At 41.6% G+C, this 72,089-nt stretch overlaps 1 protein-coding gene across 8 annotated transcripts; it reads right to left on the minus strand.

Annotated features, from left to right (window-relative positions):
• Positions 1 to 22,947: 22,947 nt before the first annotated feature.
• On the minus strand, positions 22,948 to 59,527 carry slc38a4 (solute carrier family 38 member 4). Of its 8 annotated transcripts, none has more exons than XM_030719753.1 (19): positions 59,439 to 59,527; positions 41,664 to 41,877; positions 40,872 to 40,910; positions 40,398 to 40,460; positions 39,199 to 39,237; positions 38,303 to 38,402; positions 37,722 to 37,837; positions 36,263 to 36,336; positions 35,710 to 35,802; positions 35,461 to 35,542; positions 35,294 to 35,376; positions 34,735 to 34,793; positions 33,680 to 33,940; positions 31,678 to 31,757; positions 31,116 to 31,216; positions 30,859 to 30,983; positions 26,110 to 26,254; positions 25,058 to 25,155; positions 22,948 to 24,877 (listed from the first exon to the last, which is right to left on the minus strand). In XM_030719753.1, exons 2-19 carry the CDS (start codon positions 41,777 to 41,779, stop codon positions 24,773 to 24,775), a joined length of 1,779 nt encoding a protein of 592 aa, XP_030575613.1. In that variant the 5' UTR covers positions 41,780 to 41,877; positions 59,439 to 59,527; the 3' UTR covers positions 22,948 to 24,772. The 8 variants fall into 8 exon arrangements, with proteins under 8 accessions (XP_030575613.1, XP_030575612.1, XP_030575614.1 ...); XM_030719752.1 differs by lacking the exon at positions 59,439 to 59,527 and adding an exon at positions 46,214 to 46,329; XM_030719754.1 differs by lacking the exons at positions 40,872 to 40,910; positions 59,439 to 59,527 and adding an exon at positions 46,214 to 46,329.
• Positions 59,528 to 72,089: the final 12,562 nt, after the last annotated feature.

A 72,089-nucleotide genomic window follows, 5' to 3' on the forward strand; every position in this document is an offset into this window, starting at 1 on the left:
TGGGTTCTTTTTCTAACTTCGTTCGGTGTTTCACTATGGGAATCGCCTTGGCGTGACCAACTACGGAAGCTCCAATGACACCACGTCTGTCTGCGACAGACCTGCCAAGCCGTGCTCAGGGCCCCGCCCCTCCTACTATCACGGCTGACCAGCTCCTCCCTACTCATTCTCGCTTTCTTCCCGTGAGAAACTACATCGGGCTCCCTCAGCGCGTCCAGGCTGGCTTGGTTAGCTGTTTAACAGTTCTCAGGCGTCCCGTAGAGGAGTACGTCGCCGAACGCAGTTCTCCAGTTTTCAGTCTGGATTGTGCTGAGTAAGTCCTTCGAAAGAAGTGTACTGGTAGTTATACACCCTGGACAGCGACCGCGTCGTGGCGAGCTGTCTTCAGCGGTCACCTGGTTTTAATTAGCAGGGTAGCCGTTGTGTGTGTGTGTGTAACTTGGGCTAACGCGTCACGGCGAGCTTTTCGGTGTCCGGCTAGCATTAGCTTGTTAGCGGGTCAGTACCGTGTTAGGTCTGGCTAGCATTAATTTGCTAACCGACCCTAAACAGTGTTAGGTTTCAGTTAGCATTAATTTGTTAGCTGGATCAACTGGTAGAGCTCAGCTAACGTGTCACGACGAGCTGACTCTCACGGCGACTAGCTCGGACTTAACCCCGTTGCTAGCGCTAGCTACAAACAGGCTAACGTGTCACGACGAGCCTTGTATAGCTCAGTCTCACCATCTTTCCGACCACGATGGCTACGGCTCCTACCCCCGCCAAAGGGTCAGAACCGAAGGCCAAAGAGGCTGCATCCCGCCCATGCCCCGCATCATGCGGTGCTTCCATTTCGGGCAGGGACTTTCATCCGATGTGCATAGCTTGCATGGGTGCTAAGCATGCTCAAACTTCTCTGGCGGACCCGCAAGGTTGCTCTCATTGCGCCTTGATGCCAGAGAAAATCCTGGAAAGGAGGTTGAGAGTAGCAGTGGCTAACAGCCAGGACCCCTGTCTGTCAGCCAACAATGCTACGATTGATATCCATCAGCCGACAGCCACAACGAGCTGGGCGGACATAATGGAGGAAGTGTCCCCGGTTATGCCCCAGTTGTTCGAGGGGCTCCTCGACCCAACTGAGGGTGAGCCGGCGGATGAGGATGCGGATGGCGATGCCAACTCCGACCTCCTCGGCCTAGAAGACATGGAGGAAGAGGAGGATGACTCCACCTTCCCTGCCCAGCAGTCCAGGCCCCCAAGTGGGGCTGAAGCTGTACCCCCAGTGGACAGCAACTTGTATGATGTTTGCAAACGGGCTGCTGCCAAGCTGGGCATCACATGGCCAGCAGCCCAGGCGGCTGAAGGGGCAGAACGTGACCTGTATGATGGCAAGAGGCTCCCTCCAGCCTCACCACCTGCAAAGCAGCTTCTGCCAGCAGTGCCTGCTTGCATGAAAGAAATGAGTCGCTATTGGTCTAGCCCTTTTAAGAGCAAGCTTCCTACCCAGGGCTGCTCTAAGCTGGAGATGCAAGGAATGGGTGAGCTGGGGCTGACCGGACCCCCAGCAGTTGAGCCTTCAGTGGCTTATCACCTTCACCCTAACCGCAGGTCAGTTTCAGCTTCTTCTAATATTTCTCTGCCCAGTAAGATGGATCGCCTCACCGCATCCATCTATCAAAGGATGTACAAATATTCAGCACAGTCGGTGTGTTCCCTTAATGCGGTTACACTGCTGTCAGCTTATCAGGCAGAGATTTTAGAGGACATGGGCCGTCAACTGGACTCGGGGTCTCCAAACCCGGCCCTCTGGGATGAGATCTGTGTGGTCAACGATCTCATCCTACGCTCCTCCAGGGGAGCAGTCCAGGGTTGTGGGCGTGTAATGGGTCTTGCAGTCTCAGGTGAGAGAGCTTTATGGCTAAACCTGTCAGGATTGGGAGACACTCAGAAGGCTGAAATCATGGATGCAGCCTATGACCCAGCCAAGGGTCTCTTTGGCCCAGCTTTGGAGAAAATGAGAGAGACAAGCACTCTCAGAAAGCAGGAGGGAGAAGCTTTCAATCTCTGCTTACCCAGAAAAGTGAACCCACAATCTCACCAGGTGCCTAGAGTAGGCTTCGCAGCAGCAGCTGCAGCCGTGAGGGGTAGGCAGAGTGGGGCTAAAGTTCAGAGGCAAGCGGCAAGACTGCAGCCTTCCCACCAGGTCAAGGCAGAAAACCCAAGGCCTTGGGGCAAACACTCCTTTGCAGCAGCTGCTGCAAAGAACCGAACGTCACACCCCGGGGAAGGGAAGAAGAAGCGTTCAGCCTAGCAAGCCTGCAACGTTGTGCATCACCTCTCTCTCCTCCCTCAAAGAGGAGGAAGGTGCTGGAAGAGGCAACCACACCTCCCAGGGTTCATGGTTCAGAGGCTCCTGGGGTTCCCAGTTCATCAGGAGCCCTCTCTCGGTTCCCACACCTAGTTCAGAGAGAGGAGATGTGGGGTCAAAGGTCGCAGTGTCACCATGCACTTCCCCGGTTTCATTATTCACTTCAAAGCAATCTATCAGTGTCACCAAGCACTGCCCAAAGTTTTCAGACACTTCATTGTGTTTCGGGGGTTCAAAAAGAAATAAAGTGTGCATTCCTGCAACCAGGCAGTTTGCCAAGGGCAGAATGTCCCCCCAGTTTAAAGAAAATGAAAAAAATGAAAAAAAGTCACTGTCATGTCACTACGTTCCCTGCGGAGGGAGCTGGCGCTCTTCGCGAGGGGGACACCTCCATGCGGGAGGCAGAGGTGACGTCACACGTGTTCATGGGCCCGCTCTCTGCGCGGCTGGAGCAATGGCGCGCATGCGCAGTCCATCCCTGGGTTATGGCCACCATTTCCCAAGGATACAGGCTTCAGTTCGCAATGAAACCACCGAAATTCAACGGAAAGTTGATTTCAGTGGCCAAGGGAGAGTCAGCAAGCGTATTGGAGGACGAAATTGCTTCCCTGTTACGCAAACAGGCGATCAGAGCGGTCCCGAGCGAGGAGGCTCAGCAGGGCTTTTACTCCCGCTATTTCCTCATTCCAAAAAAAGAGGGTTCCTCTCTCCGGCCCATTTTAGATCTACGTGTATTGAACAAACACTTGAGAAAGTACACGTTCAGAATGCTCACACACAAAGCGCTCTGTCGGGCCGTTCACCCAGACGATTGGTTTGTGACAATCGACCTCTCAGACGCATATTTTCACATCGCCATTTATCCTCCACACAGGAAATATCTCAGGTTCGCCTATCAGAACGCAGCATACGAGTTTCAGACTATCCCATTCGGGCTATCATTAGCCCCAAGGGTGTTCAGCAAATGTGTGGAGGCAGCGCTGTCTCCGTTAAGGAACAGCGGCATCAGAATATTCTCTTACATAGACGATTATCTGATATGCTCCCGATCGCGGGAGCAGGCGATCAGAGATTCCAGGGTGGTGGCAAACCACCTTACGGAGCTCGGCTTCAAAATCAACCTGGAAAAGAGCCGCTTGAAACCCGCACAGTATACGGAATATCTGGGGCTCATTTTAGATTCCAGATCTTATCGTGTCACGCTTTCAGAGCACAGGATCGCATCCTTCACTCAGTGCCTCTCCCTCTTTCAAGTGGGGAAAGTCGTGCGTTTCCGGCTCTGTCTCCGCCTCCTCGGCCTTATGGCCTCGGTAATAAATGTGGTGCATTTGGGGCTGCTTATGATGAGGGATTTTCAGCGTTGGGTCACGTCCCTACGTCTGTGCCCTCACCGCCATCTCGGTCGCAGTGTAAAAATAACACCGTCATGTATAGCGGCTCTCCAACCTTGGAGGAACCCAGCAGCTCTTGCGGCGGGAGTACCTCTGGGCGCGGTGTCATCCAGGATGACCCTGACCACAGATGCATCTCTGTCAGGGTGGGGCGCAACCATGATGGGGAGGGCAGTAAATGGTGTTTGGTCTCGGAGGCTCTCTCGGGCTCACATCAACATACTGGAGCTGCACGCAGTGCGCTTAGCTCTAAGGCATTTTCTGCCGTATCTCCAGGGTCGACATGTTTTGGTGAAAACAGACAACTCTACAGTAGTTGCTTATATCAACCGCCAGGGTGGTACTCGTTCCCTGCAGTTGCACAGACTGGCCAGGGAAATAATTGTGTGGAGCAGCACAAAATTCCTCTCCCTTCGGGCAACTCACGTGCCGGGTATTCTGAACAGGGGGGCGGACCTCCTGTCCAGAGGGAACCCGTTGTTCGGAGATTGGCGACTTCACCCGCAGGTGGTGGAGCAGATATGGCAGAAATACGGCCGGGCTGCCGTAGATCTCTTCGCCTCGCAGGAAAACACACATTGCCCACTGTTTTTCTCCCTGTCAGACCCAGTCGCCCCACTGGGCATGGACGCTCTGGCCCACCCATGGCCAGACACACTGCTATATGCCTTTCCGCCTCTCAGCCTTATCTCTCCAACCCTAATCAGAGTGAGAGATCAGGGGCTGTCGCTAATTTTAATAGCGCCACGGTGGCCGTCGAAACACTGGTTAGCAGAAATAATTCAGCTCCTGGCGGGCGAACCGTGGCCGCTCCCCATCCGCCGGGACCTTCTGTCTCAGGCGCGAGGGGAGATATATCATCCTCACCCAGACCGGGTGGCTCTGTGGGCCTGGCCCGTGAAAGGTCGAATTTGAATGCTGCGGGTCTGCCTCTGAAGGTTATTGACACCATTCAGAATGCAAGAGCTTCCTCCACACGCTCTCTTTACAGTTGTAAATGGCGTGTTTTTGAAGAATGGTGCTATGAAAGGCAGGTTATCCCTTTTCAGTGCTCTGTGGTGGAGTTGCTGTGTTTTCTTCAGGATTTGCTGGACGGAGGGAAAGCTTTTTCCACAATAAAGGTCTATTTGGCAGCTATTTCAGCCTGCCATGTGGGATTGGGTGATAAACCTATTGGTCAGCACCCTCTTGTGTGTCGCTTCATGAAGGGGGCACGCCGTAAACTCCCAGTCTCAAGGCCACTGGTCCCATTATGGGATTTATCACTGGTTTTGGATGCACTCTCCTACCACCCCTTCGAGCCAATCGAGGCTGTAGGGTTGAAATTTCTCTCACTTAAAACCGCTCTGCTGCTGGCTCTAACTACAGCCAAGCGAGTTAGTGAGTTACAGGCTTTGTCCATTCACCCCTCTTGTTTACAGTTGGCCCCTGGTCTTACTAAAGCATGCCTGAGGCCAAACCCAGCCTTTGTCCCTAAGGTGATAGAGTCATCATACAGGTGCCCCACAGTAGAACTGCTGGCATTTCACCCCCCGCCTTTTTCCTCTGTAGAGGAGCGCAGGCTTAACACATTGTGCCCTGTGCGGGCCTTGGGGTCATATGTGGACAGAACAGCTGGGTTCAGGAAATCTGATCAGCTGTTTGTTTCCTGGGCCCACCCCCACAAGGGCAGGCCTTTGTCCCGCCAGAGGCTGTCTCATTGGATTGTAGAGGCTATAACTCTAGCCTATAGCTGTAAGAGTACTCAGCCCCCATCGGGGCTTCGAGCTCATTCTACTAGGGGCATGGCTACATCCTGGGCTTTGTTCAGAGGGGTGTCAGTCCAGGATATCTGTGCAGCAGCGAGTTGGGCTACACCACACACATTTGTGCGGTTTTATAGACTGGATGTCGCTCAGTCATCCCTGGCTCAGGCAGTCCTGGAGTCTAGTGCCTCAGGTCTGAGCTGAGATCCTGGGCAGCACTGGAGCACAGCTTCGGGAGGGCTGGCGCAATCCGGGAGTGGGCTATATCTCCCATAGTGAAACACCGAACGAAGTTAGAAAAAGAACGTTGGGTTACATAACGTAATCCCTGGTTCTTTGATAACAGAGTGAGGTGTTTCACCATCACTTCCCTCCTTGCTTGGGCACGGAAAGAAATCTGCTTAGAATGAGTAGGGAGGAGCTGGTCAGCCGTGATAGTAGGAGGGGCGGGGCCCTGAGCACGGCTTGGCAGGTCTGTCGCAGACAGACGTGGTGTCATTGGAGCTTCCGTAGTTGGTCACGCCAAGGCGATTCCCATAGTGAAACACCTCACTCTGTTATCAAAGAACCAGGGATTACGTTATGTAACCCAACGTTTCCTTGGATGAACTGAAAGAGGTGACTGGGGTGTGGGAAGTCTTTTCTGCTTAGACTGCTATCCCTGTGACCAGAAACTGGATAAGTGGTAGAATATGGATGGATGAATGGATGGATCATAATCATAATGATAATATAATGGTTGTGTAGTTCATCTGCATTTAAATGTTTAACATGCCTCTGGATTTTATCACTTGAAAAGATATTATTTTATTAAATTAGTAACTCTGCACAAGAGCACAATGGTTTAAATCATTGTGAGCACTCAGACATCCTGGTGAAAATGCTGCAAATACGCAGAGGCTCATGAGCTTAAGCATTCCTTTTCATGCATAACGGCATTTACAGAATAAGTCAGATTGAAGACAACGGCATTTTAATGAAGGATTAACTTTGGGCCAAGCATTTTAACCCTCCTAAACACAATTTCATTTTTCAACTGAGTGCTGAATACGGTCAGTACTTCCTGTAAAATGGAGAAGACACCTCATACAGCTAGCATGGTATCTTTCACAATAAAACTGAAAAGACATGTGTTGTGTGTTTTTTTTTTTTTTATCACTGGCAACGCATAATGAAACTGCTCAAAAGGAAGCAATCAGAGTTACAACATCTGCTTACCATGAAAAAAATTTCACGTAAAAAACGTATTTTTGTCTACTTTCCTGTTAAATTGCATGAGTTGTTGCTTCGATCAGCCAGATGTTCTGGTCTTCTGTGATTGGTCATCTTGCTGTCTAGTAACTGGTAATGCTCTTGAAAGTATGTGTGACTAAATAACTCTGTAAATGTTTTTTTTTTTTAAACCACTTTGCAGTCAGTGTTTGAGGTTATTCATCTAGTCTGCTTTTATTGTATGGTGGGGCTGATGTTTACCCCAATAATTGATTTTTTTTTTTTTTTATCAATTATTAACATCAAAAAGGTAAAAGTTGAATCTTTGCAAAATAAAGGTCAGCACAATAACATCTTGGTGTGCCACTAAAAGTATCCAGCTTACAGTGCATATTCAGACCCTACGTGGTCATAAGATTGAAACTGTTGATTGTTATAAATACTTAGGACTCGGGCTGGATGCTAGACTCACTTTTAAAAACCACATGCAGCAACTTACGAGAAAATTAAAGTTTTTTCATGGTAAGCAGATGCAACTCTGTCTGCTTTCTGCTGAGCAGGCTGTGTGATAAGTTTCATTGTGCATTGCCAGTGATTAAAAAAAACCATGAAGATGTCTTTTACATTACAAGATGTTCTTTTTACATGTTGTAATCTAAAAAACATTTTTGTGCACACTATATTTTAACATGTTTGAATAATATCAACAGTAACAAATCATTAATAAAAAACGGATATGCGCCAATTAAATATTTTGTGGTATTATACATTTTTATTCTCAAGTCACCTCAGAAACTGTGGTCACTGTCCATCTGTAGTGAGTGTTCTCAGACACCAAAGTGACTCCAGAATGGATCCACCCTGGAGTCTTCCTCTTCTCTGGGTAAGCTGTCAGTGCACTGTTAACTTCAGCTGTCGATACGCCGGGTGAGAAGCGTGCTCATCTATTTACTCTGGAAGAGACTGCGAGACTTTGTGAAAGGGGTCCGATACAAGTCAACGAGTCAGTGATGCTCAGTTCTCACTGATGACACTGACACTGACCTGAGTTGATGATATCCTGAACTTTTCTGTCAGTAAGTGCTGCTGTTTTCGCCAGTGCTAGCCTCTGTTAGCTGCTGTCAGTGTCAGTGTTTGTGAAACTGTCTTTGAAATGGATTTGAGATGCCATATGATGTGAGCCTGTAATCAAACTGTTTATCAGAGAAAAAGTGTCATTTTTAGGATACTTGACATTAGCTGGCATAATGTTAACTTATAACCAGCTCTTGTTGTTTAGAGGTTGCATTGTCTTTTCTCATTTTTACTTCTTTGGTGCAGGGGACCAGTTCTCACACGATAAAACACGTGAAACAATGCAAGTAGCCTATTGAAAATCCTTTAGTAAATAATGCAACTTATTACAAATCAAATTGAAGGTTTGTGGTGGTAGTTAAAGTTCCCATTTAACTAGAAAAATATAAAGACATCAGGGGTGGCTCAAGACTTATGCACAGTACTACAAACCTGGCTTCAACTACTGTATTGTTGAAGTACAATCAGGGCAATGGACTGACCTTTTAGACCTTCACTGCATTATTGCTGCACACTAAGAACAAGCTCCAAATTTACCAAGTAACCAGTGAGAACGACATAAGCAGTGGTAGTTAGAAGGTGACTCAGCAGGTAGCTCATGTTTATTCAAATAAGCACACACAAAATCATGATGAGGCATGATGACATAGCAAAACTGCATCTTAACAAAATGCACAATAGATTAAAAATGCTGACTCATTTCAAGGTGCAGCTTGTGGGAATGTTAGTTTGAAAAAGTTTCAAATATTAAAAATTATGCTTATCCACGGATGTCTGTGTGCCGTGTTGTATATTTACAGGAAGCTACTGAATTTAGCATGCTCACCAGCCCAGATAACCAGCTGCAAAAAGCTCTCGTTTGCTGGTGGGATGGTGAATGCGATTTGTATCACATTTCTTACAGAGTGAACAGCAGAGGAGTTGAAAAGGTAAAGAAGACGTCTTCATCAGACAAAAAGATGCTGCAGTCGACGGGCAAGTGAAACACTAGAGCTGAGTGTTTCACCAAGTGTTTCACCAACATTTCACCAAGAAAAAGCCCCCTTTTCACTTTTTAGTAAATAAAACCCGAACAGTTATTTTACCTCCAGTATCCACTCTCACTTATCTTTCCCCTCCCTCACAGTTATGCCATGCAAATTGTGTCGAGTCATGCTGTGTAATGTGTGGATTAAATTACTTGAAGGAAACACAGCACCTGAGCACCCAAAATCACATGGAGGGTGAAAATAAAACAAACAGCAGCCCCAGCTGAACAAACACAACCCCAGAACACTGTATGATTGACTATTGTGCCAGACATTTTCCCCCCTCTTCTTCTTCATGAAGTGCCATCCAAGGGTCACTTTGTGGATTTACAGTATGAATTTCATACTGACCCCTTCTGAGGCTCTTGAACCTGTGTGAATAATAACCTAAATATTTCCTCCTGGCTGTGACGGTACTTTCTTGAAAATAACACAACTAAGCCTTTTAAAATGACAACTTCAAAGATATTGTTTTTCACATCCAAAGGGTTTAATATTACATTTATACATGTCTGACAAAGTTTCATAAGCCCTGTACATGTAGCAAGTAAAGCTTCTTTGGGATTTACTGTAACTTTTGAATATTTGCCACTTGTTAGCACATTTACTAAATATTTGTTATCGTAAGCCAAGCTGAGTGAGAAACAGATTGTAATTCAGATGTATTGAGGATATATGGATACACAGACACTGCTGCCTTCTGTGGGCTGAGAGCACAGACAAGTGTTGACACTGACTCTGGGTCAGATACTGTTTCCACAGCGAGTGCTTGTTGTAACTTTGCCCAGACTGAGTGATGCTGCCACATTAGGCATCTGAAGAAGAAAACAGACTCTGGTTTAAAACACGCCGACTCTTTCTGAGATGCGCTAAACTGTGCCTACTGTGATTTTGATTAAATCAGTATTAATATTTTTGATGGGACCTTTTGTGGTAAATTAGGGACCATGCAGCTCTGCCCATTCCATTTCCTAGTATGAAAAAAAAATATGTCTTCTCTGTGAATTCATAAAAGCCACACGTAAGGATGCACAGCACGATGAAAAGCAGTCCAGAAAACAAATCATAAAAAACAAACAAACAGCTAATGCCTGTAATTACACTACATGTGTGGCCACAGCAGTTTATGGTTTATTTTTCACATTAATGGGAACTGTGTCACTTTCCTTTGAAGCTGAAAAAAATCCCAAAAATTCTCCAGAGCTGACCTTTGATCTGTACGGTGTGTTCATAGATCATTTCCTGCACAATACCCTTTGTCATTGTTTGCTTGTCAGTGTGGAATGTTAAACTTTGTATCGGATACAGTGAGTCACAAATGTTTTTACAATCAGGAATCTCTGTTGTATTGCAGGAAATAATTATAGGCTGATATCACTGGCTGCATTTGGATAACTGTGCTGTTTTATGATGTGACCATTAAACGTGTGAAGATGAAAAGTATTCAGTGTTGTTGGGATATTTCAGCCTTGAGTCATAATGAGGCTGTGTTGCAATTAACACCCTGCTGTATATAGATACATAGTCATTTCTCTTGGAAATACTGCATTAGACACACTAATTTAGCAATAGCTGAACCCACAGTTTGTGTAGACTTAAACAAAAGCATGCAGAAGTCAAACTTGCTCGGAAATCAAGACCTCGTCTGCAAGATATTAAAAGTGAAGTAATGGACAAATTCAAATTGAATTGTTTGGTAAGGACCCAAATTCAGACTTCTTAAACAAAAGTCCATACAAAAGGGGGGGGGGGGGGTGGGTACCACAACAAGAACATTCAGAATGATAAAACAATTGGGTGCCTGGGTGGCTTAGTGGTGAAACTAGCAACATATGCCGCGTTGCGGTGCAGGCAGCACGGGTTCGAGTCCCGGTCCGTCGCCAATTTGCCAGCATGTCTTACCCTGTCTCTCTCCACTGCCCATAAAAGCCACTGTGGCCAAAAAAATAAAAAAACTAGAATCCAATAAATATAGTGGACATGGACAACAAAACCAACAATAATAAAAACAACATAAAAATTTGTAAAACACTATGCAGAATTAGCCATATGGAGTTTCATTCAATTTCCAATTCAGCTTTTTTTTTATACAGCGCCAAATCACATAAAAAGTTGCCTCACGGCAGCTGTTTGTTTGTTCATAGGTGACTTTATTGACAGAGGTACAAATGAGTGTTTTTACCTGTTGTGTTTACAGAGAGGAACCCTGCACCTCCCTCCTGAGTTCAGCAGTGTCTCTGTGCAAAACATGGGAGTTGTCAGTTAAGATGTTATTTGCCTGTAAAATGACTGCCTGGTCAAAGAGCTCCGGGAGGTTAAAGGGAACGTGACCCATAATCTTGCCTGCTGTTCTTATTAAACTGTGAATTTGAATTTTTCATTTGATTGTTGCAGCTGGAGAGACTGTGCCGGAGAAGAGCATCTATTGTTGATCTGTAAAAAATTAATATTATGTTTTTGCAACTGCCCAATTATCGCAGTCTATGCAGGAAATAAAGATGCTGGTGGATTCTGGAGGAGACGATGGCAGCACAAGTCACTGTCAATGCGAACGCCAATGTATTTGCACGAGGTCACCTGGTTAATGGCATTATTGTGTCTGTTCACAGGGTTCTGGTGACCAGCTGATCTGGGATCCAACAGCATCTCAACAGTCTTGCAGGTGTTTATGTGAAGTTTACGGTTGTCACACCAGGCCACAAATCTGTCCACGGCAGCAGTGTGGGTGGGTTCAAGAAAAGAGATTATGTGGGGAAATAAGCAGAGGCTGATGGGCTACAGCAGCAGAACATCATACTGGGTGCCCCTTCTGTCAGCTAAAAACAGGAAGCTCACATGGGTCACCAAAATTGGACAACAGAAGATTGGAAAAACTGAGACTGATATGATGAGTCTGAATTTCTGCTGCAACATTCAGATGTTGGGGTCTAAATTTGGTGAGAACAACGTGAACGCATGGATCCACCCTACCTTGTATCAACAGTTCAGGCTGCTGGTGGTGGTGTAATTGTGTATGGTTGATTTGGTGCTATATAGGTGGAATTGAGCTGAAACACTTCATGCACATGATTTACCAATTCAACAGTCCTGATCTTAATGACGAACATGGAATAAAAGTTGAAGTGGATGACATGCAGCTGCATGTGAACATACAGGGGAAGAAGATGTTCACAGAACTGAAATGAATCGACATGTATCATAATACATAGTTTTACATCCTCACTGCGTATAACTTTGGATACTGTGGCTCCTCTGAAAAGGAAAGCTTCAAATCAGAAGTGCCTGACTCCGTGGTATAATTCACAAACGCACAGCTTAAAGCAGATAACCCGAAAGCTTGAGAGGGAATGGCGTCTCACTAAATTAGAAGATGCTCATTTAGCCTGGAAAAAGAGTTTGTTGCTCTATAAAAAAGCCCTCCGTAAAGCTAGGACATCTTACTATTCATCATTAATTGAAGAAAATAAGAACAACCCCAGGTTTCTTTTCAGCACTGTAGCCAGGCTGACAAAGAGTCAGAGCTCTGTAGAGCCGAGTATTCCTTTCACGTTAACTAGTAGTGACTTCATGGATTTCTTTACAAATAAAATTTTAGACATTCGAGAAAAAATTATTCATAACCATCTCAAAGATTATTCTTCATGTTCGGCTGCTTTCAGCACTGCTGGTATTTGTTTAGACTCTTTTGCTCCAGTTGATCTTTCAGAGTTAACTTCAATAGTTACTTCCTCCAAACCAGCAACATGTTTGTTAGATCCCATTCCTACTAGACTGTTCAAAGAAGTCTTTCCAATTATTGATGCTTCAATCTTAAAAATGATCAATCAGTCTTTATTAGTTGGCTATGTACCACAGACCTTCAAGGTGGCTGTAATTAAACCTCTGCTTAAAAAGCCATCACTTGACCCAGTTGTCTTAGCTAATTATAGGCCAATCTCCAACCTTCCTTTTCTCTCAAAGATTCTTGAAAGAGTAGTTGTAAAACAGCTAACTGATCATCTGCAGAGGAACGGTTTATTTGAAGAGTTTCAGTCAGGTTTCAGAATTCATCACAGTACAGAAACAGCATTAGTGAAGGTTACAAATGATCTTCTTAGAGCCTCTGACAGTGGACTCATCTCTGTTCTTGTCCTGTTGGACCTCAGTGCAGCTTTTGATACTGTTGACCATAACATTTTATTACAGAGATTAGAGCTTGCTATAGGTATTAAAGGTACTGCACTGCAGTGGTTTGAATCATATTTATCTCATAGACTCCAATTTGTTCATGTAAATGGGGAGTCTTCTTCACACACTAAGGTTAATTATGGAGTTCCACAGGGTTCTGTGCTAGGACCAATTTTATTTACATTATACATGCTTCCCTTAGGCAGTATTATTAGAAAGCACTGCATCAATTTTCATTGTTATGCAGATGATACTCAGCTTTACCTATCAATGAAGCCAGATGACACACATCAATTAGTTAAACTGCAGGAATGTCTTAAAGACATTAAGGCCTGGATGACCTCTAATTTCCTGCTTCTAAATTCAGATAAAACTGAAATTCTTGTTCTCGGCCCCACAAATCTTAGAAACATGGTGTCTAACCAGATACTTACTCTGGATGGCATTACTTTGGCCTCCAGTAACACTGTGAGAAATCTTGGAGTCATTTTTTACCAGGATATGTCCTTCAATGCACATATTAAACAAATATGTAGGACCGCTTTTTTGCATTTGCGCAATATTTCTAAAATTAGAAACATCCTTTCTCAGAGTGATGCTGAAAAGCTCATTCATGCATTTATTACTTCTAGGCTGGATTATTGTAATTCATTATTATCAGGCTGTCCTAAAAGCTTCCTGAAAAGCCTTCAGCTGATCCAAAATGCTGCAGCTAGAGTACTGACAGGGACTAGAAAGAGAGAGCAGATTTCTCCCATATTGGCTTCTCTTCATTGGCTCCCTGTTAAATCTAGAATAGAATTTAAAATTCTTCTCCTCACCTACAAGGTCTTGAATAATCAGGCACCATCTTATCTCAAAGACCTCATAGTATCATATCACCCCAACAGAGCACTTCGCTCTCAGACTGCTGGCTTACTTGTGGTTCCTAGGATACTTAAGAGTAGAATGGGAGGCAGAGCCTTCAGCTTTCAGGCGCCTCTTCTGTGGAACCAGCTTCCAGCTTGGATTCGGGAGACAGACACCCTCTCTATTTTTAAGATTAGGCTTAAAACTTTCCTTTATGATAAAGCTTATAGTTAGGGCTGGATCAGGTGACCCTGAACCATCCCTTAGTTATGCTGCTATAGGCCTAGTCTGCTGGGGGGTTCACATAATGCACTGTTTCTCATTCACCTTATTTACTTTGTTTATACTCCACTCTGCATTTAATCATTAATTGATATTAATCTCTGGCTCTCTTCCACAGCATGTCTTTCTCTCCCCTCAGCCCAACCGGTCGCGGCAGATGACTGCCCCTCCCTGAGCCTGGTTCTGCTGGAGGTTTCTTCCTGTTAAAAGGGAGTTTTTCCTTCCCACTGTCGCCAAGTGCTGCTCATAGGGGGTCGTTTTGACTGTTGGGTTTTCTCTGTATTATTGTAGGGTCTTTACCCACAATACAAAGCGCCTTGAGGCGACAGTTTGTTGTGATTTGGCGCTATATAAATAAAATTGAATTGAATTGAATTGAATTGAATTGAATAGACCGAGTATGATTCACATGGATATATGAAATTGCAGAAATGGAGCTCCGTGTTTGCACACGTCGCACATGTTTATCATTTTCTTGGAAGAGTGTAAGGTACTCCTACTGTCCTCGCTGTTAGGGAAGATTTATTTTTCCATCACAGCAACTGAAGAACACGGAGCTAATGAAACACATCAGTGAAGGCCTTCGCCTGGACTGGATCTCAGGCCATTGAGTCTGTAGCAATATTTTACCCTGTTGTGTGTTTAGGTTAAGCACACATTTATTCAATTTTCATAGTTTGATGATGTGCTCCACCACACCTATGTTGTCCCAAAGGATCCTAAGAGGTCACAATCAAGATCACGCTCGTTACGTGTGCAGCACACTACATGTCCTTGGTTGGGGCGGCTGCTTCTCACACCTAAATGCAGTTTATGTCACAGGGTTGCCACTGTGGGTGTGCCATGCAGCACCTTACAGTCAGACACAAAATCAAACAGCCAGCTCTGATCGTTGAGACTGAGAAGACGTGACCCCTGTCCCACTGAACACGCTGTACCAACAAATCAGTAACATCTTTTAAGCGATTAAAAATAAGTAGTGGAAAAACTGATAAACTGCTGTTTTGCAGTTCCTTTCTTTCCGAAAGAAAGGAACACTTTGAAAGCATGCTGGATCATATATTTTGATGGAAAAGAAAATTATCAACATACAGAGGCTGAATTCAAAGACACCCCAAGAATTAAAGTGAAAAAAGGATGCAGCAGGATAGCCCATTTAGCTCCTAAAGATGACAGATGATGTCCTGGGGATCTCCTCCCCGATCTGGATCAGGGCATCACTGATCTACTGGACAGTCTGAGGTGCAGCCTGGCAGCATTGGATGGACTGAAACATAATGTCTCAGAGGTGCTCTATTGGATTTCGGTCAGGCGAGCGTGGGGGCCAATCAGTGGTATCAATTCCCTCCCTGAGCCTGGTTCTGCTGGAGGTTTCTTCCTGTTAAAAGGGAGTTTTTCCTTCCCACTGTCGCCAAGTGCTGCTCATAGGGGGTTGTTTTGACTGTTGGGTTTTCTCTGTATTATTGTAGGGTCTTTACCTAAAATAAAAAGCACCTTTTTTTGTGATTTGGTGCTATATAAATAAAATTGAATTGAATTGAATTGAATTCCTTCATCCTCCAGGACCTGCCTGCATACTCTCACCACATGAGGTCGGGCATTGCCGTGCACCAGGAGGAACCCAGGACCCACTGCACCAGTGTAGGGTCTGACAATGACTCTCCATGTTTCACACACAATCACAACCTGACATGCACCCTCTGCATATTCGGATTCAAACAAGAAAATTACGCTGCTGGATGTTGGCTGCTGCTCTTAGAAAAGCCATCAGCATACGAACAGCACCCCGAGATTAATTATGTCCTCTAATTCCGGTTTTAATTAATTTAATGTTACTTAGTGGGAAGTAATGAAGTACAAATACTTAGTTACTTAGTTACTGTACATAAGTAGATTTTTCATGTATCTGTACTTTACTTGAGTATTTATTTTTCTGACAACTTTTTACTTTTACTCCCTACATTTTTACACAAATATCTGTACTTTCTAATTCTTACATTTTTAAAACAGACTTGTTATTTTAGGTTTAACATCTGAGGGACGTTTTTATTTCCAGTCTCTGCGCCATCAATCCTCAAACAGATCTGAGCCTAAATGGAGGAAAAATCTTACTGTGTATGCTCCATCTCATACCAAGAGAATAAAGAGGTAAAACCAAATTATTTATGTATCATTTATAGCGATATAATCAGGGGTTACAGTGGGCCACAGATGTCTGTAAGTTCTGGCCGCGGTTCAGCGCTACTGAAGAGGAGCGAGCATAAAGGGAATAACGTGTGGCAGGTAATTTTAGATGCAACGTTTCTAAATGCTCAACAAATATCAGCAAAGACCCAAAAAGTATCTGCAGTTTGTCACACAGTGTGACTGCTAGCTAAAAGAAGAGCTGCTGTATTTCCAGGGAGAGCAAAGAGAGAGAAGTTCACTCAGAGATGGAGAAAGAGGACAGGAGAGGAAGAAGAGAGGTTAGATTTAAAGGTGAGGACTGCATAACAAACTGAGGTATGCTGGCTTTGTGTAATTCAAAGATTGTATGAAAATACTGCAGTTTAGTGCAGGATAAACACTTCAGCTTGTTGTACTGTATTTACATTAAAGCTCTGTGTTGGACTGGTGCACAGCGGCATGGTCAGAGCTACGGGTTACATGAAGCGTAACACAGCCACAGAGACAACAACGATTCAACAATAGACAAGGGGAAGACTGACACCAAAAATACACAGAGGGATAATTAGGGAACAGGCAACAGGTGAAGGGCACAGCTGAAACTAATTACACAGATGAGACAAGGGGCTGCAAAACTAAACACAAGACACCTGGGACAAGGGACTGTCAAAAAAAGACAACTAGACGAAGACAGAAACGCAGACTTGACACACTGCACAGGAAATTAAAAAAAACACAACAGACCAGAGACATGACAGAGGGACAAGACAGACACAGGGGTAACACACAGGGAACAGGGATTCAATATAAATAACTATGACTAACAAATATAGAACCTTAAACAAACTAAGAATCTAAATAAACTAAGAAACACAATGAAACAGAACCATAAGGGTGGAAACACAAAACGCTGGGCATGAGGCCCAGGACCATGACACCATGATCACTTACATACTGTCACTTACTGCTGTCATCTTGTCAAGGCGTTGTTTCTTTGGGGTTTCAGTACTGATTTAAATGACCACTGGATTACGTCTCTGTTTGTCCTAATTACCAGCTGTAACAGAACAGGTGTTTATACTGCAAGTGTGTATATCTGTGACAAGATTTTGTCAACAGGTTAACATCAAAACTGCGCAAGATGTAGTTATGAAACTTCAAGTCATGTGGTTTGTACACCATTTTTATGCATATGCCTGTAGTATAAGCGGTTTTACTACAATGAGCTTTTGTTCACAGTGAAAGGAATCCCCAGACCTATAGACCTAGATTTGGACCCCCTCAGTCTTATGTGTGTGGAATAATCTGCAATTATACTGCATAGTCTGCAGTATAATCCAGAAGGATTATACTGGAGACAGAAATGGCCAGAATTAAGTTTCTGGACTCACACTTAAAGCCTGTTGGGGAGCTCAGAAGCAGCTTAATGTAAAAGGAGCCAACTGGAAGCTCCCACACGAAATGCTTCTCAAAGTAAAAAAAAAATGATGCAGCAGGCTAGGAGCTCCATTTCCATTTGGAGGCATTCTTGGTAAATCCTTGGAAAGGACTTGTGGACCCAGTTGGACCTTAGTACTGTGATCCCCCGGGAGAATCTGAAGGATGTGGCTAGACAGAAATCTACTGTGACAACTCTGCCATATGACTCAGATTAGCATTAATGGGGCTTTTATGGTGATAGCTGTAGCTGGCAGGCATTGTTTTCCATTCATGTTCAATTCTTCTTAGCAAAATATGTCAGAAACATCTTGAGGGAATTTCTTCAAATTTGTCACAAACGTGGACTTGAACTGATTGATTGAATGAATGAATGATTATGTTTTGTTTCTCAAATGTCAGTGTGACCTCATAAAATATATTTTTGTCCACACATTTTTAATTCCAAATTTCACACATATCTAACAGGATGTGGTGAAGGTACTTAAATATCTGAAAGGTCAAATTCATCGTGACATGGTAATGTTTCCAGAACAGAAGGGGAGATAGTGACCATATATTGCATTTGGTCAGATCCTGAATTAGAGGCAGAAATCAGTGGATTTTCCTGTTATTTCTGACAATTTGATAAGCAAACACGTCTGTTTCAACAAATTATTAAGTTTTTATTTCAATTGTGCTGAATTTTCAGCTCTGGCTGAAACATTTTCAGGAGATGCCACAAACGACTGTGCGGAAAAACCTAGCCTGTGCTTTAACATGTTTTAATAGATTTCACCGTTATCACCGGTGCTGTTATGGATTTAGCAGGACTCACAAAATTTGCTTCCAGCTTGACATAGCTAGTTAGTGGCTAGCTAGCGGTCATACTGGCACATTTAGCAGCTATTTCCACAATAGTTGGAGACAAAACAGAAGTCAAATAGTCCATTACAAACACATCTACCATCAGTCCTAATATAACTCTAACAGTTTGCTAGCATATTCAACATACCAGGTAAGTCACTCGACGGTTTAACCTTTATTGGCTACATTAGGAGAATTTGCTAATCAAAAATGCAATAATCTTTGTAGGATCATAGTGAGAGCTTTTGATCATGGCCTGGCACTTTCTCAGGTCACAGGTTTGGGTAATGTGACTTGAGTTCTCAGCAGTTTGATGCTGTGTTGAGCCTTTTTCCCACACAGATAGTAGGTTATTAACGGTGAGCGTATTCCAGGAATTTACAGAGCGGTACAGCTAATCCTCATAAAAAGAAGATAGTGGGTGGGTTTTTTTTTGGGGGGGGGGGGGGGGGGGGGGGGGGGGGCAGGAAGAGAAGGGGGTTGGGAAAGGGGTGTATGTGTGTGGGGGGATATTAGTCGCAAAGTAAGAGTTAAGGAGAGGAAGATAGAGAAGAATATGGTAAAGAAGAAACGTCTGGTGGAGAATGTGAACCAGAAGAGAGGAAAAAAGAAGAGAACAGGAACAGGAGTAACAACAAGCAGGTCTGTTTTGATCATTTAATTAGGGAGGTGGCACACCTTGATGGCTCTGTTTTTCAATTACACTTGCATCTGAATACATTTGAAGCTTTAGACTTCAGAAACAATAAATAGCAATAGTAATCTATGGCTTACTGACTAGTTAAACAGTGCTAAACTGTAAGAGTTACTCCTAAGCAATGGATTTAGGTGTGTATAGTGAGTCATGCTTGCTATATCCTGTGTTTACTTAAAACATCTATGTGGAAGATGAATGTGTTTTTCAGTTCATTACTGATGTGTCGGATCTCTTCCCTTTGCCGCTGCAGCAAGTTGGACTCTGGGTGTGTTTGAAAGACCTACTTGCTAATTCATGTGTCAACTGGATGCTAGACTATGTGTACTCACAGTTCAATATTTATGCATGAACAGATCGAAAATGTTCCACAGATATGTGAGGCAGAGGAGCAACACAATGAGGTGAAGGGAGGATACAAAAGACTGTCAGTCAGAGGTCAGAGTGCACAGGTGTTTTATAACCAGATTAACAACAAAACCATGTGGTGGAATCTGCTTCCTCATGCTCACACATACACACACTCACCAGTAATACTCACACCTGCAAACTAGGCGAGATAATCTCTGTTGCACAACATAATTTTTCATAGAGGCACTTTTTTTTTTCCCGTTGATGAAAAGCTGAAGCATGGGTTTGTTAATGAGTCAGTGGGTTCTTTAGTAATGGTCTAAAAATACTAAGTACATTGGATTTTGGAGTCTTTTGTTTTAAGCATAGAGCAGGTAAAGAATACATTGCACAGTCAAGTAAAGCAGTAATACTTCACAGTGCTGTAGTTTTTACAGGTTATAGGTTAAAGGAAAAGAAAAAGCTTAAATTGTTCTTTAATATCCTGTCGAGACATCAGGGGCGTTTAGAGGATTTTTTTTTTAAACGGGGTATCACAGGGACAACAAGAACAAGGCGGGGGCAGTGTGGAGCACAATAAATCACATTATTTGAATAGATATAATAACAGTGTAAAGCGTTTTAGGGCTTTCATTCTTGAGAAGGTTGCTTTGTCTACTCCAGCTTCCTCCCACAGTCCAAAGTCATGTAGGTTAGGATAATTGGTATTTCTAAATTGGACTTGTGGTAGATAAAGTTCTTTGTTTTTGCTTCGTTTGCTTAGCTTGTTCACTAAAGGCTGTGAGTGGTCAGTAAGAGCAGACAAGTGCTATATTCATCCATCCATCCATCCATTCAGGGTCTTCTTCTTGTGAGGTAACAGTGCTAACCACTGTGCTGCTCCCTATATTGAATCATAATTATTGATTTGGTAATGAGTATAGCCTATCACTTTAATGATTTAATGCTGCTGGAGACAATTTTAATTACGTTTAAACTGCTGAGTAGTTTTACCTGTAATAACAGTATAATATGCAGTATATAAATAGATTATTTTAAAATCTCCAAAATAAGTAGTATTCAGAGCTCTAAAATAGATTGCATAGAGTAAAAAAAGGGGCACAGTTTAATAGTTTTCAATAGTTAAACTGGAAACACCATTTTCATATATATGAAAAATTAATATACATCATTCAATGATTTCTGACCTTCGAGTACATCTTAAAAAATGAAACGATTACATAATTCCTCATTTTGACTCTTGGGACATTACAAGCAGGTGTTACATGCCAGCAGCAGATGCTAGCTACCCAAGAACTTGAAGATCTATTTATTTCTAGAGGCCTAATATCATCTAATCGTTATGCCAGGAATATGGTTTTGGTCACTACCTTCTCAGACACCAGTTAGGAAAAAAAAAAAAAGCATGTTACATAAAACCTGGAGTGATGAAAGGGCTTTTCCCCCACATCCACATATAAAAACTTTACATAATATAAAGCCAATGCCCAGCGCATCTCTATTACTATGTTAGTTTGCTTGGGTTTTCTTTACACAGCAACAATTTAAAAATGAAGATAGAGAATAAAATGATAAAAACAAAAAACTTTATTTCACATTTTTATTGTTCATGATAAAAAGCATCACTGATAAAAAAAAAAAAATCCCCTGTAGTTAAAATTACAAATCTGAATGTTCAGCTTGATCCATAGGAACACCATGAACAGCAGAAACATTAAGCCAGTGCTTCTCCACGGCTCAGGGTGAATAGAAAAATAAGGCAGGCGGTTTCACCTTCTTTCAAAACACAGTCTGGGGACTGGTCTGTTTAACAAATCCACAAGAAGACTTCTCATTTAGACCAGCACGATTTACAACAGCATTGTACAGCTTGGCTCGATCACACAGAAAAGGAGAGGAGATATGATATGAAGCTATCCAAAAAAGTGAGAAGAAAGATTCACCCAGACTGAATACCTGAGATACTAAAGTGAGTTGAGAGAGTTTTCTGATAAAAACCTGCTGTCTCTTGTCTTTATTGGATGGGACTCTTGAAAAGGCAAAACTCATCCAGAGGAACTAAGAGAACCTCTTACATATAAACAGGCTAAACATTCCTGTAAGTGAGAGTGACGCAGACTTTCAAACAGCCATTACTGAACATTAAGAGTGAGTACTGAACGGCTTGAGTGACCCTTTAGTCGAGAAGCTTGGTGACTTTATCAGGCTGTGACAATCTTCAAGTAATGCCATGCAAATAAAACCTGACCAAAACAGGCATATGCAACGATATACATCACAAGCCACTGTAAGGTAAACTAGCAACTGTGTATGATTGTCCTGGTAAAGCTTTGAGCTGGTAAACATAGAAGGTTCTTGTGCATAAGGTGCACACCTACAGTACATGTTAGTTTAAGTGTATGGCTACATGTTAGCATCGTTAACACGGTCATAGCAGAAGAACTTTTAGTTCTTGTAACAGATGGCAAACATGTTCTGTCCTGTAGGAAACGTCCTGTAGTGCGATCACAAAATATTTGCTTCATCTTGATTCTGTTGAGTGTTAGATCACAAGTTTAACATCAACGCAGCTTAACTGTGGTTTTAACTCTCAAATCTGCGATGGTCAGTAGGAGCTAATGACATCCACAGACCTGGTTGCCTTATTTCTGAGACTTCTGGGAACATGGTATTAAGAAGCAGGCTGTTGAGTCAATGCATTCTGATGAGAGGTTGACATCAAAACATGAAAATAGCAAACATTTTCTACAAATATACAAGCCTCAAATATAGAGAAAAAAAATACTGTCCGACAGCAAGAGAAAAAAAAAAAAAAAAAAGGTCTAATGCATACTTATAAACTAAAACAAACACTGGATTGTAGAAGAAGTCAAGCAGAATTCATCCAACAACCCACTCACAACCAATGAGTGTCAGTGTACCATAAAATAAAGATTATTTACAGAGCATATACAATTGTCCAAAAAGACCATGTTTGTAGGTCAAAAACATGCACATAACATACCCATTTCATTTGAAATATCTATTTGTTTCATGTACGTAGATCCACAAAAGATCTATAAATGCTGTCCACTTTGGCTGCGTGACACGCAATGGCACGGGAACGAGGTGAAAGAGAGAAGTCCGAGGTTGTGATGCCCCCATTGAGCATTATATTTAAGGCACCTGTTTTAAAAGCCAATTAAAATACAAAGAATCCAAAAGGCACAATGAAATTATTTCATTCTGTTACCAGGTGTATATTATTCAAGTTTTTAAAATAAAAACAACCAAGAAATTGCTAGAGGTTAGCTAGTTAGTGTTTAGCTTTAGATGATTGATCTATTTTACTTTTTTTGGGGGGGGGGGGGGGGGGGGGGGGGGGGGGGGGGGGTAGCTGTTATAACTTTGGATCTTTGTGTATACCCTTAAAAAAACTGCTAAAAAAAAAGAAGACCTAACCTAGGTGTCGATCTGCTACAGCTATTATTCATTGATCAATATTATTTATGTTACCCTTTTAAAAACCACTACTGTTTAGCATTAACATTTTGTGTGTTGGGGGAACACTTTCAGTTACTTGCCAAGATTTCCATGAGAATATTGATAACAATTGTGTTTCTATGCAAAGTAAAAAAAAAAAAAAAGGAAGCACCGAACCTGTTAGCAATGCCTACCATACTGACTGAGCTAGCATGGTTTGACGTAAAGTTAAAACTCTACATACATCACATTTAAAGCTTAATAACTGAAATGTTATGTCTCCTTAAATTAATTTGTATAAATACTTAAACGTTTAAGCATTGAGTTACAGTTTTATGGAGCGCTTCAAACCCTAAGCTAATTGTGTGATGGTGAAATGTTTCTAGCGTGTACGCAAGATTGGTATCAATCGTCTCATCTAACTTGTAACTTGTTACAAAGTGTCAAACAATTTCTTTAAGCTGAACGGCATACAATTATATTAAAAACAAAAAAACGTACATTCGAATTAAATTCCAGAGTGGGCATAGTTCTTACTCTGCAGTGTTGAACACAGCAGGGCACGAGTTAGATCAACCTATTCATTTGTATCGGCTTTGGTTGACCTTAAAATCCTTTTTAATTGGTTCAGACTGCATATTTTTAATTTATTCACAAACACTGTTGCCAATTGTTTATAAAAATAACAATTCCATGTATTTATCTGAAAAGCCCTATACTAAGTGCCTTATTCCAGCATGTATATATACTGCTAGTTGGAAATGATCATCCAACTGAATATAACCTGAATGGCAGACAGCCTTAAGAGGCCAAGATATTATGTACAACAACCATTTTTTCAGTAGATACACGTAATTATGTACATTCGTATCTTGCATGTTCAGATCCATCCATGACAGTAATACTGAAAGCACCTACTTATGCCGTGTGCACAGCCAGAATGAAAATGACCATTGAGGAAGATCCTTGAGATTGTGGAGCTGAAAACATCTAGCATCTGTGCATGTCGACTTTGGCAAAGCTTCTGATTGTTAGTATAGCACAGCAGCAAATTGATCTCAAATTTTCCAAATAAAAGACTGAATTAAATTACTAATTAACCAACATTTTGAGAAGAGCTGACTGCTTGGCTGACCGCAGGAATTTTTGTAAAAAATTATCAATGTAGCGCTACATGTTAGCTGCATGTGTTGGCTCTGTGCACAAATGCTACTGAACATAATGCTAGAAGTGCTCCTTTTTCATGGATTATGACACACTCCAAAAGACTCCTTCAAGTTCACAGAGGACTGATGGACCTGCAACATCGTTCCAGCCCTTCAATCAATATCAGAGTTTGCAAATCTGCTTCAAGTACAGGCTGCAGAGTAGCTGGTCATTCTTCATAGCTGGAAACAGCAATGATCATCAAGACGACGACGATGATGATGTTGTTAGATCAGAGACCGTTAACCTCTTCTCTGAGTTTTGATTCTCTCATTTGTGTTGGTTCACATCCAAAAAAACCCCAAAAAATTAACAAAATGCAAACTAAGCTATAAAGATCACTTCCAGCTGGAGGAAACTAAAGATGTCTTAACCCAGTGCTAAACTCATGTAGATAGGTTGAGGTTTTATAATGATTTGATGAAACGTAGGGAACCATAGGGTACACAAAATAAGTGGGTTTCTGTGGGGTGGTCATGGTAGTGGCTGCACTTTTAAGTGCGAAGAAAAGCGGTTTAGTGGTGGCCACCAGAGCCCGGGGGGTTGTGGATCCAGTCAAGAACGATGAGCGTCAAGCTGCCAATCATGAAGATGATTCCAACGACGAGGAAGACGGCTGCCTGAAAAGAGAGAGAGAGAGAGAGAGAGAACAAGAAGTGATTCAGCCTGTTGAGATGCACAGAAGGGGTCCTGTGCAAATTCCTGGGAGATCACATTTATCCACCACACGGAGGATAAATTGAGAAAGGCGATACGGTGAGAAAGCAAAGCTGTGTGCGAGTGCGTTTCTGCACACTTACCCCAATCTTCTGTGGGGAGCGGAACGGCAGCGACTTTACCAAGCGGAGGTAAAAAGCAGCGGGTAGGATGAAGATGAGCAATGTTGCTGCAGAGGCACCTGCAATGAAACCAAGAGGAAAACTGAATCAGCCAATCAGGTGAAAGCATCTGAAACAAACAGCCAGGCCAATCACTATGAGGAGGGATTCTTAAGGCTTGAGAGGTACTGTGATGGAGCACTCATACACCTCTCACCCAAAGGTAGAAATACTGAGTGACAGTTGGGGATTTTTAGACTTTCTAATGATTAAGATTGAAATTTAAAATGCAAACACCTATAACAGAGCTGCAGCTACTCTCATATATTACAACCAAGCCATTAACTATTAACAATCAAGGACTCACAATGCATGAATGTAGCTTTTAAAACTGAATGAATTTGATTTAAGGCGCTGTTAATTACAAATTATTACTCTCATGTTTGGTGTAGGGACCCAAATAATCACTTTCACAAAGCTGCTGCCTCATGAGTACAAAAACTGTGAACTTTATTCACAGTGACAGTCTTTCCTCCAACAGATCATGTGCACAGGCATCTACTGGCAGCTCTTTATTAAAAAGTGGGTGAGTTGGGAAGTGGATAAAATGTTCTTCCTGCCAGTCCTAAACCCAAGAACCCTCACCGGGTAAGGATTTCATGCCTACCACTGACAAAGCAGCTTTCACCTGGTGCAGGAAGGAAGTAGGACACATACATTTCACAGGTGAGAGGAGAAGGAGTAAGATAATTGATGACTTTTTAAAAAAGCTTTAAAAAAAGCTCTCATTTGGGAAAAATAACTACAGAATTATTGTGTGGCGTTAGCATGTGCGTAGCAGTGAAAGGGTTGTAAATCCAGTGGTCACAGACTGCCCACACGACTGCACAGCTGACAGAACCCGACATTTTAAACTTCTTTGCACTTCCAGTGTCTTTATTTAATAAAACAATTCCTCAGCTGAAGGTCCCAGTCAGCTCACATTTGTCTGTGCTCAGGGTTCGTTCGTCTTCATATTCAGTGTCAGAACTCACCGATGAAGCCAAAGATGTCCCTGATGGTGGGGACAAAGATGACCAGCATGTTGTTGAAGGCCAGGATGAACGCGGCGATCAGCAGGTGTCGAGTCCAGCTGAACTCTCGCTTGCTGAACAGCAACGTGGTGATGGACGAACGGATCTAGAACGGGACAAACAGTGACAAAGTGAATGTAGTGAAACAATTAAGGCTTTTAGTTTATTTGTGAATAGAGAAATATCAGCTTGGTTTGATGAAAGACCATCTATTCCCACACTAAATTCAGCTGATTTCACAGTGGAGTTCAATCACCGTCAGAGTAGCTGCTCTCTTCTTGTCTCTGTCAAAGAACCAAATTAGAACAAGTATGCATGGCTGCCAGCCTGTGGAGCTGATTCCCACACTTGGCCATTGACTGAAGTGTGTCAAGAGTTAAGAGGCTTGTGTGTGTATATCCATGAATGTGTGTGTGTGTGTGAGTCAGAGAACACCAGTCGATCTCAGCTGAGACGCCTAGTACTGCCAAGTAGCCTGTTAAAACCTCAAGTGGGTGAAAGGTTGCAGGTATCAGGTAAAACCCGAGGCCCCCTTTAACCCATAAGCCTCAGGGAGAGGGGTCACAAAGAGCCCTGCTTACAGCACCCATTCAAAACGGCTGAGGGTTATATCCCACAGTGCAATGGAACCATACGATTGCATCAGCCGGTGGTGAAGAGGGCGGGCTTATTGGTGGTGGTGGGGGCGTGTCTTCACGCTCTCTCTTTTCCTGCCAGCACATCCTCTCTTCTTTTGACTAACTAGCCTTACATTAAAGCAGACAATACAGGTGTAGCCCACATTTGACTAAATGCAAGATTCAACCCTGAATTTCAGAGAAACCCAACTTATTTTTTACCCGAACACGAGAAGAAACCTTTTCCACTTCACATCACATGCCCTCTTTGTAGTCTGTAAAGACTGACTTAGGCACAAGATTTAGATTCACTTAGCATGGTACAGTGGAGGCAAAATAAGGAGAAGAAATTAAGTGGATTTTCTGCCAGATTGAACAGAGTGACCTCCATCACGACTGTCAGAAGATGCCTGGCTTCACTGTTAACGCCAAAGAAGTGTCACGACTCTCTCCTGCTGTTTTAAAACAGAGCTCTCACTTCACTCCCACAGCAAAACTAGGCCTGCTTGGAAAACTAGAGCCTGGATGCAGCATTTCACACCGTGGCTCTACACTATTCAGCACCCGACTGTTACCTGGCATTAAGTCTTAGGACTGCACCCTGTGATACACACTTTTTACAACTTTACCTATCAGTCTGCACACACCTCCAGATAAGCCCAGACACAGCGCTTCGGTCAATTGGCGACAAACCACGGGCGAAGAGCTTAGATATACAAGCTACTTCTGAAAAAAATGGGTGGTAGATTAAGAGGAGAACCACATGCACTTTGTATTTCATTTTGTCTGTAAACCTGAAGCCAAGAACGTGGGACTGTTTTTAACAGTCACACATTTAAACCAAATGTGAACTGAAACTACAAGCAGCAGGGTAAAAGTCCCTTCTAGGGTAAAAATATGTCTCAAAGTGTTGCTGGCTGCAGAACTACTGAAGCCTTACAAACCACGGCTCTGGGCAAAGGTTCAGTGAGCTTTGCTACAAACTATGAAGGAAACACGAGAGCCAGACACACACACAGACAACAACAACAACACTGTAAGACAGACTGCCCTGCTTTCCCATACAGAACTTGCTTTGTACTTCAGTAACAACAACATCTGGGTGTCGAGTTTGTGTAATCTCTGTCTGCAGGAGATGTTCATCCCATCCAGCGTGACACCAGCGTCCTCCTTTTTAGCTCAAACTCAACACAAGACCCCCCCCCCCGGCTCGTTTTGCCTCTGCTCTTTTTGGAAGACTTTCAGCACATCTGGACCAAAATGACATAACTAAATTAAAGAAATTCATGAGCCTTCATTAATGATTACCAGTGACCACCTATGAGACATAAAATATATTTAGCAAGACTGGCTACCTGCAAATATATCCTCATTTATAAACAGTGTTATCATTACTAAAGCAGGAGCAGAGGAAGTAAAGAGGAACCACCTATAGCATACACGCCTGTGCAGACAAGGATTTAAGATGGAGCTACACAAGGAACGTTTTTATGTTTATGGAAGTGTTAATCAGCTCTTTTGCAGCCCTCTCCTCTGGTTTCCATGTGGTGCCTGAGAACTGGAGCACGTTTGACTCTGCCATAAAGCCCTTTCATTTTGTCCTGGATCCCGGCAAAGCCTTGTGTGATGTGGCCTCTGTTAGCATCCATCCGTCACAGGACTACACTGGCCTCTGCATGCACACACATACACACACTTTCAGGCCTGAACATTTGTTGGGATATTTGTCTCCCACACATGCATTCTGTCTTCTCTCATATAGGAGTAAAAGGCAGTCGCAGACAAAGCTAAAGTTAATCTCTAGCTAAAGGTCGGCTACATTTCCTGCAAACTGAAGGTCAGGAGGATTCGAGACAAGAGTCTCAAATGCCACATGGAAACTTGGCAAAGTGTTGCTGTGACTGAGTAGTTCTCTTTGCATCTTGCCTCCAGCTTCTGTCAATCATCCATCAACATTACAGCAACAGTGCAGGAATAGTTATGTTCAGTTAATTAAAGCTTCCCAACTCTGCACACTTTAATCAGAATGCCGGGTACAAATCAACTTTCATTCACATCCTCGAGAGCTAGAACTACACACAGCTGCACACAGGGATATACAGGTTTAAACTAGTTTGTAACACTGACTAACAAAAAGGAATTTGCTTGACATTTGTAACAGCTCTGGCGCCAATAAAAAGGCCACAGGCAAACTGGCTTCTAACCAAGGGTAAATTGCTGCCTTGCTCTTTTTTTCCCTAATCCGTCACAGTGGCTTCACTGCATCCCATTTCAGTGTCACGTTTCTCGGTCCCTATCAGCTTTCTATCTCCTCCCTCAAACTCTCACTGTGTGTTACTTCTACAGGCCTTCACTGCTGAAGGATTCAACTGGACGTGTTTCACACAATGACTGGGCTGCTGGAGCAAACAGCCATGAAGCAAAACACTCAAATACCCAAATAATGTTTGATTTAAACACCATTTCAAATGAATGATGAACAATAGCTATGTTTGCTAATCATCTAAATGAAGCTAATTTATAGTGATAGAACAAAAAATAATATATCAATATATAAAGTTGCTTCCATAGTTTAATCAAACCAGAGTGCAGCGTTACTGCTTTTTATTTTTGATCTCTTGTTTAGGTCAATTTTGTTGCTACAGCAAATTTAGTGTACTGTTTAGAGAAAAAGCTGGATGAAAAGCTGCAAGAGAAGCAGATCAACAAATTCATGGTAGGAACAATTTTTACTATTAATAATTTCCCAATAGTACACATAAATGCATGGCTGTGGCTATTACCCTACTTCAAGGTCAGAGCAGAAAAAGATTTTTCCTTCACTGCATATCAGTAAAACCCCACATTCGGCCCTGCCAGAGGTTTCTGATACTGTCTCTCCTCTGGCTCGTCTCACTGGCTCCACCTCTCTATCTCCCTGAAAGCAGCACTTCGACTGTGGGTTTTTCCACTGTCCATTCTGTAAACTTCCACTGCGGATACTGAGGGGGTTGCAGGGAATCCCCTCTAACGCAACAGAACGACAGCAATCAGAACACAGGGGGCGGGCTGTGGCACTGTGCAAGTGCCATCTATGCCACTTAAATGTAACCAAATGTGAATGTGTGTGTAGGCTATATGTATCAGTGTGGCAGAGTGCGGTGTCAGACTGTGTTTCCATAACATGCCATCACTGTTACATCATTCCTTGTCAGTGTTTTCCTGTGATTGAATAGAAACAATGCTGCTGCCTCCTGGTGGCAGGCTGCTGTAACTTGAAGCACTTCAGAAAGAACTATGAATACCCAGCTGCTTGTCTCTATATTAAACCCAGTTAAGATGTGTGTGAGTGAGTGAGTGAGTGCGTGAGCGCATGCGTGCGCGGGTGCCTGGAAGCCAAAAGGGGTCAGGAAACTTCCTCTGTCTAGCAGCAATTCTTGTTCTCCTGAAGTCAGATAAAGGTCGAGCTAAAGTTAGTCCATGACCATACATGGACAGGCAAGGAAGAGGGGGAGTGTATGTGAATGAGTGCGACTTGTGAAATTGTGGTGACTGGAAATGACACACATGCAGACTTTTGACCCCATGTTGAGAGAAAGTGACAAAAACACTTATTTAAAAAAAAAAAAAAAAGCACGGCGGTGCTGAAACCTTAAAAATGTGTGTATGCATGTTTGTGTTGGTGTAATTATTAGAGGCGTGGGCTTTTTTTTTTTTTTTTTGTGGCCTGTGTATTATGGGCTTTGAGATGACGACAGAAGTGGAGCTCCAAACTGAACAGTGTGTTCTTTTTTTTTTAAACCAGATTGGCCAGAAAAAACAAAAACTGGTGTCCAGAAAATGACAAAAAAAAAAAAAAAAAAAAAAAGACCGACTGCAGTGAATACAAAACACAGTCTGTAAGCAGACTGACAGAGAGTGGCAGTAATGTCCAACATTTATAGGTGTGGTGTTTGTGCTCGTGTGCGCTGACGCAAGTCAAATTAAACTGCTGCTTAAACGAGGCTTCATTTGGGGACGCTGAGAGATGAACCGGGTTAGAAATAAGCTCCAGCCGTGACATTTTCTGCTTCAGAACAGAGACAGACTGTGTGTTTATGCAGGTCGTACTTACAGGGAAAAGCACAATGGGTACGGTGAGAGTGACGGCAGTGAGGACAGCCAAACGCACCAGCAGCAGCAACGTGTCAAACTTGTATACTTTAGTGAAGGTGTGGAGTAACTCTGCCTCCACGTTGTCTGTGAGGCAGAGGAAAAACAGAACAGACTGTGAGAAATGCTGTGACCCAAGCCACAGAAAAGAGGAATTCTAGCAAAGCAAAAAACTAAAAGAAACTGACACTCGGTGCTTGTGCGTATTGTCGCTCTTACTGTAAAAGGTGAGGTAGCCAAAGAGTGCTGACAGCATGTACATAACCAGCATGGCCAGGATGGACAGGTTAGAGACATTCTGCATCTTCTTCCTGCTGCGACTGCAGATGGCAAACACAGACTTTTAGAAACGTCACTATGGAAATCTGTTTTTTCCTACTTTGTTAAAGGTGCAGCCCATATCTCACACACACACACACAAAAGATAGTATCACAAACTGCAGAGTCTTGCTTCTCAAAGACACTTCCCCCAGAAGTACACTTTCATCCTGGTAGCAGAGTCCAGATACATGTAAATCACACCAACTCTGGCAGAGCTACTATTGGCAGGTACCCACCAATCCATACTGGGAATGCCCCACACAGCCATCACAGTGTGTCCCTTGTTCACTCTTTTTCTTAGGATTATCATTTTATTCTTTCTTCCAACACATCAAGAACTGTTTCCACACTTTCTTGTGAATTCTAGCCATTCAGAGATATGATTGCAACTGGTCAGTGTATGATGATTTAAAAGTTTTTTTTAAGGATGTGTTGATGTAAATGTAAGAAGCATACTTACTCTTTGAGCTCGCTGTAGATAGGCAGCACCTCAGGATGGCAGACAAAGGCAAAGGCCAGGATGGGGATAGTGTATGCAGTCTAAGTAGGGACAAAAGAAGTGGGAAAAAGAGCATTTTAATTATGTGATATATATGTGATATATTCTACTAAGGAAAGCCTTACCTTTTTGACAAAGACTGGTAATAGGAGGAGAGAAGAAGGGAGCTGGGGCTGGGGGGCACTAAGGGACCTTTTCCTCAAAATTTAATACTTCTGATGCACCAGACAGTTGGATATAGCACAGCTGCATTGAGGCCTACCTCAGGTAAGGTCATATAAACTGGCATGCATAAAAAGAAAGATACACTGTAATGCCAAAAGTATTCACTCAGCCATCCGAGTCATTGAATTCAGGTGTTCCAGTCACTTCCATGGCCACAGGTGTATAAACCAAGCATCTAGGCATGCAGACTGCTTCTACAAACATCTGTGAAAGAATGGGTCGCTCTCAGGAGCTCAGTGAATTCCAGCGTGGTACTGTGATAGGATGATACAAAGTGGTAGGGCATGTAAAATCACAGAGCAGGGACAGTGGATGCTGAGGTGCATAGTACACAGAGGTCACCAACTTTCTGCAGAGTCAATCACTACAGACCTCCAAACTTCATGTGGCCTTCAGATCAGCTCAAGAACAGTGCGTAGAGAGCTTCATGGAATGGGTTTCCATGGCTGCATCCAAGCCTTACATCACTGAGCACAATGCAAAGTGTCAGATGCAGTGGAGTTTGGTGCAGGGGGGGGGGGGTTATGGTGTGGGGCTGTTCTTCAGGAGTTGGGCTCGGCCCCTTATTTCCAGTGAAAGGAACTCTTAATGCTTCAGCATACCAAGATATTATGGACAATTTCATGCTCCTAAATTTGTGGGAACAGTTTAGAAATGACCCGTTCCTGTTCCAACATGACTGGTGTGCAGTCATGTTGGAACAGGATGGCCCCTTCCTGTTCCAACATGACTGCACACCAGTGCACAAAGCAGCTCCATAAAGACATGAATGAGAGAGTTTGGTGTGGATGATAATGACTGGCCTGCACAGAGTCCTGATCTCAACCTGATAGAACACCTTTGGGATGAATTAGAGCAGAGACTGTGAGCCAGGCCTTCTCTCCAACATCAGTGTCTGAACTCAAATAAACTTCTGGAAGAATGGTCCAAAATTCTCATAAACACTCCTAAACCTGTGGAAAGCCTTCCCAGAAGAGCTGAAGCTGTTATAGCTGCAGAGGGTGGGCCGACATCATATTAAAGCCTCTGGATTAAGAATGGGACGTCACTCCAGTTCATATGCATGTGAAGGCAGACGAGTGAATACTTTTGGCAGCATAGTGTATTTTCTTTCTTTGTCTCCAATCAAAGCAACACATGCAGACAATACAAGGACCTTTCCTCTACCAGTTGTTACTTTTGAACAGTCTTATTTTCCCATTTAAAGCCTGTCAAAACTGTAATAGCGAAGGCTGATTTGTAAGAGCTGTTTTTATTTGGATTTGGAAGTACTGATGTAGTATAATGCTACATTTATGGCCCAGGGTTTAAAAAAATCATTTGTCATTCAAAGGCTGAATGACAAAGGATTTTTGAAACCAAACAAGTCTTGGCGAATACTTGTCATTCTGCTTCTACTTGCTTCTATTCAGAAGGCCTCTCCTCACACCTACAGTCTCATGTTGTATTGTGCACATGTTCTCAAGAGTTTACCACAGCAACAGGACTATCTTAAACATTGCTCTGCTAAAGTCTTGGAGCATGTGTCTAAGTGGGGAATATCTGTGCATATGAGTAAATGACAAACCCAACAGCTCTACATTTCTAAAGCCAGCAAGTCTTTAAAAAAAAAGAAAAAAAAAGAAAAAGAAAAACAAAAGTCATGTTTGCATGCAACATTGAACATTTTTTCCCCCCATCTACAAGTTTGTATTTGACTGAAGCCCATCAAGTTTCTGCAGCTGCATGCTGAACTAACCTGTGAATTGCAGACAAAGTATTTAGGCGTGCACATCTCCTCATCGTCAGGGTGACGTTCAAAGTGGAGTCCTGTGGAGTGATGGCCGTCGTGGCTGCCGAGGCTCGCCGAGGAAACGTCAGCGCGGGAGAAATCCATCGGCACCGAGCGGTTTTGTAAGGCGTACGATCCTGGGATGTCCGAGCCGTTCATGCTGAGATTGTACGAGTGGCCGTAAAAGAAAGGCAGAGGGCAGGGCAGCTGGGTTTTTTTGTAGATCACCTGGACAGGATCAACAAAGTCAGGCTATGCTCTTCCAAGTAGAAATGTCACTTATCATATGCTAACATGCTAGGTAACAGCTGCTTATTAAGACATCAACATCTCAGCAAATGTGTGATTGCAAATTTGAACCCTTTTCTGGCCTCCTTCAACTCCAACAGAAAAACATCTGGCACTTCAGCTGCTCCACTGTGATCTCCAGTTAGAAGCTAACATTCTCTGTTTTTTGATGCTGCACAGGTGGCATACGCTGGGTTTATCAGGACTTTTCACTGAAACAGCTACCTTCTACAATATAAAGGTGCACAGGAGCAGCGAGCGAGAACTGAGACATTAATACTGTGTTTATGTGGAAGGAAAGATGGTCATTTATGTAATTTGCATGTTGCATGATGCTACCCAACAAGAAAAACTTCCAAAAACACCAATATACAAAAACCATACTGAAAGGTAATTTAAAATACTAGTAAAATACTAGTTAGGGTGTAAAGGTTAAAAATACAGTGCACTATTTTGCATCTTAAATTTTAATTTAAACTTCTTCATCGATTGACTTTGATCTTTTTTGCTGCCACTTTTACACTTTTTGGCAACAAGTTTTGGGTTTTAAGCCAATATTGATCCCGGTATTGGCAAAGAGGAAATTAAGTAACTTTGAATATCTGAGTACGGCATAAAGTTTCAAGCCGTAACAGAAAAACTATTAGTGTAAAGTAATAATTCTCAGCTGGTTGGTGATTAAAAGTGACCCACACCTACATACAGATGGCTTATGTTGCTCAAACTCAACTCACCACAACCAGGAAGAAGACCATGCAGGAGAGGGAAAAACCACTGGTGTAGCCCAGGTAACCTAGACAAGAGAGGAGAAAACAAGAGGTGAATGCTTTTCTTACTCTGAAACCTACTTTTATTTGATTTTGGTGTCTTTTCTACTATATGAGTTATCCGATTTTCTGCTTTAATTTTTAATCATTCCAACTACATAATGTGGTCACGAACACAGGGGACATATCTGACCCAGCTGGCTCATTACCTAAAGGATCAGTAAGTTACATATGGGTGGCTGAGCTGACTACAGGCTCAATAACAGTGTTATATTACTGTAACTTCATGGTGCTGACTAAAGGGCTGGAGTAGTGTTACATCACTTCTGATTGGACAGAGCTGTACATGGACAGCTGCAGGAACATGGAGGCACTGAGGAATTTGGCGTGACGCAGCAGGAAGTGAACATTAGAACCTCCTGGGAGTGAGTGTGCGATAGGAGCAAGTGGATACAGTTTACAGAGCATGTGAAGAAGAGGTAAACGTGACAGTGAAATGGCATGCAAGCTTTCGCTTGTGGCGTACCCAAATTTTTGAGGAGAGATAAAGGCAGAATGACTCCGATGGACACAAACACCACCAGGTAGTTTCCGTTCAGGTACCATTCACTACAAACACAAGACACGGTTAAAATCACAAGAGGTGACACAGGAGCATAAGTTTGCTTCATCTTCAAAGACATTCGTGCTCACCCAGAGTTTTCCTCCAAGCCCATGAATGCTCGGATCACTTCTGGCAGCTCATACTTCACTATAAAGAGGTAGCTGGACATGGCTGCAAGAGGAATTTCTGAAGCTCAACACAAACTACAAATACTAGTTCATATGAGCACATTATAGGCACAGACAGTTGTTGCAGCTCTAGTAATGTGAGGAAAACAAAAAAACGCTGCCTCATTCACTCCTTCCTTACACTATGTTAAACACTGATGTAGGGCCTACCTCCAATGTTTTGCATGATTATTGATCCAAATGCAGCCATTTTTCCAGGCCAGCCAAATGCCCTCTCTCCAAGCTTCTCATAGATGAGGGATCCTGCCAGACAAACAATCAGGTGCATGTTACACGGCATCCTTTGCCGTTCTTGCTTAGCTCCTACTTTGTAAAACATGCTATAATTATAAATTTTTCTTTTCAAATGCCCTCAGGGAAGGGTGTGGAGGTTTGAAGACAAAGTTGACATCACAGCATCTACTCCCTTCTTAAAACAGCCCCACCGCCCTTTATTCAGGTGTTTTCAAACACTTCACACTCCTCCTCATGACCTACAGTAAAGTCCCCAGGTGGGTCCATCAGTACACAAATACAATTTTGTCATCTGTGGAAAGTGACAGTGCACTTGTAGGCCTGTAATCAGTAAAGTTTGCTTCAACATTTAATCAGTTTTAAAGGTCTGACGAGTTAAAGCAGTGCAGTAGTTCACAAAAGGGCTCAGTTTGGTTGTTCTTGTGTTTCCTGCTCAGGACCCCTTGTTGGCAGCAGTGCAAATACTAACCTCCTTCTTTAGCAGTCATGAGAAGCAGGTGTACAGAGTATAGGGAGAGGATGGCCACAGCGATGAGGAGGAGTCTGCACAGAGAGGGAGAGAGAGGGAGAGGGAGAGGTGAAGTAGTTTGAAAAACTGAAACCATGTGTGTAACTTTGTATTTGCCCCTTAACGTTAAAATAGGAGCACCAAAGTAGGGGTGACATTCTGCAGCTGCTCTGGCGTGTGTGTCATTTAGTCGGTCGTGTATTTTGGTGGGGGTTAGGGGACGTTCTGTACTTTCAAATTGACTTTAGCATAGTTTTAGCATGACTAATGCTATGTCACGTAAATACGTTGTCAGTACATCCACAGCTGAATTCTTCGCATAGCACCCTGTGTGTCAGCAGGGTGATTCTGGACAAACAGGAACAGCTTCCTGCAGTTATTTTACCCTCCAAATTGATCTGATTCACACACCCTGGTGGTGGCTCTGCACTTGCAGCATTTCTCCTCTTATTCCTTGTAATATTTCAAGGTGGCACTGCACGCTGTCTGTGTGTGGACAGTCGATGAGGGAGGGGGTGGTGGGCACATTGGGGCCTTAAGGAGTGTTGGGTGACAGTGGGGTATTGGATGATGGCAGTCATCCAAATTCCACCAACACATACATACGTGATAGAGGGTGAGGGAGCCGGCCGCTGAAGTTCAGGTGTCCCGGTGGGGAAGAGCTGCCCCTTAATCCCAGTGTTATGTGACCAAAGTTTAGAATGAAATCATTTTTATTTTGAAGTGCTTTGATTTATAACCAAACAAATAATCTAAAATAATCAGTCAGATACCTTACAGCTGTACTGTAACTATCACACGTTACCAAACTCCAACATGCTGAATTGGCAGTTGTGGTTAACATGTCACTGCTATTGTGAACTGATTAGTTTTTCCTAATAGAAATTCAAAAGGGCTGCATGTCATCACCGCTTTCCATCAATCCATCCTCTTCCACTTATCCAATTCAGGGTTGCGGGGGTGGGTGGGTGGAGCCTACCCCAGCTACCTTATGGCGAGGGGCGGGGTATACCTTGGAGCGGCATAATTTGGTTGGCACACACCAACCGTTCCACCTAGCAACTCAGGAAATGTTTTGGTGACACCTTTTGTGTGAATAACTGCTTTATGTTTGATACATGTTTTGAGAGATTTAATCTGAGATTAAGAATGTTATTGTAACCAGTGTTACTTCCCTTCTCAGGATTTTAAGGAGAGGTGACACTAATAGGGTCTAATTATCTGAGACGTAGCAAACTTCACCTCATAATCATTCAAAGTATTTTCAGTGGAGCAAAGTTTTTTATTTTGTTTCAAAGAAAATCCAAAACCAAATCGGCGTCTAACCTGTGCCAAAAAAAATGTACTGCAGTGTACGTCACGCTAGCTGCTTGTCCCATCACGCCTGTTGGTGTCGTTGCGCTGCCATGGGGATACTTACGTAAAGAGAACGATGCCAGTGTTTGCCATGGCGAAGGACAGGCCCAGGATGCCGCTGCCCATGATGGCGTTGCTCAAGTTGAAGACGGACATGCCGAAGGAGGTGTGGCCAGGATGCTGCCCAGAGCGAAAAAAGAAAAGACCAAAGCTTTGTAACCTTTTTGAGATAAAGCTTCAGATGAGTGAAGAAATATTTAGATCCAGTACATGAATAATGTTTGCGTCATATGTACCACTTTTGCAAAAAGAAAGCGCTAAACATTTGGTGCTGTACAGCAAGCTAAGGCTTTGCGGCCGCATTTAAAAGCATCATCAGATCCAAGCTGACCTCTCATCAGTGCTCAGATCTTATATTGATGCATTTCTACTGACTGCCTGACTGAATACAGCTGTAAATAAAAACAGCCGCGTTCGCAAAGTAAAAAAAAAAAAAAAAAAGAAAATCATGAGCAACAATAAGCGCTTCTATGTGAATAATAAATAATTTTCATTTGCTTCTTATTACCTTCCTGGCTTCTCTCTGAGTCACTCACAAGTGACATCATACTGCATATGTGCATACTGATGCGGCTAAATGCTTACATATTCTTCATCGTATTCCTTCTTTAATTTCTTCTTCTTCTGCATCCCATTTGCCAGGAATCTGTCACTTTCTCCATCTTCATTATCATTTATAAATTGCCTGAAAGGATAGAGACAGATTACATTAGGATAAGCAAACACAATGAGTGGTTCACTTTAAATTATATCAACTTCCTGGACTACATTTTTTGATTTAGCCACCTGCCATCAGCTGTAGTCCTTATGCATAATTGCAAGTGTAAGCGCAAGCAACAGCAAAGGTGGACACCAGTCTACACATTCTATCAAGCAGCTGCCCTGAAACACACCAACTCTCACCAATCTATGCCCAGAGAGAAAAGAAAGAACTGAAATCCTCACAGGTACAACCAACTTCAGATAAGTGATGAAATACATATTTATATGTAAATGATTAGTTTTAGCATCCAGTGTACTTTGGCAAAGTGCAGCAAACCACAAAAGACTCTGGTGATACTGGAAAAAGATTTGTCAGACAAAGACAAAGATCCACCCTCCCACAGCCCTGTGTTATTATCATACTTCTTCTTCATCAATACTCCATTTGTCAGAAAACAGCAGCATTTTCCATCATCTGTATTTTGACTGTTAGGAATGAGAAAGATGTACTAATGCATGTAAACTCAGCTGGCAGTTCATTTAAAGTGTATATTAACTTTTTGTGCTGCATTTTGTGATTCAACTGTCTTTATGTTTAAGTGCATCGGCCAAACACACACATGCCGAATGAGGAACGACCGTGATGCCTTTAAGTGCAAGCGTGAGTGCAAGCGGCAGAAAAGGAGCTGAACTGTCTGTGCTGGTTATTTCTCACTTTATGTAAAAGATTCATCAGACACACACACAAAAAAAAAAAAAAATGAAGGTTTTAGCAGCACCTGTTGCTTTCTCCATCTTCATCATTCTCCATAAACTGACTGAGGATTGAGAAAGATCATCATTAGCACATGCAAACACAGCTAGTGGTTCATTTCAAATGTATATCAACTTCAACTGTGCTACATTTTTTTTTTGAAATCACTCCCTGCCATCAGCTGTAGCCTTTATGCTTAAGTGTAAACGCAAGCAACAGCAAAGGTGGACACCAGTCTACACCTTCTGTAGAAAAGCTGCCCTGAAACACACCAACTCTCACCAATCTATGCCCAGAGAGAAAAGAAAGGACAAGAAATGTGCAATCCTCTGAGGTACAACCAACTTCAGATGAGTGATGAAATACATATTTATATGTAAATTATTAGTTTTAGCATCCAGTGTACTCTGATTTGGCAAAGTGCAGCAAACCACAAAAGGATTTTGTGATACTGATCAAAGATTCGTCAGAGAAAAGGAAAGATCCACTCTCCCATAATCCTCTGGTATTATTATAGAGTTTATTATTATTGTACTTCTTCCTCTTTGCCTCCTTCTCCTCCTTCTCCGGTATCCCATTTGACAAAAACAAGTGATTTTTTCCACGACTGCCAGGATTGAGAAAGATTTACATTAGGACAAGAAACACAGTGAGTGGTTCACTTCAAATGTGTATGAACCTTCTGTGCTACATTTTATGATTTAGCTTCCTGCCATCAGCTGAAGTCTTTATGCTTAAGTGTAAATGTAAGGAAAACAGAAGGTGGACACCAGTCTACACCTTCTGTAGAAAAGCTGAAACACACCAACTCTCACCGATCTATGCCCAGAGAGAAAAGAAAGGACAAGAAATGTGTACTGTATTTTTCAGACTATAAGGCGCACTTAAAATCCTTAAATTTTCACAAAAATTGGCGTGCGCATTATAAACCGGTGCGCCTTATGTATGAAAATAGACCCGTTCATTGATAGTGCGCCTTATAATGTGGTGCGCCTTATGGTCCGCAAAATACGGTAATCCTCTGAGGTACAACCAACTTCAGATGAGTGATGAAATGCATATTTATATGTAAATGATTAGTTTTAGCATCCAGTGTACTCTGATTTGGCAAAGTGCAGCAAATCACAAAAGGATTTTGTGATACTGATCAAAGATTCGTCAGAGAAAAGGAAAGATCCACCCTCCCATAATCCTCTGGTATTATTATAGAGTTTATTATCATACTTCTCCTCCTCCTCCTCCTCCTGTGGTATCCCATTTGACAGAAACATAAAAGTTTTTCCACGGCTGCCAGGAATGAGAAAGATTTACATTAGGACAAGCAAACACAGTGAGTGGCTCACTTCAAATGTGTATGAACCTTCTGTGCTACATTTTATGATTTAGCTTCCTGCCATCAGCTGAAGTCTTTATGTGTAAATGTAAACAATAGTAAAGAAGCTGGACTGTCTGTGCTGGTTACATCAATCTACACTTTCAGTCATTTATCTGAGGCAGAACCAACTTCAGATGAGTGATGAAATATTTATATTTATTATGTAAATCATTACTGTTACCACCACTGTACCGCACTCCCACAGTCCTGTGCTACTATAGAGTGTTTATTATCATACTTCTTCTTCTTCAGCATCCAATTTGTGCTGCATTTTGTGATTCAACTGTCTTTATATTTAATTAAAAAAAAGATTTTAGCAGCACCTGTTGCTTTCTCCATCTTCATCGCTGTCCATAAACTGACTGAGGATTGAGAAAGATCGTCATTAGCAAATGCAAACACAGCTAGTGGTTCATTTCAAATGTATATCAGCTTCAGCTGTGCTACATTTTGTTTTTTAAAATCACTGCCTGCCATCAGTTGTAGCCTTTATGTGCTAGCAATAGAAAATAAGCTAGACTGTCTGCTAATTATTTGAGGTCATTTGCGTGTGTCAGGGTCTTAAATTGCCAGCAGCAATCAGACTCTTTAACACGAACCACTAACCAGAATGCATAGTTGTATATAGTATTTATATTTATGTTGTGTGTATAGCTTTTAAATTGTGTATATAATATTCTTAGACACATAGTATTTGTATTGTGTATAAAGTGTACAGTATTTATATTGTGTCCTTATATTAGTGTTAATTACACCTGATGTAACAAATCAATTTTCTGCAAGGTATCAATAAAGTTCTATTCTAAATACATATAAAGCTAATTTAACCCAATCAACACCTTCTGTCATTTATTCTTAGAAACACATCATCTCCCAGTTTATTACTCCCTGAAGTCAAACCAGCACCCCAGTTAAAAGTTTAAGACCTGGCAATGCAGCCAAAGAGCCTAGCCCTGCCAAAAACATTGTTTACATGCAGTTTACCGGCCACGCTAAAGCAGGAGTTCAGGGAGATTACGGTGCCATGAGGCTTGAACTCTCCCAACAAAGGAAATCTCTACTCTACAGATTTTAAGAAAAAAAGAAATGAAAGCTCAGACATCTTAGTTGCTGACCTGCCCATGTTGCCCTTCTCGCAGTCAGTGGGCCCTGTGAGGTGTTCATCAAGGCTGTCGTCATCAGCCACTGTGGAGACTTTCCTTAGTTCCATGCGTTCCACAGTTCCCGGCATGGTGGTGCACACAGCAGGACCAGAGGCAGCGAAATGTAACTTTCTAGGAGTTTTCCGGGTTTAGACTTCAATGACGATGACCTCAGCGGAGGAAAGACCTGAAACAATAAAAGGAAAAACAAGACAAGCTTCAGAGACGGTATAAAGATGTCTATTCAAATTTAAGCAGCTTTACTTTTATTTTTTTGCTGCTTGTAGAATATTCTAGGAATTGCAAGTTGGAACTGATTACAGGGCTGCCAGTGGTTTTATTATCTGTCCTTATCAGGTTTTTGGCCTTGATGAAGAAGGTAGACTTAGACATGTTTTTTAGCCCAAACGAAACTGTGATTGTTAACCTTTAACTACCCAAGCATTTCCTACAGAAGGCCTTGGGGGCACACCTCTCCCACTAGAATAATAATAGTAAAAAAAAAATCCCTTTGCAGTGAAAATGGAGCCCTCTACTCTGGAAACCATTTCCTGGAATGGAGGGTTTTCCTAAGATATCACATATACCTTGGAACTTGTTACACAGCTTGCCCGGCTCTTGGAAGGCTGATTTTGTGTTAACTTTATTGCCTTGTCCATTTCACGCTGGCTTAATTAGCTGTGTTAATGACTAAAATTGTGTGACTTGTGTCTCTTCTCTCATTAGGAAGAAGTGCTGTCATACATAATTACTGCTGACTGGAGCTGAGTCAATAATCCCAGAAACCAGGCGATGGATATAGCATGTTCCTGAGCTCGTCAGACCACCATCAACTGGGCCCCTTGCTAATGTAGGAGCTGGTTTATACAACTTTGCCCCTTCAGTTTCCATCTGTAGTGTTCATCAAGTTATGTAAGGAGGAGGCCGAGCACACTGAACGAAGACAACGTGATTATAAATAAAAACTGCAAAATGATTTATTGTCCCTCACACAAAGAGCTCTTTGACTGAGAAGAAAAGCTCCTAAGTTCCACTCTCTAATGAAAAAACACAAACGAGTGCAATGCGTACACAACCAGCCAGAGCCGCGACACCGATGAACCCATGAGAAAGGACAGTTCTGACATCCTCTTTTGTTTCACAGTACTCTTGTGGGGAAATGCTTTGACCAGAACAAATGCGTCAATGGAAAAGAACAGTTTGACAAACCATATTTACTCATTCATTTCTCAAAGCTCTTTACTCTAACACACACTTAGCTTACACTTCTGGATTGATCAGGGTCAGGGGCGGTTCTAGGGGCGGGGCCCCATCTGAAATCTGATTGGCCCCCTGAAGTGCCCCTGTCCTGTCACTTTGTCTGAGAGCGAGGATCAAATTATAGGTGGATGCAATTCCATGCCGAAACACCAGTAGCACTAATGAGCCAAATAGGAATGCTCAGCGTCAATAAAGCTTACAGAAGAAAAAGAAGATTTGAACGATCTTGCGGAGAAAGTTTTTAACCCACAGCCGATGCCAGTCTACATTTTGAGGAGTTTGTTGTTAATGATAAGTCATAAATCCCTTTTTACTCACAGCTGTCACAGCGTAAGTCTGACAAATATTAAATTAAGAAGCAAAGTTAGTTGAGAGTAATGTTAACTGAGGCCCTACTTGTGTTTGGACATGAATGTTAGCATTTCACTAATTCATGTACTTCTTTGTAATTTGCATTTGTGTGTTAACATTAACTATAATGTTTAGCAGTGACAGAGAAGAATATGAAAAGAAAGGGTCAGTCTCAGGTGGGAATTCAGCAGTTTTTGAGCAAAAGAGTGAGTCTGCCAGCTGAAGATGAGCAGGGTGAGAGGAGGGAGAGAGCAGCAGAACACAATAGACCAGAGGCTGGTCAAGAGCAGGGCACCTCCATTCCTTTTTCATCAGGTCAGAAATCATTTAGGGAGAGCAACAACAGTTAATGCTGTAATGTATGAAATGTCTGATATTGTTATTTAGTGAAATGGCACATAAGTTCACTGAATTCTTACACCTCATGGTGATAAGATTTACCATAACTGTAATTTAATGGCTTTAATTTTTATTGGTCCATATATCACCACATCTACCACAAATACTTGGCCCCTCTATGAATACTGTGGCCCCTTGATGGCCCCTTACTCAGAAAAATCCTAGATCCGCCACTGATCAGGGTGCAACTGAGGTTCAGTGTCTCAACCTAGGATGCTCCAACCAGCAGACTGGACGAAGTACTGAACCACCAACCTTCACTCTACCAGCTACGGCACAGACAGTAAAATTAATGCAACTCTCATGTCTGTCACCCAAATATGACGCAACAACCAGCAGAACAAGATAGATAGATAAGCAGATACTTGTCACACTGCATGCTGTAGCATACCAAGAAACGTCTTTACCGCCGTGACCCTGGCAGAAGCATTAGCATTTCTTTGGACTTGTGCTTCCACTTATTTACAACTATGTTTTCCAGCTATTATTGCTAACTGTGTCTGTGTGCAACATGCTGCTAACACGGTAACAAAGCGACTTTTCCTCGTTGCGTTTTGTGCTTGGTGGAAGAACTTCATATACAACTGGACCGGGCAATCCGTAACACTGCACACGACAACTACTTTTGTACATCCTGTTTAAAAATGGAAGTGACTTGCAGCAACAACTGGTGAAATAACCACTTGCGACACAAAGTAGGTGGCAGCCGAGTTAAACTTGACTCAGTTTTGAGGTGAATGATTGAAACGACTGACAATGGTAATAAAGGTCGCCACAGTCTGACATACAACAGGGAGCCAAATACAACTGAGGATTACACTTACAGCTGAAGCCTGAAATATCGGGCAGATGCGCCCCATCACATGTAGATGTGACCTTTATTCGGCCTCTGTGACCTTTATTTATAACGTTAAAGGACTTGGATAGCTTTATGACAGCTTTGCTTGTTTACACTGAATCAAATATAGTTTTGTGTTTGTTTAAAAGTGTCTTGTGTATTAAACCAATCATTGGATTTTGGTATAGATCTGTGATCTGAAAGATTACAACTGTAACATTTTTGTAGTGATATGAAATGTACAATATTTAACAACCACCGTGATAGATAGTAAAGAAAAGACTTGCAGTTAAAACATGATGAAGCCGCCTTCCACAAGTCATCACTCTTAAAAATAAAAAGGACCTGCAAGTTAGCCAACAGCTCCTAAGGAGGACAGCAGTTAAGCCACACAATCTTCACAATGTGAAAAAGTGTTTACAGTCAACACACACATCATTTGCATACACTCCCAGCAGTGTTGAATGTCTCCAACCTGACACCATCTGGCCAGTGCAGGTTGGCCCTCAAGCCGAGACCCTCTTTCACAAAAACTTATTGCCACTGACAGGCTGTTGTACTTTATGTGAAGTGGAGCTAATAGTTTTGAGCCAACAGAGATTAAGCGGCTGTGTCACCGTTAAAAACCAGATCACACACACCACTACACCTAATCTCTCAACATCGCTTTCTGCTGCGCAGCTACGGGGAAATGGTTCGCTCACTGCAGCCAAGAGGCTTAACCTGCCAAACTGGGTTAACATGACGTGTTGTTACAACCATTACTTATAGACGCATGCAATAGGTACTTCCCACCGACAATTAATGCACACAAAATTAATCTTCATAGGCTGCTGGAATTCATTGTTTTTCAAACATCAAAACTGCAACCAAAATGCTTTTAAAGAACAGAGATGATACAGGAAGTTCCAGGTCCGTGTACAGATATTCAGTCTAATGTTTGCGCTTCTGCACAGCTTTCAAAGTTTCAAAGAATCAGTTTTAGATGGCAGATAATCAGCAAAGAAGCAGTTATTTATGGTCAGAGATTCCAGTGCAGAAACAAAAATGCAAATGATCTGAAACTCCAAAACAGGAGGATGTAACCTATCAGCAACCATGCTTCCTGTTGTTAGTCTAAAGTGTGAAAGCGCATGAACTGGGTTCTCACATGTTTAAAGGCAAATGATCACAGTTTCAAACCATTACAGCTGTTTTTTTTTTTTAAAGTTTCTTTTGATTTATAGACTGGTACAGTGTAAACTGTATAGAATTAGAGATATGACATTGGTTTTAAAGTCAAAATTAGGTGCAGGGAGGCAGAAAAAAGCAAAAGAGACCCATCTTAAAAATAAATTTGTAATTTTAGAATAAAACAACTTTACCTACTTAGCCTGAAACCTGCCATCTTCACTCTGAACACACTTGCGCTCAAACAAACTCTTGCATCAGCCACTGTTTCAGTTCCCGGGACTGATCTACATGCCTCGGCATGAGCAAACACACCCTTTCAGCTAGGTGAGTACAGTCAGGGGTCCAAACTGCTACGTGTCACATCAAATTCCTTGAAAGCAAACATTATAGCCATTTCTTTTTCCTTTCCCCTCCACCCTCTCAATATCAGAGTCTTAACTGCTGTGCATGGCATGACTCATTTTTTTCAGCCAAAAAACCGAAGCAAAACAAGTTTACTTACTGAAAACTTCCTTAAAGAGGTTCCAAGACGGTTTCTTTTTCCCCCCTGTTTTGAATTAATAGAGTTCAAGAACAGAGACAGATGAGTGGATGGGTGACGTGCTGTGACTCTTTTGTAACTCAGGTAAAAGAGCAGGCTTTTTAAAAGGGAGGAAGGAGGGCCTCTGTCAGCCAATGAGGACATGCAGTGTACTCAAACTCCTCCTTTTTTTTTGAGCAGTCATAAGCAGGGTCATAACCTAACTAACCCACCCCCGTCCACTACCCTCACTGTATGCATGCATGCACGCACAGGTGCTGGTCATAAAATTAGAGTATCATGAAAAAGTTGATTTATTTCAGTAATTCCATTCAAAAAGTGAAACTTGTATATTATATTCATTGATTACACACAGACTGAGATATTTCAAATGTTTGTTTCTTTTAATTTTGATGATTATAATGGACAACTAATGAAAACCACAAATTCAGTATCTCAGAAAATTACATTACTTGAGACCAATACAATAAAAGGATTTTTAGAAATGTTGGCCAACTAAAAAGTATGAACATGAAAAATATGAGCATGTACAGCACTCAGTACTTAGTTGGGGCTCCTTTTGCCTGGATTACTGCAGCAATGCGGCGTGTCATGGAGTCGATCAGTCTGTGGCACTGCTCAGGTGTTACGAGAGCCCAGATTGCTCTGATAGTGGCCTTCAGCTCTTTTGAATTGTTGGGTCTGGTCTATCACATCTTCCTCTTCACAACAGCCCATAGATTTTCTATGGGGTTATGGTACTGGTAGCTTTGGCACTGTGTGCAGGTGCCAAGTCCTGTTGGAAAATGAAATCTGCATCTCCATGAAGTTGGTCAGCAGCAGGAAGCATGAAGAGCTCTAAAACTTCCTGGTAGATGGCCGCGTTGACCTTGGACCTCAGAAAACACAGTGGACCAACACCAGCAGATGACATGGCACCCCAAACCATCACTGACTGTGGAAACTTTACACTGGACCTCAGCCAACGTGGATTCTGTGCCTCTCCTCTCTTCCTCCAGACTCTGGGACCTTCATTTCCAAAGGAAATGCAACATTGACTTTGATCAGAGAACATAACTTTGGAGCACTCAGCAGCAGTCCAGTCCTTTTTGTCTTTAGCCCAGGCGAGACACTTCTGACGCTGTCTCTGTTCAAGAGTGGCTTGACACGAGGACTGTGACAGCTGAAATCATGTCTGCATACGTCTGTGCGTGGTGGTTCTTGAAGCGCTGACTCCAGCTGCAGTCCACTCTTTGTGAATCTCCCCCACATTTTTGAATGGCTTTTGTTTCACAATCCTCTCCAGGGTGCAGTTATCACTATTGCTTGTACACTTTTTTCTACCACATCTTTTCCTTCCCTTCGCATCTCTATTAATGTGCTTGGACACAGAGCTCTGTGAACAGCCAGCCTCTTTAGCAATGACCTTGTGTCGTGCCCTCTTTTTGTAAGGTGTCAAAGGTCGTCTTTTGGACACCTGTCAAGTCAGCAGTCTTCCCCATGATTGTGTAGCCTACAGAACTAGACTGAGACCATTTAAAGGCCTTTGCAGGTGTTTGGAGTTAATTAGCTGATTAGAGTGTGGCACCAGGTGTCTTCAATATTGGACCTTTTCACAATTTTCTGAGATACTGAACTTGGGGTTTTCATTAGTTGTCGGTTATAATCATCAAAATTAAAAGAAACAAACATTTGAAAATATCAGTCTGTGAGTAATGAATGAATATAATATACAAGTTTCACTTTTTGAATGGAATTACTGAAATAAATCAACTTTTTCATGATATTCTAATTTTATGACCAGCACCTGTATATGCACATCTACCTCAAATATAATCAAGCAGAGTAGATGGAGAGAGAAACTATACTCAAAGATAGACAGAGCTACATTGTAACATTACATTTTTGTTCACCAGCATTGGACTGAACTATATCAGCGTGCACCAGCTCTGTTTAAATACCCTCAGCAGCACATGACAAGTCACATGACCAATTATAAATGGACCTAAATCATACAGATCAAACACAGGGGCTCTGTATGACTTAGGTCACACAAATCTGTTGGCTGGACTCGTTAATTGAGCTCTGACACACACACACACACACACACACACACACACACACACACACACACACACACACACACACACACACACACACACACACACACACTTCTATTGAACGATTCCATCATCACTGCATTGTGACACACGAGTGCACACAGACACATGTACACAAAATTGCTTGCACATGCAGCAGGCACACAGGTACGCAGGAATATTGTGGGCGACAGTTGGTGGTTTCAGCAGTAGGCCGTGCCACCGTTGGACCAATCAGACGGCTGAACTCTCTGGATGTCGCTGCACCCAAGGTCATGTTTGTGTCCGAGATTTTTCACTTTGTAACGTTGTTCAAATTGAATAAAATGGACACACAGGAGGTACTTTCTTCCTCAAATCGCTGGGTACTGAACTTATAAATGCTGAACATGATAAAATTGTTAAAATTAATGATTCCAAATATTGAACTACAATAAAGTCTTACTGAATAGGACACTTCACAGAAAGGGAGTGCATTTTATTTATTTTCTTCCAGCCAAACATGAAAAACTTGGAAAAAAAAAATAATAATACGTTCTTCACAACTGATTTCACCCACTGAGAGCCAATAATGTCCAGGAACCACTGCCAACCAGCCAGTGATCACGTCCCACATGGGACATGTACGTCAAGCAGTGGGCACATGACGTCATGTGAGAATTCTCACTATGTGGCAAAAAAAAACAAAAAATGGTGCCATTATAAATATGCTATAATATTACTTTAAATGCAGGAAAATTCCCATTTGTCCCAAAGTTTGTAGAAAAATGTGAAGGCATTAGGGAGCATGTATGCTAACGCAGGTTTGTGGGTTGAGTTTTTGTTTCTGTAGCAGAAAACAGCTTTTTGAGGAGCAGCAGGGAGCAGCAGGAGGAGGAGAAGAGCACAAGTTTGGCTGCGAAATAATCTGCAGTGACATTCCTTACATTGCACAGCAGTCCCTGAAGTGTGTATATGTATGTGTGTGTGTGGTCTTCACACACATACTCCGCTAATCACCTGTGACCCATAATGAATGGCTCACAAATAAAAACAAAGACTTGAAGTATCCGATGTAGGCAAAGACACGTGCCTGCTTCGGTGGCTCCATTCACTGATCTGTGTGCCTCAGTTCCACAGTTTCAAAAACAAACCTGAAAAGGGCCAGTCCACCAATTCTGCTCATTTAAAATCAGGGCATTTATCATAAGTACAACACAGCCTTAGAAAAATGAAACAAAAAAACCCCCTAAACTTTACTGTACTACAATACAAGTTCAAGTTCACCAAAGTGGGACAAGGATTATCTTTTGAATTACACTATATTGCCAAAAGTATTTGCTCATCTGCCTTCACACACATATGAACTTGAGTAACATCCCATTCTTAATCCATAGGGTTTAATATGATGTGGACCCGCCCTCTGCGGTTATAACAGCTTCAACTCTTCTGGTTAAGGCTTTCCACGAGGTTTAGGAGTGTTTCTGGGAATGTCTGACCATTCTTCCAGAAGCACATTTGTGAGCTCAGACTGATGTTGGATGAGAAGCCTGACTCACAGTCGCCACTCTAATTCGTCCCAAAGGTGTTCTATCAGTTTGAGGTCAGGACTGTGCAGGCCAGTCAAGTTCTTCCACACCAAACTCCCTCATCCATGTCTTTATGGACCTGATTTGTGTATAGGTGTGCAGTCATGTTGGAACAGGAAGGGGCCCATCCCCGAACTGTTACCACAAAGTTGCACAAAGAAGCATTAAGAGTTCCTTTCACTGGAATTAAGTGGCTGAGCTCAACTCCTGAAAACACCCCCACACCATAATCCCCCTCCACCAAACTTTACACTTGGCACAAATTTAAAATCAGCTGCTCGGCCATAGAAACCCATTCCATGAAGCTCTCTACACATTGTTCTGTTCTTGAGCTAATCTGAAGGCCACATGAAGTTTGGAGGTCTGTAGTGACTGACTTTGCAGACCCCACGCTGTCATTTTAGTTGGGTTGCTGTTGCTTCTACAACATCCTGGACTTGAAACTTCACTTGCTTCCTGATACGCATCTCTGGCATGGGGTACAAGATTTCTAGCTCTTAGTTTTCTTTTCGCCGTGTACGGTACATGCTGATCATTGCCCCTGAGGTCAATGAGCCACGAGCATGAACACAGTTGATGCTTTTGGAGCACTTTGTGATTTAGCTGGCAGAGTCCACCCTCTGCTGGAGTTTGCCACAACATTTTGGCTGTTCTCACTAATGCTTTTTTGTTTTTTTAAGTCTGTGATTGCCCAAGCAAGAGACTGGGTAAACCTTTGGTTATTCCAGATTAGAAAGCACACTTTGTTATTCACCTGCTACAAAGATGTAGTTCTAACAAGAGAATAACAAAGTCTGTTGACATCAGGTGGTTAACTTGAGGCCGTGAGGGATGTTTCCCATCATGGTTCGAGGGTTTATTAACCTCCAGTTTTGACCAAAACATCGCTGACACCATCAACATGACCTGAAATTTGAACATAAGAACAAAACAAAGAGGTCAAGCCCATAAAGCCCTCTAAATAAAGCCTGTGCCACTCAAATCCACATGACTATGTGAAAACCTGAAAGTAAAATCACTGGCTAGATGATATTCAATCTGGATGGCCAAATATGAAAGTAAAAAAGCATACATATTATAATATTAGAGACATGCTGAACCTGGGAACATGACTGAAAGCAGCCTCAGTCCTCCATCTGAAACCACAAATCCAGTGTAATGAGGCAGCTTGGACGTCTTTAAGAGTAGTTAAGAAGCTGAGCCAGCTGGTTCAGTCTTGAAACACCTAGCCTGCCAGCCTCTCTCTGACCGCTGGGCAGAATGGTATTTGGTCTGAACTGCTGAATCCACGAGAGATCGTAGATCTCAGGTCAACAGAATGAGTCACTAAAAATCAAACTATTCTTCTGATGATGCACTTTGCTTTAAAATGAAGCTACAACCAGCAGCAAACCTCGCTGTGAAGACTGGAAACAGAAGGACTGGGTACCTCTGCAATATTTAATGGACAACTTCATGCCCCATGCAACATGATACTCACTGTATGTTTACACAGCAAACTGTATTTACATGCACGTATGAGTAAAGGTACCACATCTACATAGACTACTATAATCAGCCGTCTGACTCCATTAAGTCGATAATAAAAAATTAATATGTAAGATTTTGTTCAAATAGACACTCATATAGGAAAGGAGCATTTTATAGCTTAACTTTGGGTACAGTTCCATGTTTACATACCTTATGATCTGAAATCCTGAAGCCTAAAGAACATTTATACAGTCATTTTGCTATAGCCCCTAAATACAGTAAATGTGACTTCATAAGTTAGATTACAAGCAGTGTAATCTAATATTGATATTGTAAACATCACAATTTGGATATATCAAAAATGAGTGTATTCAAAATTTGCTACATTAGATTACAAATAAGTCATTTTAACCTGTTGGTATGCAGTTGCTAAAGAACATGATGATGCCTGATACAGATAAGAGTCTTCATGTATGTACCTGTGGTCAAAGCAGGATACATAAATGTACAAATGCCGCATTCCAGCCAGAAACAGACGGAGCTACAGGAAGACTGTGTTACTATCTCAGATAATCCCTGCTTTCTAAAACCTGAGGAACTTATGGACTGTAAAGTGCTGCGAATAGGGGAAGTTTTAGTAAAACTGACACACACACGGACAAATAAGAAAGTCTTACTTGCCAAGAGAAAAGGCCATTCAGCCAGACCCTGAGAGGAATCCTCAATGACAGATCCTGATAAGATTGGAACTTGTTTTGTAAACGGCCTGACTGTACTGGAAATAGAGATAACAAAAACTGAAACTCCAGGAACTTCTTTTTTTTTTTTCACAAGTGTAAAAAAACAAAACAAAAACAAACTGTGCCTTAATGAAGCACATTTGGGCCTCTATCCAAACCAAACCACTCTGCATCTGCAACAAGTTATGGCCAACCTAACCATGGCTACTGGTGAAGCACGTCATCTAGGACATTCACTTGTGTCCCTGTGGCGAGAACTACAACCACATGCGAGCTGAGAGCCACACACGCCCCCTCAGACGATCCAGTTTGTCTGCGCTTCCTTTCTTGGGAGGAATCTTAAGGCAGCTTCCTCCTCCCTTCTATAATTTTTTCCCCTCGATGCTGCACTGGAATCTCACATTTTACATCTTGAGCGCATATGGACACACTATCCAAGGTGGGCTGCGTTCACACGATTAACATCTAGTTTGATATTCAGTGCTCAGTTTCATACCTTCGGGTCACTCCGAAAAGCAAAAACACCTTCACCTCAAACTGCAGTGTTTTGTTCTACAGTGAACCTAGAATTCAGAGTAAGGAGTGCATTTCTTCATCATGATGTTCCACAGAGAAATGTGATTTTAAATGTTCTGATTCAGAAAAGTGAAGTAGCACTGAGGACCGAGTGTTCCCAGAAAAGGTGTGGTGGCTGGTCATTTATTTTTTCAGCTCAGTTCTGAGGTATTCCTTCTAGTCTGGAACAAATATTCACATAGAACTACTCCTCACAGTGAGGCCAGCTTTACACTCCATCCAAAGTGCTTGTAAGCTGTTTGGGTAACTCCTCTCTACTCTTTGCCAGCATTTTCTACGCCCATTTCCAGTAATCATTTCTATAGTGCCCCAAGCTTTACTTCACACAGTGACTGGTTAGCTGTGTGGAGGTTTTAAAGGAGACGGGGTTTGAACCCTTCTGTCCTATTTTATTGGATCACAATGATGTGAGACAAACACTTTATTATGGTGGCCCTGAAGTGCAAACCACATCAACAAATCACTAGTCACAACTACAAATTTAAAAACACAACAACATATCCAAAACACTACGATATCTTACAAAAACACAACGTTAACTAAGGCCAAACAGCACACAGTGAGACCCATATCTACCATAACATAAAGGAGCCCTATGGTCTGTGATATTTAGGATACTAATTTTCATCTCCTTATAGGCATCAGCAGGGACATTTCAATTATTCAAAGGAAATTGTTACATAAACCTGGAAAATTCTATGACGCATCTCAAGCGAATCTCACACACACAAGCACATATTGACAAAACTTTGACCTTAGAGTCATCATGAGATATTAAAGGCCAGTTGAGCTTAAGTAAACGCCATGCTGACCTTTTGTACATAAAACTGATGTGTCCAAACCCGTTTGTGAACCCTGAAGACTCTAACATTGATCTGCCGCCTCATGTCTAATGATGACGGCAGCATTTTGTTTTGTAACAATGTGCAATTCTTCTCAAGCTCAAGGTTTCTCACCCTTGACTCCAGCTGGAGGGGATGGACGATGATTTCAGACAGGCTAACGGGCCAGAGAGTTTCTTTTTTTCCTGTTACGTCAAAGGCTTCACTGTCGATGTCTTCAGTTTCAGTTTGACTAAAACGGAGCTAAAAGCCTAAAACCGTTCCATCTGTGCCATTTCCCACCATGTGCCCAGCAGAAAAACATCCTCCAACCTGCAACTCTTAAGTCACCTGCATAAAGACGTCACTGCCCGATACACATGGGAGGCAGACTGCGCTTTCAGCAGTAGGAGACATTTACAAAATAACTCGCTATTCTTTATGTTTCTCTAGTTCGCACCATTTTGAATGCTGGCCATCTTCACCAATCCATCACAAGCACTCTGTATAAAACAGTCTACATTTTAAGCACAAATACACAAATCTAATCTGACTGCTTATTTAAAGATCCCAGACAGCTGCCAGCTTGATAAAGTACAATCAAAGTATACAGAATCAAATTAGTAATTCACGTAAATTCAGTTTTATTTATATAGCACCAAATCACAACAGTCGCACCAAGGTGTTAGAATAATACAGAGAAAAAAAGTAGAAACTAAAAAAAAAAAAAAAAGCCTTTTACATTACACAATTATCAATTCAGGTCAGTTTATCTACAAAAACTATAGATAAACAGGAATTTGAAGGACATTTCAGTGACCATGAACCTGGAAAAAGTATAAATATCCATTTTTTCATGCACAGTTTCAGTCTTGCCTGCTTGCAGCTCAGTTTGACCTTTACAGGGAATTCCCAGCATTAGATCAATAATGGGATAAATTAGAAACTCTGCATTCTTTTAATAAAGGCTGCAGCATCTTGGAACATATATTAATTTGTATGCTTCAGAGGTTTTAAATAATACCTTTTTCTCCTGTTTTGCTGATTGTCGGGGAGCTGACGTGTAGGTCTGTACTTTTTGTTGTTCAGTTATGTAGTTGCTGGGATTTTCTTTTTAATCTTGGGCTGTTTTGTTTGCTGCGTTGGCCTCGGCTCTCCCTGAAGTTACATTCTTGCTTCTTCTGACGATATCTGGGCGATAAAGCTTTTAAAGCGCCCTAAAAGGTCTCCTCGTGTTCTTTCATCCAGCCTTATGTAACTCCCCTCACCCCTAGACCTTTATTGGGGATGTAACAATATTTAAAAATCTCAAGTCTGTAGGATTAATGTGAAGTTAGAGATAGCATGTGGAGACAGTGTAACCCGGCTAAGACTTCAGTCAAGCAGCCCTAGAGACAGGTCGCTGAGTGACTGGAAACCACTGGTCACCAGAAAAAAATGTGGATAAGTGGTTGCTAGCTGCTGATGTGAAATCAAACGCTAAAGCCCCATACCTGCAGGGCTGAGACCCCCTCGTAATCACCTGTCAGTAGAGGTGTGTGTATTCAGTGAATGCTTGGTGAGTGGTTGCTGGCTGTCACTAACATGAAACTGGTAACTGATACTGTGTGTAATAACACACCTTGCAGTGAAACAGTGGTGAAAAACTTTACGTCGAGATGGCAGAGCCACGCCCCTCTACCGCTTGCGTCCCAGTAGTTCCACCCTCATTCACTTTGGTTCCTTATTAGAAGGTATAGGTAGCATTCCCAATCTGGAACCACACCTCAAAATTTCCTGTTGAGTGAATAAAGGGGGGGGGGGGGGGTTCCCTGCAGAGATCCACTAAGTATTATGTTATAATTGAAAAAAAAAAAAAAGCTACACTCCTGTATACAGGCATGTCATTGTCTCAGTGCACATTCCAAGTTTGTGACTTATACAGTCATGCTGGTAAAATTATCTCAAGTTCACACATCAGACAATGCCTTCACAGATTCCAGTTGAATGTGTTGACAGCATTCTGGAAAACTGCCAGTTGCTTCCCTGCTTTTGGGCGCCGGCTCACGGATCTTTGCATTAGTGATATCCATCCCTTTGAAACTGACTCGGCATCTGGCTTGCAGCGTATTTGCTCGCAGGCGCTCCAAGTTAGATCAGCCAGTGCCAGCAATATTTCAGCTCCCTGCTGTGCAGCAGGATCTGACCTACATTTGTCACTCAGGTGTCCACACAGCCCCTGAGGTGTAAGGTTCCACAGCCAAGCTCTGTCCCGTGGACAGGTGTTCTAACCTGTGCTGGAATTTCCTCTCCTTAACCTTTGAAAAGTTATTAAAATGACTGTAACGGCTGCTTTCTCAGTGTTTCAAAGTCTACTGGTGTAAGACTGAACAGCACTGCACTGACTTTACACACGGAGGCTGGTTTACCAGTCTGCAGCCAGCGAAATAGTTGGAAACTGCCAGAGGTGGGAAGTAACGAAGTACAAATACTTCGTTACTGTACTTAAGTAGATTTTTCAGGTATCTGTACTTTACTTAAGTATTTATTTTTCTGACTACTTTTTACTTTTACTCCCTACATTTTTACACAAGTATCTGTACTTTCTACTTCTTACATTTTCAAACAGACTCGTTACTTTTTAACACGTCAGAGAGAAGTTTGCGTTTCCGGTCAGTGCGCCGTCAAACATCAAGCGATCTGAGCCTAAACGGAGGAATAATAACACATAAGAGACAATCGTACTGGTGTATCCTCCATCACCGGGGCTGATCTCGTACAAAGGGATTAAATACGCAAACCCATATAATTAATGTATCATTTATAGCGCTATAATCGGGCCGGACCGAGTCCGTAAGTTGCGCTGCGGCACATAAACAGCTTAATTAGCGCTACTGAAGAGGAGCGAGCATGAAGGGAGTAACGTGTGGCAGGTAAATGCAACGTTTTTAAATGCTCAACAAATATCAGCAAACACACAAAGTGTGTGCAGTTTGTCACACAGTGTGTCTGCTAGCTAAAAGAAGAGCTGCTGTATTTCAGGGAGAGCAAAGAGAGAGAAGTTCACTCAGAGATGGAGAAAGAGGACAGGAGAGGAAGAAGAGGTTAGAGTTAAAGGTAAGGACTGGAAAATAAACTGAAGTATGCAGACTTTGTGTAATTCAAAGATTCTATGAAAATACTGCAGTTTAGGTTAGTTTGTTGTACTGTATTTACAGTAAAGCTCTGTGTTGGACTGGAGCACAGTGTTTGTGTTGATGGTCAGAGTTACAGGTTACATCAGTGCAGCAGAGATGAGTTTGAATCAAAGCTGCTGATGCTGAGATTCATTCACTGAATCCAACATTTCTACAGCCTGTATGCTGTCAGTGTAGGGGATGGAGATCTGCAGATAGCTGTGAAATACTGGGTTACATCTTTGTGAGTTCACTTCATCCACACAGAGCAGTAAACCTCAGAGCAGCAGCAGCAGGTCAGCTGATCACAGCCTGCACACCAACATCATTTACTGCAGCTCACAATAGAAAGCTGTGATTCCTCTCCCCATGCAGAGCCACTACAGCTGATCTTAGGGTTCCTCCAGCTTCTGAATCCCACTGTAACCCCTGAGTATCCTCATGTTGGTGTTTAGGTGGAGGCACAGTCACCCTCTACTATGGAGGACACAGAGAATAGAGCTGTGTTTAAATTCCCTTTCACAGTTTGTGTCCTACATAACAGTTTCAAGCTGAGTGCATTCATTAGGATTAAAATTTAGATTGGAATAACGTTTGTATTCTCATGTAATATTATTTTATATTATTACAATAATATATAATGAGGTTCGGTTAGTTTTACACAAAAATAGCAGGTAGAAACATCCTCCAAAGAACTACTTTTACTTTCTTACTTTGAGTACATTTCAGAGCCTGTACTTTTTTACTTTTACTTAAGTAGAGAGGTTGAACCAGTACTTCGACTTTTACTAAAGTATTTTTTAACATAATTACTTGTACTTCTACTTAAGTACAGAATGTCAGTACTTTTGCCACCTCTGGAAACTGCTCAGCGGTACGCAAGCCACAAAACGTTTTCCGAGCTTCCAACATGAAAATATGCAGATGTTCCTCTTCCACAAATTTGGGCGTCTCTCAGATGAGGCTGGAAAAAACATGTGCACACATGAACAGACCCAAAACAATCCTTTGGCTCTTTCAGATTTGGTTAATGTTACAGGACTGAATACATGCTGTGTAAATGTGCATGGTCCACTGCTGTAACAGAAAGGCTGCATTACAGAATCTGTGACAGTCAAGATATTCAAGATATATTGTTTGATTCTGACCATTTCAGGAAGTTCTCCAGCTTTATTTGAGTGCACTTCTGCCCAATAGCTGGAATAACCCTTTAAAACTAAACAGCTTCCACTGAGACATTTCAACACATTTAATTTACTTTGTAGTAATTCATAAAACGAGTAGCTGCAGCCAGTTAATAACCTCTCTTTAATAATTCATAGCTGTTAAGCGTGTGCAGTCTTTACACCATAAGTGAGGGTGTCTTAAAGCGTTCTTCTTAGAACACACGCCCACTTATTACAACTAGAAACTTAAATATCCATGTAGGTGGAGTCAGACTCAGATCGCTATTACATAAGTAAGGAAAAAAGAAAAATCGAGGCCTGGGCCTGAAAGTGTACAGCTACTGTGTAGCAACGGGGTATTTTTAGCTTTCAGAATGGCAGAGACAGAACCTTAAGTCACCGCTTAAATATGCTCAAGCCCACAGATTCTCCTGGCACAATCTAGTCTTTGTTTTCAGCCGTGAGCTGTCACTCTGCTGTGTGCCAGTGTGACCGGGGCTCTTCTCAAATTTAAAACCACGAGAGGCTCAAGAGGAGGAAGAAAGTCTGAAAAGCATCTCACTTTTTTTATAATCTCTAAATGATATGGCGCCGTCTTATTATTCCATCTCATTTCCTTTAGAGTTGTTATTATAGTCAGAGAATGAATCTTCTCGATGAAACTGAACACGACAAAGAAAAAAACAAAGCTTTTTTTTTTTTTTTTTCGTGTTCTGCATCTCCCCAGAATCAGTTCAGGAAATTTATGAAAACTTTATGGATATGAGATCTAGCTGAAATGAACTCAAATAAATGATAAAAGTCTCTCCATCAAAGCATAACGACAGTGACTTTAGTCACATCTATTAGTCCTCAGTGGGCTCCTCAAGCCACGCTCCAGTCCACTGTTACATAAACCCCGATCCTTTCTTTATTCATCTCCAACAACTCACTGCTTCAAAAATAATTACTAATATTTACTAATAATCACTAATTTCTAAGTCACATACACACTGGGAAGTGACAAAAAAATTGGGCAAACAATGCAAACTGGAAACTTGATTATTCGCCTTTGTGTCGCTTTTTTTGGGGAGGAGGTTTCAGTGAACGCGGAAAAGCAACAAGCTCCACGCAAAATCTGCTTTTACTGCATATGATCAACCGGTGGCTTCAGAAAGCCATTTATTAAGAGAATAACTACTCAGCGTGCAGCTGGAAAAAAAAAAAAAAGTGGAGTTTTCTCATATAAATAAAGACACGTTTGGCGCTGGTTATTGACTTCAGACAACACCCTGCTGGAAGCCTCCACGGACACGCACCCACACTCTTTACGCAAATAAATGCCTAGTGTAAAAAAAAACGGTCAATGAAACACGCATGCAAACATAGATAAATCAGCGCATAAGTGAAACCTCTTTTATTTTATTTGACTCACATTTTCTAATTTAGGTCATTAAAACCCCGATCACCACACCGCTTTCACCAGGCGAGGCAGCCACCCGAGTTAAACTGCCCGCTTCCAGGGCATCAGAAAGGGTGGGTGGTGATTAAGCAGCTAATCACGAGAAGGATAGAAAAAAAAATCTTTCAGTAAAGAGCAGATGTTTAATGTAAATGTTGGGATCTTACTTACTGTGCAGGAGCGGCGCAGGAGGTGGAACTACTGCAAACAAGAGCTGGAGACCCTTCCCATTTAACAAGCAAGGACACTGAATGGAAATTTCCATCTACCATGTGATGATGGCAGCGCTCGAGTTACACCGGCACGCTGCTGGGGACTCCTTATCCTCCCAATTACCACCTTTTTCCTCCAGCTTCAGAGGACACTTAAAGAGCGGAGAGCTGGAGAATATGTGGTCACAAACTGCCGGTTTGAGTGGAGTCGGTTGCGGGTTTCTAGCAATTTCTTCATCTGAAATAAGCTGTGCAATCTTAACCATATTATAATCAGTGTCCATATTTATACTGGGTAAAGTATGTTTGCGAAATGTTTATTAATAAAGGTTTAATGACTGGGAGCTTTTGTTTACATTCCTGCTGGCCACGTTGTGGGAGAAAAAAAAAAGCTCCACGCAATTCTGCTTTTAAAGGGAAAGCGGGGCAGCACTCATTTATGTAGGCGTTCCTGTGGTGGGCACGTTAAGACGCAGCTGTAGTTTACTGCAGCTTCCTCCCGCTACACTGCAGTGTTTCTGTTTGCTTTACAGTTATGCTCCATTATATTATTTTTACTCCATTACATTAAATGCTTTTTTTTTCCCATAAAAAAATGATTAGAGTCCAGCTTTGCTTTCATATTAGTTTATCATAATAATATTAGGCATGGTACCAGCTTGGACCCCCCCACCCCCTTTTGCCTTCAGAACTTAACGGATTCAACACGGTGCTGAAAGCACTCCTCAGAGATTTCGGTCCATTGTGAGATAACCGCATCACACAGTTGCTGCAGGTTTGTCAGCTGCACATCCATGATGGGAATCTCTCATTCCACCACATCCCAAAGGTGCTCTGTTGGATTGAGATCTGGTGACAGTGGAGGCCAGTTGAATGCAATGAACTCACTGTCATGTTCAAGAAGCATATTTGAGATGATCTGAGCTTTGGGGTATGGTGCATTGTGGTCATAAAAGGATGAACTTGATCAGCAACAACACTCAGGTACTCTACGCTGTTTAATTAATGATCAGCTGATCTAAAAGTGTGCCAGTGAAATATCCTCCACATTATTAAACCAGCAGCAGCAGCCTGAATCGCTGATACATTGCAGATGGAGTCATACTTTCATGTTCTGACGCTACCATCTGAATATCACGTCACAGACTCATCAGACTAGGCAACATTTCTTTTATTGATCTTTTATTGTCCAGTTTTGGTGAGTCCATGTGAATTGTAGACCACACCTGCTGCCACAGGACTGGCAGCAGGTGTGGTCTTCTGCTGCTGTGGCCCATCTTCTTCAAGGTTTGATGTGCTGTGCAAACAGGGATACTGTTCTGCATAGATACCAAATAACAGGTGGTTATTTGAGTTACTGTTGCCTTCCTATCAGCTTAAAGCAGTCCATCTCTTCTCCTCTGAACTCTACAAGGCATTTTCACCCAGAAAGCTGCCGCTCACTGATATTTTCTCTTTTTTTGGACTGTTCTCTGTAAAAACCAGAGATGGTTGTGCAGGAAAATCCTAGTGTATCAGAAGTAGCTGAAATACTCACACCTGCTTATCTGGCAACAACAACAACCACGCCACATTCAAAGTCACTTAAATCACCTTTCTTCCATATTCTGATACTCGGTTTGAACTTCAGCACATTGTCTCGAGCAGGTCTACATGCCTAAATGCACTGAGTTGCTGCCATGTGATTGGCTGATTAGATATTTGTATTAACTAGCAGCTGAACAGGTGTACCCAATAAAGTTACCTGTGAGTGCATGTTGAAAGATATGATAATGGTGAGGGTTAAATAAGTTAAATGAGCTCAAATAGGAACCATCAGTAAATGAGAGTCATTAAAACCTTTCATAAAGAACAAGAAGTACTCAGAGAGTGCACACCTTCAGCAGGGCCGCCCACTCTGCGGGCAGTATTTACTTTTGTTTCCTTTTTCTCTTTAAATGCACTTAAAGAAGTTTGCAGTGCAGTAAAAATCAGATAAGGGCAGCAGGACAGATTTTTTCTTTGATTACACAAACGTGTCCATGTAGGTCGTGGAACTTTTTATGCTGACAATACACACCACACTTGTAATAGTTTTAAGGCTTTTTTTCCCCAGTTTTCAATCGTTACGTTGACCTTGAAGATCTCGGTGGATGTGAGCCCGATTTTAATGTTGTGACCTCACTTTACAAATTCATTCAAAACCTTTTGAGCTATCGTGTTTACTGACAGAACCTCCTTGGTGGCGATAACAAAAACAGAATGAAAAAAAAAAAATTCAACTTAAAACAAACATTTTTAAACAATATGAAAAGGTACTCATGCTAATCAATACGCTAAACTGACTGCACCATCAAATCCAGGAAGTTTTTTTCTAGACTAAACTATTAATCAATTAATCAAGCCGTCCACTTTTAATATTTTGTAAAATTTCCTTCCAGTATTTCTGTGTCTCTCCTTAATTACAAATAATTATCTGCCTGATATCATAGTTATGTGTCTATGTAACTTGCATATCTGCACCACCTGTCAGTCAGTCAGAGTGGGAGGTGTCCTGATTCTTTCTGTGATCTTTCTGCATGTTTTAATTTTACATGTGAGCATTAATTATCATTAAATATCAGCAAAATGACACGCTGAACAAATCTGTGTATGAAAGCAGTCCAAGCGTGCTGTGCTGAGCTACTGTTCTCTGCTACATCCCTGTCCAGTATTTACAGGATAGAAAGAGGAAGCTTTCACCTCTCAGCCAGCATTCAACTGGGAAAGAAATGATTTCCTAGGGGATGTGCGATCACATGAGGGATGGTTCTCATCATTATACAAACAGTACCGTTGATACGAGTGGGCAACCAAAATCTGACATAAAAAAAACCTCCTTATTATTAGCCATAATAATGAACTAGTTTATCACTAGCAGCAGCTGATATGGGCACATATATCTTATCAATGGCTCAAGGCTTAAGACTTAATGTCCAGTGTTAAATGACAGAGAAATAAAGGAGCAGAGCCAGAAACACAATGCCTATTTATGCTTTTAAAGGCTGCTCCTCCCTTTCATCTCATTATTAATAAACCTGCATATTATGAGGATGACCAGTGTTCCTGTACACTGAACATGCTGGGTTTGGAAAAGTCATTACTTGAGTATTGCTAAAGATCCTCAATGATAATTATGATTCAAAAAGACAAAAGAAGAAAAATCCATATATTATAAACCCATCAAAGTGTCCACTGAGGTCAGAAATAGTTAAGTGGGATATTATAGGCCAGCTCAACATGCATCCGCCTCTTTTTTAGTTTTGGTGCCACGTGTCACGAGTTGTCTCATGTTTTGAATAACAGCACAGAAACTCCATAAATCATCTCATGAGAGTCGGCTTATTTCAGCTGACAGTGATTATGAATACTTCAGACACACTGACAGTAATTAGGTTGCTCTTCTGTCAGCAGGTAAGTAGAGTTATGGTCACATGAAGGAGTCGCTAATACATCAACTATTTAACCATCAGAAGCTGGCGTCTTTGTTCTCTTGTACATCGCTTCACGTCTATGTTTCAGTTACAGGATAGCTGCTCATGTAGCAGCTATATCTGAGACCAGAGGATTTGCAGGCTGATATTCTGAACTGTACATAAAAAAAAAAAAAAAAACACAGTGCAACATGTGGCCCATGAAGCTGGATGACCTACTTTTCAGAGTTCCTTTCCAGAAATGGGATATGGAGCACTGCTGGCTTCGCCGATCTGTTAAGGTGCACGTAAAAACACATGGAGGCCACTTTTAGTGTCGCTGTTCAGAAAGAAGACTCAAACGCAGCGCGCACTGAGCACAGTTTCACAAAGTTTCACAAAGTTTAATGAGCGAACTCAAGATGCTTTCACAACAACAGCAGACAACCACGGAGCTTCCTTAAAGCGGGAAGAAGTTTGCCTCAAAAACAGGTGAGACTTGTGGGATTTCTTCAGAAGTCACACAGGTTTTCTGCAGTTACCTCAACACGACCTTAGCGTTAACAGGGCAAACAGGTAAATACATCACAAACTTGAACTGCAAGCAGCCTGCACTACAATACTGTACCACATAAAGTAGGTTAACAATCTGGTGACATGTGGAGATGAACGCCGGGTTTAAATCCTGCCAGTGACTGAAGAGGGGAAACAGGTGGCCTGGGTCCTCTCCTGGAAGACACTGGTTGGTTCCACCCACACGCTCATGCACACTGAGAGGGGAGAGTAAGACGGCGCAAAAGAGGAAGAGACTGAAAGGAGCCAGGTCCACACCTGGAGGATGGGGGGACTGTGACATGCATAACAATGCTGTTCATGCTTTCATTAAGACATTCCCATAACATTGGTGGACTGAGCCACATTAACCATTATGTGATTTTAGAAAACTGCGTGTGCCCCATGTTCAGACTTTATCTGTTTATATTTCTATCTCTTCTTTTTTTTTGTTTTTTTAGATATCATCCTTCCTTTAAACTAGTTTGGTCAAAGGAGACATGCACTTGTAACCCTACTAATGTGATTTGTACCGTGCTGAAAGTGATCCATAAATGTTGTTACAGTCCTACTGGGTCAGACTGACCTAGTAAGATTGTAGTCGCTGCTTTTACAGAGAAGCACATTCAGACATGAAGCTGTCCTGATAAAATGCTGTCAGATCAATAGGAACGGACACGTCTGAGGGGGGCTTGACATAGAAAATGGCTCTCAGAAGTGGAGCTGGAGAGACCTGATAGTGTTTGAGCTGCTCGTACCACACTGTATCTAAAAATAAACACATGCGCGACATGCTAACACTGTTTATTAATAGATACAGTAGAAAAGTTGCTGATTGGTCAGTTAAAGATTTACGATTAATTGTGACCTTTTACCTAGAAGATGACATTTGCAAATAAAAAACTGCCTTGAGGTTTACTCATACTTACAAAAAGCACTGTAATTCACTGTAAAATGCACTATAATTCAATTTCTAGCTTTCTTCTTTACTTGTTGCACAACAAACATTAGTCATATGAGTGCAACGCATGAGTGATTTTTGAATGTGTGTTATTTCAGTTAGGGATGTTCCTCCTGGTTAATTTACTAGTCATTTAAATGGGAGAATAAAATCAGATTAGTCGACCAGTCTGAAAAGCAGGAAACACAAAACATTCAAAGCTGAACACAGTTTAATGGACGAGGCTGAACATTGGCTATTGGTAACTATCAGTGGCTAGGGAAAAATGTGTGTTACTCAATGGGTTGATGAGTGGTTCCTGGAGGTTGCTGGTAGTCATCAGGTGTAAGTGGTCACAAAGAGGGTGCTGAACCACAGTTGCCACAGTTGCTCATAGTTTGCACAGCAGATGCTGACTTATCTGCTCTTGCTATGACTCTCTGAGTGGTAGTAAAAGTTGACAAAGTGTAATGCAAACTGGAAATATTTGTTTTCAAAGTAAAAGCACTGCAGCCAGCACGTTTCAAAAAGCTCATCTTTTAATTTGAAGGCGAATGGGCTCCATTTCCAGTTGTGTTACACTTTTCACATTTTCTTTACTGCTCTGTGAGTAGTTGGTGAGTGTGTTGACAAGTCACACGTCTTCCTGATTTCCTAATTTAAAACAATACATCACTTCTTCCTTTGTGCGGCTGCTTCTGTCTTCCAGTGTAGCAGTTCAGCACATCGCATTGCTCAGTAGAAAAACTCCAACAAATTTAATGTTTACCAAACAACAGATGAGCAGTTAGCTGCAATGTTAGCTGAGGAAAAAAATGGCGAATGTTTGCCAAGAAGGATGATATTTTTCTCAGGGCTGAGCAGGGAAGGCAATCTATTGATGAAGTGGACAAGGAAGTTACAATTTGTCATGTGAACATAAACATAACGCAAAATGAACGCTAATATAGCTTTTTATTGCTGGACGTGCAAAGACGAACATGCTAATAGTTAACAAAAGGATAACAACAATTGGCAAGTTGATAATAGGCTCTTTTGCACTGTAGCTTTAGTTCAAGGAAAAATATATTATTCACTGTAACTGAAAATAAAACAGAACTGTAATTCTTCCCAAAATATTGAAGGAAGTTACCTGAAGTGTTAAAAATATTTTGTTTTTGGAGTGTAGCGCTACATGCAGTTATGCTACTTCAGTGTGTGAATGTGAATAAAAGAGTGATGCAATCTAACATTAACAATCTTTGTTTAGTGTAGGTGTACATACACAATATTCCTCATAACCAGAATTTGCCAGCATGTACATTACTTGTAGTAACTAACACACTAATTGGTACACCTGCATTTGACAAATTAACATTTTTTTGTGAGAAATAGCTATGGCATGAATTTTTAGAAGGAAAATACTTCTTAACACTATGATGGAACACATGCAACATATACGCAATTAAAGCTCCAAAGAGACAACAATTAAATATATGTTTCAAAATGTGTTCAAGCGATTGCTGGAAAATGATATTCATGGGAATGAAGAACTTTTACACCTGAATAAGGTGAAAAACATGTGATGTGAAAGTGATAAGCTTGAATGATTTTTGTTTCTCTGCTTTCCTTAAATGAAAAATGAAATAAGTATGGGACGATCCAAAAATAACAGCAGAGATTAACAGTAGTGTCAGTGTGTTTTTTTCATTTACACCGAACGTGCCTGAACGTGAGCTTCTTTGAAAGCCTGTTACTGAACTTTAGACCTGTAATTTCGCAAAATAAAGATAAAGAAATATTTCACATTAGATGATGAAAGAAGCCATAAAGGTGCTTCCAGCCGTGTGATAGTAGATTTTATTACTCCTTTTTATATTTGTTACATTTCTCACGTTTGCACTGGTACCTCTGTGGCCCAATTTGCTTTTAGTTAAAGTTTAATACAGATGTCACATTTTTCATCATGCCACAAATCACAGCGATTGAAAGAGAAATCAGTTTTTAATTAGCTACTTAAATGATCTTCAGTTTGATTTTAAGTTGCACATGTGGGGTAGATGTGTTGCACTTTTACTGGTTTGTGATTGGCCCAACAACAGCATTTTTTCCAAGTAAGCAAGAGTTGAATTTGCTCAGCAGTATCCACCGCCCTCACATCATCTCTGTCCAAATACTGCTGAACTTCATAACTTGGACTTAGAGAGTTAGCAAATAGAACTTTAGACAAAGTTCAGACTGGAACATACCTGTTGCTGCTGCATGAAAATACTCCCACTCAGCAAACCAGTCAAACCGAAGCTCTTGTTATGTAACTCACACAGACATTACACAAATGCATTTGCTAATTTTCTGAACTTGTGCTGGGATAATCACCGGGACAAGTTAAATTTACTGCACGTGAGCCGGGGCAGATAAAGACAGCAACTTTAAATGGGGAATCGGTCATTTAGGCCCTGCAGCCCCTGCAGAGACGTGCATTTTCTGAATAATAACCACATCTGTGTTTTGTCACGGTCAAACAAGAGGGCAAACGCACAGGACCCAGAGTGTTTTTGTTAAATCCCCCCGATTTAGCATAAAAAGAAGTTCCGATCTGTCTGAGGGAGAGAGGACGGACCCCGGCAAAGACCCTTGATCTCGTGCAAATAGATGTTTATCCAGATGGATGTTTTCTGACTACGAGAGCAATGCAGTCTAATAATAGCCTCACGTTATTCAACACATGACCAATAATTTTTCATTTAATGCTTCACTTTATTTATGACTCATTTATAATGGATTAAGTGGTACTAAAAATCATTAGTAATAATAATAAGATTCCTGTTAATGTACATGTAATTACATTTAACTTCAGCGTAAGCTACTTAGATACCCTGCACACATGCGAGACCAAACAAAGCTGTATAATAGTTCTAGGAAAGCAAAATTTGATCTGCGGGCATGAAATCCATACCTGCTGAAAAACTGCTTATGCAACATGTGAAGCTATATTTGACGAACGTTAAATTCTTTGGCTTATGCAGTGTCTCCTTATTATGTTGAATATTTTGCATACATATTGGATATTTTGGTCTGTAGTACACTATTTAAAAAAAATCCACACCCACCTAGCTTTGGGAACTGCTTGTGGGAAATGAAGCTGTATAATAAGTAAGAATTGTGTTCATTATTCAGGTGATACTTCTATTTCAGCAACCTTGTTAAATTTGTGTTGCACTGCTTTGGTAAGGAAGCAAGCTGATGTGCTCTGAATTGCATTACACATCTTCAATGTGAGAATAACTTGGAATATATTAGTAGCATTTAGGCAGTGTTTTATCACCTACTGGAGAACGAGCTCACATATGTCGGTATCAGTTTGCATCCGTGCAGGCAGTACAATTAAAGCAGCAAATATCCTTCAACTGGCAGCTTTTGCTGTACGTGAACAACTACAGATGAATTATACTTCATGCACAGACACCGCACATGAGTTGCAGTCAAAGATTTCAATCACCCAAAGTAAAGTTAACGACATTTATACAATTTAATGTTCCGTTTACATTCTTTATGTGACAAATGCAAAGCCATTTCAGCACCGCTAAATAAATATCTGTCTATCTGGCAAGGGTTCAAAAATACTCACTAAAAATGTAGTTCATTTGTTTTATGTGCAGCATCTGCTCATTTACACATTTGGATATATTTAAACTGTTACTTGTGTCCACAAACCAGCACAAACCCTTTTCCTAATATGGACACACCCAAAGACCTTTCTTTTTAGCCTTTTAATTATTACCTCAAAGCTAATTTGTTAAAGTTGGTGAAGGTTTACCTGCATGTCTGAAAGTATGAAGGCTGCACTGGGACTAGCCTGCTCTGCTCTGCTCTGCTGCAAAATAAAAGCACTGAATGCAGTTCTAGCTGACTTGTAACCATAATGTGATTGCTGAACTGAAAAAAAGCAATGTGTTATTTGACTGCATTGGAGACAAATGTAATATGACTACAGTAATGTGCTAATAACTCCAGCACTGAGGAGAGTTTTCTGTTCTCAGGTTAAATATAGCAAAAGTCTGGTCCTTCTCCAGAGCAATTTTGTTACTCAATTAACTAATCTGATCTGATGTTCACATTAACATTAAAAAAAATGAATGACTGCAAGTTTTGTCTAAACTTTTTAATTCAACCCAAAGATTATCAATTTATTTTCATATATGCAGAAAAAACGATCTCATCTTTGCAGCAAAAACAACAGACATAAAATTAATAAAGTTTATTTTGATTAATTACTCAACAAATTGCTGTATCTTTAATGTAAAGGCCAGATTCTAGTCTAGTGCTTTGTCAACCCACCATCAACCACCTCCCCGAGGTTTGTATGACATATAAATTTGGAGGATTATTCACAGAGAGGCAGTGATTATTTGTAAATTAAACAAGAGTAAAAAATGACTATGAAAGCACTTAGTGGACTATATAGGCAACTTTGTCTTTGAGTAGTTCTTTTTTTTTTTTCTACAGCTTTACTATAATTATTACTGCTTCTCTATATTACTTGCAGTAACTTTGCTTTGAAATCTTCAAAACCCACAAAACTTTGTGTAAAACATATTAACCAAAATTTGTTTTTGTATAGAAATGCTGTTCTGTTCTAATCTGGAGATAATTATTATTTTGAATTTGATAAATTATACCAGTACCATGTTAAATTATATAAGCAACCATCAGGCAATCACAGATCCCTAGGGGAAAAAAAATGAATATTCTCTAGACAGTTGTGAGGGGGTTGCTGGTGTGAAACTGGTCACAAAGAGGTTTTTGGTGCTCGGCTGGTTTGCGAGTTGTGAACCTTCCTAAACATCCTCGTATGCGCTGCAGTTGTAGTAGTTTTTATGGAAGTCACCAACTTGTCTGCAAACACTTGCTAACTACTCGCCAAGCAGTCGTGAAAGTGTGAAAAGTGTGTTGCAAACTGGAAATGCAGAATGTTGTCCTTCAAAGTAAAAGTTGCGCCTTACTACTGCAACCATCACGATTCAATACATGTTCCAAGAAAACTGCAGGCAATCTGCATTACAGTCTGCCAACAGAAAAAGTCTTCAGGTGTTTCTATGGCTTACATTAGTTAAAAATTTCCCTTCCTATTGTTACTAAAGCAGAAGGCGGCCCAGCTAGCATTGAAATGAAATGCCAGAAATAACGCTTCCATTTTTTGCACATGTATAGGAGTGCTGCACTGCACTGAAGCAATGCTTTGTCATCAGTGGTAACCCGCCCACCCCCCTTTGGTCTACAGAAATGTCACTGCGTTTTCACACTAAACCAAAGACAGGAAACTAATAATTTCCTTCTCATCTCAAACTCAGTCTTGAAATGAAATGTGTCGCAAAACTACAAAGCTGCAGATTTCTAACTCGATCATAAACAAACAGCATCCTGTTGTTTTAGTGTAAAAAGGTTTAACATAATAATATGTGCATTTAACATAATAATATGTGCATTTTTATCTATCTTGGGTTTTAAACTGTCCCATTCCCGCTTTCTGCCCTCATCAAGCAGTTAGCATTCCCCCCCAGAATCCTTTGAGCCCTCCGGAGTGCCCCTTACGCCAGGGCGCCAATACAATGCTGTGCGCCCTCGACATAATTTCCCGATTCTTCCGCCTCTCTGCCCCATCTATTAATTTCTGAGGCTTGTTACATAAGATATTATGGAATGTGTTTTTCTGATGTCTATTTTTCAGGGCTCTGCTCGCTAACAGGTCCGGGGGCACGTTTATGATGGCCGAAGCTGCTGTTGACATTCACAAGCTCCCCTTCATGATGTTGATGTTTGGCTGAGACAAACCCAAACAGGCCGGCAGTTGGCTGCGTCGGAGAGCCCACCGGTCACGATCCACACGTGTCTGGCGCAAACAGGGAACTTGTGCAGTTTGTCAGTTAGAGCCCAGCATGGGCAGAATTAGTTTTGTTTGGAAACACGACAGACAGAAGAATGATTCATGAGCCATCTGGTGTGACATATTTCAAATCCTGATTAACAATGTCTGTTTTGTCTGTTAAGATAAAGGGAGGATAAAGGAACTTGTATTTGATGACACAAGGAGGAGGATAAGGGCTACATCAGCTAGTTGGCATCTTTAGGTGGAAGCTTACAGCTGGTTTATCAGAACTTTGATGACAGCAATGACCAGAACCAGAACAGTAAGATTGTAGCTATAAAACCAAAACAATGAGCTCAAATATGGTAAAATGCTCTTCAGAGCTGAAAGGAACAGCAGAGCCTGTCACCTGTTTTTCATCATTTTCACACCACTCACTCATTTTTTCCTTTGATAATATAAAAAGATTAAACAGAGCGGGTTTAAAAGTGTCATTAAAAAGGCTGATGCTGTTGACCTGTGGTTCTGGGGTTAGTTCTAGGAAATGAACTTTAGCCTCCTTTCCTAGCTGGTAATACATAATGTGATACTTGTTTTATTTTTTCCCTTTCCTTTAGAGGTCAGTGCAGCTGGGGGCAAGCCTGAAAAGTAATCAGTACAGTGTAGTTGGAACCTCAGAGGAAGAACATCTTATCTCCTCTATATATGCTATACTTCAGCTTACCACAACTATTGATTGTAAATTCCCCCCAGATCTGTAATTCCATACAAAATATTTTTAACCTGGCACTGATTTGTAGTATCAAATAGCTATCCCTTTCCTTTAATTTCTAACTTAAATAATAGCTACATGCAATAATACAACTGTTCACTGGCTGTGATATAATATCTAAATAATGAAATGCTATATAAACCTGGGAGAGCTTGAATTTTGCAATACAAGCCTCTTACAGGAGCCAACAGGGACACTAAAATAGCCATTAGCTATCTTTGTCCTCATGTGACTTACAAAAACAGCCTCTAGTTACCTTCACTGGTCACGCGAGCTAATGCTATTGGTCCCTCAGCAATCTCCTGCCTTCCCAGAGCCAGTGGGGAAACCAATCAAAGACCCTTCAGCAGACAATGTTTGCTAACAGAGGTGCACCTCTTCTTCTCATTCCAGGCAAATGGCAGCTCTTATTATGACAGTTTAATCAGGTGCATTGTGAATATGGAAAAAAAGACAAATGTTTGAAAAGGAAACCTTTGTGGGAGTTAAAATTCAAGAGTGCTGAGTTTTAGATGTTCTGTCAGATGTAGCATCCCCTGTCCTTTAAACACCAGTCAGCGACTGGGAACTGGGACATTAATATGTTTAAAATCTGTTTAAAATCTCTGTATTTACATATGCAGCATACACAGAACAACGTTAGTATGCATTTGAACTTTTCTGATATTCTTTTTCAGCATTTATTTGGTCTGTGTTGGGTGGAAATATCATAAAAAAAAAAAAAACACTTTGAAAACACATCAGATTTCAATGGGAACAAAACATGCTGGATACCTACACCGATATGGACTGGGTAATGTGTTAGCAATGAAAGGATGACACATCGTTAGATGGAAATGAAAATGAGCAACCTACAGAGGCTGAAAAAAAAGTGAAAAAAAATGATGCAGCAGGCTGGAACATTTAGCTGAAATTTCATTGCAGCAACTCAAACTGATACTCAGTAGTTTGTATGGCCCCCACGTGCTTGTATGCATGCCTGAAACCATCGGGGCATTGTCCTAATGAGATGGATGGTGTCCTGGGGGATCTCCTCCCAGATCTGGACCAGGGCATCAATGAGATCCAAT

The sequence above is a fragment of the Archocentrus centrarchus genome, chromosome 23, assembly GCF_007364275.1.
Source record: "Archocentrus centrarchus isolate MPI-CPG fArcCen1 chromosome 23, fArcCen1, whole genome shotgun sequence".
In the NCBI taxonomy this organism is placed as follows: Eukaryota; Metazoa; Chordata; class Actinopteri; order Cichliformes; family Cichlidae; genus Archocentrus; species Archocentrus centrarchus.

Bases quoted from the DNA above. Each gene is read 5' to 3' on its own strand.
- slc38a4 (XM_030719753.1), bottom strand. From the start codon at position 41,779: ATGCCGGGAACTGTGGAACGCATGGAACTAAGGAAAGTCTCCACAGTG. The intron at 31,758-33,679 runs GTTAGTTCAGCA...GTCCCTACTTAG, and splicing joins ACTTTGTCTGCAATTCACAG to ACTGCATACACTATCCCCAT. The intron at 24,878-25,057 runs GTAAGTGTGCAG...CTCTCTTTTCAG, and splicing joins GCTCCCCACAGAAGATTGGG to GCAGCCGTCTTCCTCGTCGT.